The 70,032-nt window shown below is 41.5% G+C and overlaps 1 protein-coding gene across 1 annotated transcript; it reads left to right on the top strand.

Moving 5' to 3' along the window:
* Positions 1–21,155: 21,155 nt before the first annotated feature.
* LOC126236522 (alpha-amylase 1-like) lies at positions 21,156–51,427 on the top strand. Its single transcript, XM_049945888.1, has 11 exons — positions 21,156–21,342; positions 27,812–27,963; positions 31,451–31,616; positions 44,383–44,498; positions 46,142–46,269; positions 46,373–46,495; positions 46,920–47,041; positions 48,970–49,186; positions 50,732–50,850; positions 50,928–51,083; positions 51,259–51,427. Exons 1-11 carry the CDS (start codon positions 21,169–21,171, stop codon positions 51,268–51,270), a joined length of 1,485 nt encoding a protein of 494 aa, XP_049801845.1. The 5' UTR covers positions 21,156–21,168; the 3' UTR covers positions 51,271–51,427.
* The last annotated feature ends 18,605 nt before the right edge of the window (positions 51,428–70,032 follow it).

Genomic DNA, 70,032 nt, shown 5'->3' with positions numbered 1-70,032 from the left:
CTCTGAGCACTATAGGACTTAACATCTGAGGTTATCAGTCCCCTAGAACTTAGAACCACTTAATCCTAACTAACCCAAGGACATCACACACATCCATGCCCGAGGCAGGATTCGAACCTGCGACCGTAGCCGTCGCGCGGTTCCAGACTAAAGTGCCTAGAACCGCTCGGTCACAACGGCCGGCTTTTCGACGACATAATAGTGTATGGGACTGACATGGAACAGCATATGCAGCGATTAAGGGAAGTATTCCTAAGGTTAAAAAGCAGCGACGTTAACACTGAATACAGAAAAGCGTAATATTGTGATGTATTGGGTAGCATGCCTAGATCATTTCACAAGGAATATTGGGGTAACGACAAATCTGAGAGTAATCAGAGCTATACGTGAACTTCCTGTACCAGAATCTGTAAAGTAGTGGCAGTCGTTCTTACGAGTTGCGAACTGTGACCGCCGGTTCGTTAAATGATTCGCGGATATTGTCAGGTTGTTGACACAGTTTTTAAAAAAGTTTACTAAATTTGTGAGGTCAGAGGAGTGCCAGCATGATTTTAACGAGCTAAAGGAAGCTTTAACATCGAGTTATTGGTATTTTCGGATTTCAACAGAAAATCTATTTTATCATGCGATGCATCAAGCCAAGCAGAACATCCGGTACCTTTTGTATCAAGACAAGTAAAATTTGCAGAAAGAAATTATTCCATAACGAAGAAAGAGATGGTAAGTCTTATTTATGGAATCACATATTTCATATGTTATCTGTTCAGTAAAAAGTTTAGATTAATAACAGATCATTCGGCATTAAAGTGGTTGTTGGGGTTAAAGGATCCTTCTAGTAGGTTGACGCGATGGGCGGGCTAGTGGATATCGAAGTCAAGCAGAAACCTGTGAAGAAACACGGAAATGCGGATAGCTTAAGTAGAAAAGTAACAGTATCATGTATTCAGGGTAATGAGTATAAGGAATGCCAAACCGCGCAGAGAGCGGATGACGGAAGTGAGCAGTATTTTATGGAGTCATAGTTTGTATACAGGATTGATGGCTATGCAGAGAAACCAAGTTGGGACCGCGGGTAGTGGTACCAGCGAAGCTAAGGAACAGAGTGCTTCAAGAAGGCCAAGATCACATATTACCGGGTAAGGAGGTTGCAGACCTACCAACAGAAGAGTAGGGATTGATGGAGGAATAGGCACACGGACGTAAATCAGTATGTGCGGAGTTGCATACAGTATGCAGAGAGAACAGATTTTTGTCGAACAAGAGTACCATTGCAGAGGTTACCTGAGGCATTAGCACAATTCGAATTTCTGGAAACAGATGTTTTAGGTCCTTTCGCTAAAACATCTGCTGGAAATAAGTTCAAACTGGTTCAAATGGCTCTGAGCACTATGGGACTCAACTGCTGTGGTCATAAGTCCCCTAGAACTTAGAACTACTTAAACCTAACTAACCTAAGGACAGCACACAACACCCAGCCATCACGAGGCAGAGAAAATCCCTGACCCCGCCGGGAATCGAACCCGGGAACCCGGGCGTGGGAAGCGAGAACGCCACCGCACGACCACGAGATGCGGGCGCTGGAAATAAGTGGTTACCCATAAACATAGATCATTTTCCAAGGTACGTACAAAATGGTCACGATGCCGAACAGTAGGCAGCAACAGTGGTACAAGCACTTGTGCATAATTGGATATTGAAGTTTTGAGTGCCTGAAACAATAGTAACAGACCAGGAAATGAATTTCATGTCAGATCTATTCACTGAACTGCATAAGTTACTGAACATCAAGAAGTTAAGGCGGGTCCAGTCCTCCCACACGCCTATGGAAGATCTGAGAGAGTGCATAGACAGTCGGGAAGACGCATGGATACTACGTTGATTTACATCACACCAACTGGCATGTCTATTTGAATGTCTCAGCCTACAACTCAAAATAGCATATGCATACAGGATTATCGTCACATGAAGTAGCATATGGCCCTAAAGCTCCACCACCGTTCGACATATTGAAAACGAAGGAAGGGAAGGTTGGAGACTCTATTAAGGAATTTGTCAGAGTGTTAGGGAAATTTGGATAGAGCACGAAGTGCAAATACACGAACACTGGAGAAAAAGGAAAAAGCAATGGGCCGTACGGTAAGAATGTAGCAGTATAAAGTTAATCAGTGGGTAATGCTATCAACTACGTATACGCCGAAGGCAAAGACAAACGAATTTTTTGCAAAGTTTCAGAGACCACTTCGCTATTAAATGTCGAGGTCCGGTTGCCGACGAGAACGACAATTGTGCACTTAGCGGCTGAAACCTTTCCAAATGAGTCCGGAAGTTGTTCGAGGGATAGAAGATGCTGACCGGAAAGGGTATGAAGAGAAAGGTATCAGAAGATAAACAAGAGGTCGGGAATAAAACGATAACGAGGAACCCGTATGGATTAAGGCCTAGGAGATAGTCATTTAATTTTTTCTTTTAGGTTAGGTCTAGATTTAGTGTAATTAGTACAAGCAGCTGCGTAGCAGCAATGAATTTAAGAGGGAGGAAAGCGATAAGCATTCCCGCTCTGGCGAGATGATGTGGTTCATAGGGGGACAACTGATCTTCATCGGGGTGGAAACGTTACGTAATGATCACCAGCCATTGCTGGGTGATACAGGTGGTATTCAGCGCGTGGGAGATGCGTAACAAGGTGAGAATATTGGAAGAAGCATTCGACAAATTCCGTCAGCGAACGGAAAGGCACGGGATACTCAAACTAAGTGCCGGAATAGCTGAGAGAGTACATAGACCGTGAGAGAAATTAAGGATTGAGATGAACCAGGCACGGGAGTTATTCCACTTACGCGAAGGAATAGGGGTTGGATCGACGTTGTGGGTTGGCAGTATTAATTATAATTTTGATATAATACGGTGATGTACGGGGCAGTTTGTCACAATTTTGATGTAACATAATGATGAACTGGAGAAATTATTACAATTTTGCTGTAAAATGGCTATGTATGGAGCAAAGTATCCTGTAGTCTCCGCTGTGTGATAGCATAAGATGGCAAACACTTTCCACTGCAAGACATAGTTAATACCTTAGCAAGTAGATGAAGATAGTGTTATCCTGAGATTGATATCGGTTTTAGCTGAAATTATACAAGCATTTTTGCAATTATGAACATGAGAATAAAATTGTTTACTTTGGTACAAAAAAAATGGTTCAAATGGCTCTGAGCACTATGGGACTCAACTGCTGTGGTCATTAGTCCCCTAGAACTTAGAACTACTTAAACCTAACTAACCTAAGGACATCACAAACATCCATGCCCGAGGCAGGATTCGAACCTGCGACCGTAGCAGTCGCACGGTTCCGGACTGTGCGCCTAGAACCGCGAGACCACCGCGGCCGGCTTACTTTGGTACAATGATCAAACTGTAAGTTAGATCAGCGTTAATGCCCACGTTTGTTTTGTAATGTTATGGAAGTATTTTGTTTGTCTTTTTGGTACAAAAACCAAAACACACTCATCGACTAATTTACAACTTATTTCATTAGTGCAAATAAGGGAACGGTGTGTGTTTTCATAAGCAATGCAGGCAATTAGTACGCGACAATATCTAAATTGACGGCCCATAGTCACTTGCAAAGTGTTGTTTAGATGTTGAACTTTAGTCATTGACGAGAGTAGCGTAACTTGTAAGTTTTATCACTAGTGCCAATGTGGATGCCATGCGCATTTTGTTTTAATTGCACAGAACAACTAAGATAACTCAATAATGTCAAGTGTATTAGGAACTAGGAGTCTTACTTCTCTGTGAAATAACTATATTTGTGGTGCCAAGATTGTATATCAGAAATATCGAACTTTCACCTCTGAGTGTGGAAGCATGTCGGCAGGTGATGGTTGAAGTGGTCATTGCAGCGTATATCTACTAATACTAGTATTGATGGCCACTGTTTTGATCACAAGCGAGGTAGATTACCCATGCACCTCGGTCAGGGGCCTGAAGGCGGAGTAGTAAAACACCGAAAATTGTTGCCAAATAAAATAAGATTGAAAATAGACGGCTGAAATCTGTTTAATGTGAAATCCTCAGTGGAGATGAGTGAAAACGTGTTCGCACTAGGACCTTAACAATGAATATCCTACTTTCTAAGCAGCAACTTAACCACTGCGCCATGCTGACGCAGTGTTAATGCACGGACGATCACGTCATGCTACTTGACCGAATCACTTTCTCCCCTAGTGCCACCACTTGTCTGCAGTTCCTAACTCCATGCAAGCTAAATTTACATTCCCGCTGAGGATGACAAGTAAATAAGCATTGTCCACTGTGCTAGAGGGCATTACGACGATTTCTTGCCCATGCACTGTTGGCGTCACGCAGCCGCTCGCAGCTTGAATTCAGTTTCGGCGAGTCCGTGCAACAGCTTACTCATCTGAGGATGGTGACCGGGTGGACATCGGAAATATTGTGTCAAGATGACCTCACGATTCGACAACAGACTCGAGAAGAATATTATCTATATGCTATGCACTTAGAGGTGAGGCAGCACTTTTGCATCTCCGTAGTACGTTGTCCGCAACACTTGGTATAAGGTGCTACTGACCCTCAAATTACATATTTTCTCATATGAATTATTCTATGAAACAAATGATACATACCACGTGTCTAATTTACCTGCAAAAAGATGTCGTCAACACAAATAATAAAGTGTATATGTGATGCCTAACGAGGTTATCAACACACACACAGACACAGACACACAAACATACACACATCAATTACAATTAATGAATAAGTGCTCCCATGTTATTTCCATTTCCAGTTGTGAAAGCTGGCGAAATCGATAAATCTCGATCAAAAACTATTCTGATGGTTGAACGCTGATTTTTAATATCTGATAAAATAGGACTCCAAATCTTCCTTAACGGGTAACACTTCCCTCTAGTTAAAGAATTGTCAGATAGCCGAATTTCAGTGGACTCTTTTAAAACACAGTTCTAGTAGATCGACGCTAGGGCAATCATTTGTATCTCTTCATAAAACATTTTACGTCCCTCGGTAAGACTGCTCTACCACATGAAATTTCTCAGGCTCAAACAAACCTGTGTGGCGCTGGTGCTCAACACATCGGTCCTAAATCCTACCAATTGTTTATCTCACAGAATTTTTCCCACAATGGCAGGTTGTTTTGTTCACATTGGGCTTCCTCAATCCCAGGTCACCCTTTTATGAGACGATGAGTGCTCTAATCAGGGCTCTCGGACGAGAAACACTTTTCATCACATATCTTTTTAAAATTCTTTCTAGTTTCGAAGATATGCTCTCAGAAAAAAATAGAAAAGAAAACGATTTACATATATGTTCAAATGGTAGTCGCAAAGGCCCAACCTGGAAAGTACGACAGATGTGTTTGTCCATATAACCATTCTGCTCGAATACAACTTTAAGATGATCGAGCACTTGCGTCAATGTTTGTGAGTCTGAAATTGTGTAAGCTCTTCTTGCTTACGTCCACAGGACCCCTGTGCATTGTAACGATGGCTGACACCTTAATGCAAGCAGTTAACAGTCCGTGTCCTTGGGCTTTCCAAAAACATTATATCCCAGCGTACCATCATCCTTTCTGTAAAACAAAACATTTGGAAATGGAAGCTTTCCATCCCTGTAAACCACCACCGCAACATGATGGTGGGATGTAGGCAATTAAAATTATTTAGGAAATGATTAAGAGTGTCTCTCCCATGTGGCCATACCACAGACGTATCGTCGATCTGTCTCCAAAAACAGGTACGTTTTAAAACCGCCGCCATCAGCGTCACGGCTTCAAAATATTCCAAAAATAAATTTGCGTCTATCAGGGATAGCGGGCCCCACACACTAACTCCGTCAGTTTATTCACTGAGTAAAAAGTAGGTCGACTTCAGCACATGGCGACATAGCTAAATCGTTTCCTCATCCAGTTTTTTACCAAATAATTGCAGGGATTCTAAGTAGGACTCCAGGTACAGTCGGCACTACATCGAAGCTGACAAGCACATCCGAAGGATCAAGACACAGACTCAACCACTGCTTAAAAACATAGGATTTGAAATAAGATGTTGACAAATTCCGACAATACCGCCACAAATAGACCGTAAATACTTGGCCAACCTGTAAGTGGGTGCACCTAAATTACTCACAATCGGCCGAAGCTGGATCCCGTGCTTATGTACCTTGGTACAGTATGATCTGGCGGAACGGCAGCACCAGGACAAAGTTTTTGGACACATTAACAGGTAATAAACTCTTCTTCGGAGTTGAAAGCTTCTTCCGTTTTATTCGTTGTGTTTGGTCGTTTCGCAATATTCGGTATGTTGAGTCCTGATGTAAATGATGCATTTTTCACAGATAATCGTCCCTTGAAAGAAGAAGCGTGGCGTTTCCTTTGTCCGCTTTTAGAATTATTAAATTCTGGTCTTCTCTAGTGGACCGAGCTACTGCTCATTCGAGAGAGGATAAATTATTCCTGGGGGATGACTCCCGATGCAATGTATTGTGAAACGTCTTGCCTAATTACTTCAGCCCGATTCTCAGGAAAGCTCGACACCACTTGCCGAACCGTGCAAATGAATTTAGTCATAGGAACATTCCTCGATGTAGCAGCAAAATTTAAGCCTTTCTGGAAAGCAGATAGCGTGTCGTCATCGAATTCTTTGCTCATGATGTTAATCAGGCCGTCAACGGATATTGTCTTTCGATATCGTGTGTCGAGAACAAATCCGTTGAAATTTTGACGACTATTCACTGATGGCACTCCCCTGCACCCAGTCTTCTACTCCCAAGAAGAACTAAACACTCATTCCTAGGATACAGCTGACCGTGGCGATAATAAGTCCAAGTGTAAGTAAAATAAATAGTTGGATATTTGACCCAATTATCAACGAGTAAAACGAATAAGCTCCCTTACCAAAACAAAGCTGGCACACCTCGTAAAAAATGGTTCAAATGGCTCTGAGCACTATGCGACTTAACTTCTGAGGTCATCAGTCGCCTAGAACTTAGAACTAAATAAACCTAACTAACCTAAGGACATCACACACATCCATGCCCGAGGCAGGATTCGAACCTGCGACCGTAGCGGTCGCCCGGTTCCAGACTGTAGCGCCCAGAACCGCACGGCCACTCCGGACGCCCACACCTCGTAAAGCTTTTGGCCATTTTCGTATCAATATCACAAATACAACTTGCAAATTTAGGGTTAATACCTTCACTGCGGCATCTCAGCAAGGAAGCGAGGACACTCAGCAGCTTCCCATTATTCTTAGGAAGTTTATCAAACTTCCTTGCTCGTTCAACCATCTCCTACTCGTAGTGGCTTCTGGTGACACCACGTAGGCTTTCTCTGCGTAATAACTGATCATATTCTTCTCGGGTCTACAACCTGATCATAAAGTCATCTTGACACAATATTTCCGCAGTCCACATAGCCGCCATCTTCGGGTGATTAAGCTTATATCATTATCTGTTTATGGTTAATTTTAATTTTCATAACTTTTTTGCTTTATAATTTCGCATATTGGTACTATATTTTCTGTAGATGTAAAGTAAAGTGTGCTATACTGCAGTTTGAAGTTCTTTGCATTGTATGTGAATAATGTATGTAAAATACTATGTTTATTACGATAATAATTTTCTGATGACATTTTGTATTAATAATACAGGGTGAGCACAAAGTCTTGTCCTGATTATAAAAATTTATAACAGAATAACCGTCGGCGCCGGCCGAAGTGGCCGAGCGGTACTAGGCGCTGCAGTCTGGAACCGCGCGACCCCTACGGTCGCTGGTTCGAATCCTGCCTCTGTCATGGATGTGTGTGATGTCCTTAGGTTAGTTAGGTTTAAGTAGTTCTAAGTTCTAGGGGGCTGATGACCATAGACGTTAAGTCCCATAGTGCTCAGAGCCATTTGAACCATTTGCAACTGAGATTCTCCACAGGACTGATGGCGCTAACGATTACTTAAATCGCATATGCTTTACCGATGAATCCAACTTTCATGTCAGTGTAACGGTAAACAGGCATAATGTCCGTACAGTTACAGCGAGACAGCGAAAATATGAATGTTTGGTGCGGCATCATGCATAACAAGGTTTTTGGACCGTTTTTCTTCGCGGAAAAATCCATTACCGCTAACATTTACTTAGACGTTTTGCAACAGTTCATTGCCCCACAGTTAGAAGAATATCAGCCACGGATAATTTTTCACCAGCAAGATGGAGCACCCCCCCCCCCTCCACACTGGGCTTTTATAGTGCGTGATTTCCTGGATGAAACATTTCCGTATCGGTGGATTGGAAGGAACAGTCCAACACGCTGGTCACCCCGCTCTCCAGACATTACGCCCCTTGACATTTTTTTCTGGGGCTATATCAAGGACAGAGTATTCGTAACACCAGTTGCTAACGTCGACGAACTGAAGGCTAGGATACAAGCTGCTGTGGGTACTGTGACAGAACACATGTTACGAAACACCTGGCGGGAACTGGAATACCGCATCGACATTCTCCGGGATACCAAGGGAGCACACGTTAAGATTTACTAACGGAAGTGGTCTTAAAAAAAAACTAGTAACACTAACTTATGTAACGGCATCAAATGTAAATTATTATGTCAAACGCTTATTCTATAGTAAATTGTTATAATCAGGGCAAGACTTTGTGCTCACCCTGTATTTGTGTCTATAAATAGTTCATGTTGATGTAAATCTGACAATTTAAAAAATGGTCACGCTTAGGAACAATGTAAGAAATAGGTGTTATGTAAAAGCCAGTGTGCTTTTGTTTAAAACTAAAGTGACTCTGGGGAGTGGAAAATGTGGCAAGGGCGAATTGGCGCGCTACCTATAGCAAGCGCGGGAAGTAAGTTAACAGTCTGTAGGCGGCAGTGATTGGAACGACACCTTTGTGGAGCAGGAGAAGCTTTGCCTGCAAATTTGCACAAAAATGCCTGTGATCAAGACTGCAAACGGCTTACGGCACAGCTGCGAGTTGTTGAGCTACTGTATATAGAACTGAACAACGCCAAGAATAGAAATTCAGCCCATACAGCAAGACATTTGCAGGCCGTACTGAGGGTAGTGTAGCCGACATAATTGTTCGCCACACCGAAGCCTACAGCCACCAGATAAGATATTTTTGTAATTTTACTTTTGTACTGCGTGAACCATTAATTTAAACTGTGTTTTAATAATCATTCTTGAACTTTAATGAAACTGGTTCACCCTGTTATTTCACCCTAATCATACACCTATATAGGGTTCCTTCCCGGTGTTTGATTAATCCGAGTATCCTATGAAGTGCCAAGTTAATACAAAGAGGCACCATTTAAATTGTTTTTGTGTTTTCTTCACTATTGCAAAGTTTATAGTAAAAATTTGCTTACGTAAAATTCAAACAGAGTGTAGCCAATTTACCAGAATCTGTTAAGTGACTATACAGAGTTAGTTCAAAGAATAACAGCTTTCGAAAGTAAATCCCAGTAAGTAAGAGGTTTTCTTGAAGTGAAATATTCAGCGTAAAAATTGTACGCTTTTTTAAATAAGTATTTTAGTATTTGAGTTTGCTGATTATAGAAAGTTTTTAGCTTCTTTGAAGTTATCTACTGGACTTTTTCTCTTTTAAAAACGTAACGTGTAAGGGTGTAGTCGAACATTGTTTTCCTAGAGTAATATTTATTTGAAGAAGCAACTTAAACAGTAGCAAGAAAATACGCAAAATTCATACTTCTTCTTTTCCAGTACTTCACTGTTTCATCGGCTGAATAGGCTGGCGACTGTTAGTACATATTTTACACCACTAAATGAACTTTCAACTGAGTTGTCCTAGCATCAATATAATACTATTCATAATGTGTTTCTTTCTAACCGCTGGGTAAGATCTTAGGAAAAGAACTGAATAGTCTCATTTACTTTTCCATTAGACAGAAAACACGGTCAAATCGTGTAAAAAGGGTAACTCTATAGAAAAAGCTTTTTTCTATTAGCAGGAGTATCTTCCCATAGCGAACTTTTTTTGGAAACTTAACTAAATTTTAGTAAGAGGGTTATACGTGGCAACATAGAGACAAAGTTTTCTGTTATTTAGGTAAAAGCATACAAAATTACAATAGTTGTGGTAGGGTTTTAAGCTACTGCATGAACTCCCCGGAACTGAATCCAAACTGTGGCTGTCGTCTCCTTTATACAATTGGTAATGGCAACAACGCGTCAGAAATCGTAACTGCCCTCTAGCGCTAGTAAACTTACAGAGCCCTAGTGGAAGCTAGCGAAATTGATAAATTGCTGTCAAGAACTGTTCTGATATCCGAATAAAAGACCGTTGTTTTTTAATATCTGATAAAACTGGGTTCAAAAATTTGTTTTTTGGTCCTCATATAGAAAATTGCGTACATCATATTCTCAATGCCATGATTTTTACACAATAATTGAGGTCTTAGAGTCTTGGTCTCCCGGATTTGCTTATCAAATGGTTCAAATGGCTCCAAGCACTATGGGACTTAACATCTAAGGTCACCAGTCCCGTAGACTTAGAACTACTTAAACCTAACTGACCTAAGGATACCACACACATTCATGCCCAACGCAGGATTCGAACCTACGACCGTAGCAACCGCGCGGCGCCTAACTGAAGCGCGTAGAACCGCTCGACCATAGCGACCGGCATGTGCTTATCAACTGTGTCGTAGTGTCGATTCTACCTGCGTTCCTACTCAAGAAATCTTGCAGTTAATTGGTGAAAACTGGAGGAGGAAACGATTTAGCTATGTCGCCATGTGCTGAAGTTGAGCTACTTTTTACTCAATGAATAATCTAACGGAGTTAGTGTGTGGGGCTCGCTATCCCTGATAGACGCAAATTTATTTCTGGAATATTTTGAAGCCGTGCGCTGATGGCGGTGGTTTTAAAACTTACCTGTTTTTGGAGACAGATCGACGATACGTCCATGGTATGGCCACATGGGAGAGACACTCTTAATCATTTCCTAAATAATTTTAATTACCTACATCCCACCACCATGTTTACGGTGGAGGTTGACAGGGATGGAAAGCTTCCATTTCTAGATGTTTTGTTTTACGGAAGGGATGTTGGTACGCTGGGATATAATTTTTATCGGAAGTCGACGCAAATGGACTGTTACCTGTTTGCATTGAGGTGTCATCCATCGTTACAATGCACAGGGGTCCTGTGGACATAGATAGGCAAGAAGAGCTTACACAATTCCTGACTCACAAACATTGCCACAAGAGCTGGATCATCTTAAAATTGTATTCAAGCAGAATGGTTATATAGACAAACACATCTGTCGTGCTTTCCAGGTTGGGCCTTTGTGACAACCATTAGAACATACATGCAAATCGGTGGCTTTCCTGCCTTTTTCTGAGAGCATATCTTCGAAAGCAGAAACAATTTTTAAAAGATAGGGTATAATAAGTGTCTCTCGTCCGACAGCCACTATTAGAGCAGTCCTTGCCTCAGTAAAGAGTTACCTGGGATTTAGGAAGCCCGATGTGTACAAAACAACCTACCATTGCGGAAAAAGTTATGTTAGATAAACGATTGGTAGGATTCAGGATCGATGTGTTGAGCACCAGCGAGCGCCACAAAGTTTGTTTTAGCCTGAAAAATTTGATGTGGCTGAGCAGTCTTACCGAGGGACATAAAATGTTTTATGAAGAGATACAAATCATTGCCCTTACGTCGCGCTGCTAGGACTGTGTTTTAAAAGAGTCCACTGAAATTCGACTATCTGACAATTCATGCTTAGACATTAAGCAAGATTTGGTGTCCTGTTTTATCAGAAATTAACTAACAGCGATCTTTGATTCAACCACCAAAATAGTTTTAGATAGCGACTATCGATTTTGCATGCTTCCACCACTGGGGTGCTACATTTTCACATACGCTAGAGGTCAGTTACGATGATTTCTTGCGCATGCACAGTTGGCATTACGCGGCATATAATGGAGCCGACAGTTGTAGTGTTGAAATCAGATCCGGCGAGTTAATGCAGTTGCTTACTCACCTGAAAATGGCGGCCAGGTGGACTGTGGAAATATTGCGTCAAGATGACATGATCCAGCTGCAGACGTGAGAAGAATATTATCAGTTATTAAGCAGGGAAAACCTACTTACTCACTGGCACTTAGTCACACACACACACACACACACACACACACACACACAAACATAGACACACAAACACACACACACACACACTGTGTGTGTGCTTGTTTTGTTGAAAGCGAATCTTACATAGGCCTATTTCAGGTGTGGAGATAAAATTCTGTAAGTTTCACCGTTGCGTAATGTTTGATAAATGCTCAAGATATTCGTACTGTTCTGATACTTTTGAACCACTCCAAGGTGGCTGCTCTGGAGCTAAACAGTGATAGGCTGTTTCGTTTCAACGGTCAATAAAGTACTAGTCCGTGTTTGTGTGTTTCATTATAATGGCCATCAACGCCCCTAGAAACGAAATATGGCTTTTTATGCTGTGACTAATTTCATTGAAAAGGAAATGTGGCTTATCATGTGTTGATGATAATGTCTTTCATAATGGGATGGGGCTTATTAGCTCAAGGAGGGGACACAGTCACATTCCTTGCTTTCCGACATGTTCCACAGCTGGTATTGCATTCCTACTAAAGTGGTCAATAAATTTCGTTGCAACAAAATTCCGCCATTTTTAACTGTATTGATGTCTTGCTGTAGTTAATCTCTCCTTTAGCAATATTATTGTCTACTAGCTTTCTCATAATACCTCTAAATACGTCAGTTCGGATGTAAAGATTTTGAAATACGTACGGCTCAAATGAGTTCCATGAAATAGTTTGATCAAATTTTTTCCAAACTGATTAATTCTTGCTAAATTTTTGAAGCCGATTGAGTAACTGAGTTTAATTCTTTTGATATATGCTAGTCCTTCTTTAAAAAACCGATAACAAGATGATTTTTGCAGAGATTCAACTTTTAGCACGAAAATGGCCATATGCTGAAGACAGATTGTAGAGTCATCACTCACTCTAAGTCAAGAACGACTGAAGAACATTTACTTTGCTCAGGAAAAATAATCTGCAACATTTTATTGCAATTTAAAGTCTGCCAAGTGAAACTTGTATCACCCAGAATACCAAAATTACACCATGGCGGGTTTTCTACACTTGCTGCATATATCAGATTTTTCAAAGTTACTAAATGAAAAATCACCTGCAAAAACAAAACCTTATATCGTAATTACTTTACTTATGCATTACAGTTGTAAAAAGTCTGAGAATCCCAGAATAAGCCTCAGTATCCATTTTTCACTCTAGTCGCACTGGCGTTTTGCTTATAGTTACTATCTCTCCCCAACAGTTTGATCTTAGATTACGATACTGCGATACAATTATTTTCACAGGAAATTAACGGAATAATAGTAGATCTATGATGTTTCGTAGAGAAACGAATGCTCTTTTAAATAATGGTTAACGTAAGCATGGATCCGGTTTCCCTTTTAGGGTTTGAAAGTCTATTATTTTAAAAGTAACATTTTTTGTGGTCAACTTCAGATTCTTACACTCAAAAGCTATGCATCCAAAAATGATAAAACCTGCAGGTTTCATGAACAAGCCAAAAGACAACAAGACTGCAAAAGTAGAGCTTCTTAAATCACCTCTGTCAAGAGCCGAAGCTACAAATTGGGAGAAATTTTGTCACGCAAAATTTTTTGACGTCCTTGAGAGCCTCATAAATTGTGAAGTACATGTCATAAAACTTAGAGGATAAGCACACGGCAAACTGTTAGAAAAGATTTCCACTTTTGCAACTTTACCACAATGATTCAACTTCTGAAATTCCGTTACGGCATTATGTCACCCTGAACGTAAAAAACTTTTCTTCAAGGTGTATTAAAATATGTATGCTATAAATTTCTCCACCTTCCATTTGGTGCTCACAAAATTGGAACAAAACGTGACATGGTCGACGAAACATTTTAAAACGTGGACCACTAGGCCTGGAATCATCCTGTCTCGTTTGATTAATAGAATAAAAAAAATTCGCTTCAGTTGCCAGTAATTTATCAATTGCAATACCCAGTCAGTCATGGGGGGGGGGAGGAAGGGAGGGGGTGTGGCTCGATCGCACACATTTATGTTTCCATTATTATTTGCTGGTATCTGAATATGAAGATTTAGGCCGAATCCGGTGGAGCAGTAAAGAAAACAAATACAGGCAACTACAGGGAGTTTATTCTATTGATATGTTCCTCAGTTGTGAATGGTCGCCTGATCAAAAATTCTCTATCTTCTGGATGAATCTTATCAGTCGTTTAAAAGTGTAACGAAATGTGTAGGTTGTTATCGGCGTGTTTCGAATGAACAGAAGGAAGTTGGTTATAGCGAGTAACACCACACAGACGATTCCCCTCAACAACATCAGTAGAGACACCGACCCACGTTAAGCCTAGTTTACACGACGAGATTGGGTTGCGCCACTCGTTGCGTGGCATGAGTTGCACAAAGGGGTTTCATATATGACTGTGAATACGGCGACACCAGTATACACTTCAGTTTCGTCGTTTTGTGGGTCCCTGAATCGTGTCTGAAATGAAAGTTATGGCAGCTGCACGTCGCACGAGTTGTGATGGAGTTAAAGCTTGTTGCGTGGAATCACTGCACAAGAGAAAAATAAAAAATGGTTCAAATGGCTCTGAGCACTATGGGACTCAACCGCTGTGGTCATAAGTCCCCTAGAACTTAGAACTACTTAAACCTAACTAACCTAAGGACAGCACACAATACCCAGCCATCACGAGGCAGAGAAAATCACTGACCCCGCCGGGAATCGAACCCGGGAACCCGGGCGTGGGAAGCGAGAACGCTACCGCACGACCACGAGATGCGGGCCAGAGAAAAATAAGAAACGTGTTTCGATTCGTGACTGGATGAAGAAAAGACGTCAACTCGGATGCTCGGCATCATTGCTCAAATAATTTGTAACGGAAGTTCCAAGAAGTTCTCTTAATTATCTTAGAGTGTCAACAGGACTGTTTATGTTTCTTCTAAATAGACTTAATTATGTGATAAAGAATAAAGGTACTGTAATGCATGAAGCACTGTCGCCAGAACTGAAATTACATATCATATTGCGTGCATTACAGTCGAGATCACTCGGCATGCTGTAAGATGCGGTTTTAGTTGATAATGACGCTTTTCAAAATTATACCACTAATTATTAACATTAACAGTAATAATTATTAACATTAGCAACAATAATTATTCGAAGCAGGCCGCATTAAGAAGAGAATGGTTTGCAAACTACTCTCTTGACGACAGATCTGTACAGTGGCAATACTTCAAAATTGTAACATACGTGAATGGGAAGCTCTGCAGCGACGTTTTAAATAGAAAAATCTTGAATAAAGAATGCAGCTTCTTGAATTTGTATAGCCTTCTCTCGTGTCAACAAAACAGGGTGTTTATAAATGAATATCTGGGTTTTAACGCTTTATAATATTTATTACATTAAACTTACAATTATGAATGATAGGTCAAATGAAAGAGCAACTCGAACAGTTTTACCAACAACCTTATCAATGTTCACTGTGAGCAACATTTGTCACACGGCACACATCAAGTCTATAGCCGACCTAGTTCTTCCCAAACGTTGATAAGTGTGTCTTCAGTGATTGTAGCAACAGCTGCTTCAATCCGGTTTCTTTATTCAGAGAGATCTGCTGGTAGCGGAGGCACGAACACACGATCCTTGATGAAACCCCAAAGGAAAAAATCGCATGGCGTTAGGTCGGGTGAACGTGGAGGCCATGCAAAGCAAGCCCTGTCATTGGGCTCCTTGCGGCCTATCCAGCGCTTGGGCTATAAACTTGATGTGTGCCGATGTGATAAATGGTGCTCACATTGAACATTTATAGGATTCTTGGTAAAACAGTTTGAGTTTCTCTTTCATTTGACATATCATTTATAACTGTACGTTTAGCGTAATAAATACACTACTGGCCATTAAAATTGCAACACCAAGAAGAAATGCAGATGATAAACGGGTATTCATTGGACAAAGATATTATACTAGAACTGACATGTGATTACATTTTCACACATAGATCCTGAGAAATCAGTACCCAGAACAACCACCTCTGACCGTAATAACGGCCTTGATACGACTGGGCATTGAGTCAGAGCTTGGATGGCGTGTACAGTTACAGCTGCCCATGCAGCTTCTACACGATACCAAAGTCCATCAACAGTAGTGACTGGCGTATTGTGACGAGCCAGTTGCTCGGCCACCATTGACCAGACGTTTTTAATTGGTGAGAGATCTGGAGAATGTGCTGGCCAGGACATCAGTCGAACATTTTCTGTATCCAGAAAGGCCCATACAGGACCTGCAACATGTGGTCGCGCTTTATCTTTCTGAAATGTAGGGTTTCGCAGGGGTCGAATGAAGGGTAGAGCCACGGGTCGTAACACATCTGAAATGTAACGTGCACTGTTCAAAGTGCCGCCAATGCGAACAAGAGGTGACCGAGACGTGTAACCAATGGCACCCCATACCATCACGTCAGGTGATACGCCAGTATGGCGATGAAGAATACACGCTTCCAATGTGTGTTCACCGCGATGACGCCAAACACGGATGCGATCATCATGATGCTGTAAACAGAACCTGGATTCATCCGAAAAAATGATGTTTTCCCATTCGTTCACCGAGGTTCGTCGTTGAGTACACCATCGCAGGCGTTCCTGTCTGTGATGCAGCGTCAAGGGTAACCGCAGCCATGGTCTCCGAGCTAATAGTCCATGCTGCTGCAGATGTCGTCGAACTGTTCATGCAGATAGTTTTTGTCTTGCAAACGTTCCCATCTGTTGACTCAGGGATCGATACGTGGCTGCACGATCCGTTACAGTCATGCGGATAAGATGCCTGTCACCTCGGCTGCTAGTGATACGAGGCCGTTGGGATCCAGCACGGTGTTCCGTATTACCCTCCTGAACCCACCGATTCCATATTCTGCTAACAGTCATTGGATCTCGACCAACACGAGCAGCTATGTCGCGATACGATAAACCGCAATCGTAATAGGCTACAATCCGACCTTTATCAAAGTCGGAAACGTGATGGTATGCATTTCTCCTCCTTGCACGAGGCATCGCTACAGTGTTTCACCAGACAACGCCGGTCAACTGCTGTTTGTGTATGAGAAATCCGTTGGAAACTTTCCTCATGTCAGCGCGTTGTAAGTGCCGCCACCGACGCCAACCTTGTGCGAATTCTCTGAAAAGCTAATCATTTGCATATCACAGCATCTTCTTCCTGTAGGTTAAATTTCGGGTCTGTAGCACGTCATCTTCGTGGTGCAGTAATTTTAATGGCCAGTAGTGTATTATAAAGCGTTAAGAACCCGATATTCATTTATAAACACCCTGTATTTCTCAACAAAGAGTTGGCCAACTCGAACGATGGGATTTTAGTCTTGTAGACGAGAGCATTGCCACAGCTAAAATTACAATTGCTTGTATTTTTCATAATTCAGTTGTATATGTGTTCCTAACTCAATAAATTTTGCCATGCTGGTCATATATTGTCAAACCATCTATGTTATAATCGCACATGATGGTCTCAGTGGCAGTAATATGTTGCTTATTTTTGTAATCAGTATCACTCAAATCCCACAAACACCTATGCAAAGCATAGATATCCAAAAAGAGAATATTATTCTCCGTTCCCAACTTCATATTTCAGTTTGTCTAAATTCTACGAACACACACAACCTCAAAACTCATGCAACTAGTGTCGCCAAAGTTGGAACACGCTGAAAGTGTTTAGTTTCACCAGCGAATTGTGCCAACATGCAGCGCGCATGCGCATGGACGGATCACCGTGCACAGCGTCAAACACAGTTTCTTTCCGTTAGGCAATGCACAGAGGTTTGGGATTTAATGTAGAACACTGAGGTGCAGGACGACTATCAGAAACTTGCCTTTCCTCTCCTTTTTGAACAAATAGTAAAACTGAATATTTTTATACCACAGATTATTATATTATATTATTATAATTAATAATTAAATATATGTTCTCTTGTGTAACAGCTCACACCCAATAAGCAAAGAATACGATGTGTTCCACTTTCAGTAACTGAATACTTGTGCAAATGCATTGCCGTTATTTTATTTGCCTGGGTTACTTTCTTTAGACGACAGTTAAACTTAATCCGATTACCCGTTTCACAACATCACAAACCTACATGGCATTAAAGAAGCCAATACTCTTAATAAGTTGCAGTTTAATACAGTTATTTCCAATTCTCTTCATGATTTCTAGGTAGCTCTTACTAAGTTTCAAATCTTCGTGGCTTTAAGACAGACTTGGAGCACTGTGAGGCAAATTTCTATTTATATATGTTTCTGAGTTTCATTGTCAGTGTCGGGTGGAGGTTCCTTCGGTGCAGCTTTCACAAAAACGCACAGAATGCTAACAGCAGGAGGTGTTGTTAAGAACACCTTTTATAAGAGGGTATTATACCCTAAAAATTATTAATTATTTGTCACATGAAAAATGCATGTAAATGTACTTTGGTTCTTCGGCCAATGTTTGTTTGATCGCTTTTCAGATGTTTCGCAAGCACGAGGGTCTACATTCTCAATAATTCACATCCCATTACTGGTGAATGGGAATGACTGACACTACCATGAAATCGTACTCTCAGTTCGTCAGAAAAACAAACCGCCAGTGGACGAACCCGTAACAAACGCCAATAGGAAGCTGACAAATAGACGAAGAGTTACGCTACTAGTCGATTTCACTAACGGCGAGAAATCAATTGACACAGTAAATACCGTAAAACGTCTAGGAGTAACCATTCAGAGGAAATAAAAGTGGAATGCCCACACAAATAAATCGCAGATGACAGGCTAAGCTTGGCACAGGAAGTGACCTAGAGTGGAATGACGAGATGAAACAAACAGTAGGAAAAGCTGATGACAGGCAGAGGCTCGCTGGAAGAACTTCCAGGAAATGTAATTCATCGACAAACGAAGTGGCTTACAAGACACTGATTCGACCGATTATGGAGTCCTGGTGATCCATCTGAGATCTTATCAGGTAGAATTAATGTAAGAGACCGTAAAAAAGTTTATGTATGGTGGCCGTACAGGCGAGAATCGGTAAGCCAATCAGGCAAAGCTGCTTTGAGCAGTGAGGAAGTCATCTCACCAACGCACCAGCTCGAAGATACCCCATGGGTAAAACAGTGTCTCCTGTCGCTTGAAGATGACCGTAACTGCCTAATGCACATCCTTGTCCGACAGGAATCGTTGATCCTGCAAGGCCTCCTTTAAGGGACAGAAGGGATGATCACGTGAGTTGGCGTAACTTCTGCTTTACGACATCTGAGATATGGGGAAGAGCACTACCATGAAGCAGCATCTTCCGTTCTCTCGCGCCATGCCACAACGGTGGTTCTCGACAGATATCCTGCCCATAAATATTCTCGTTATCTCATAGATGTCCTCCGGCGTTTTCCCTTCGACAGCCAAAAAGAGTTTAACAACACTTTGGTCCCATTTGGACGCATGTGGCAACAAAGTTGCCACGGTTCGCGTTTCTGCATTTATCGCACGCACACCGGAAAGTCACCAATGCTAAACCATTCACTTGCTCACATTTCGGTGCTTAGATGTCAGCCTCGGAGTCGCGCTACGTCGTATATAAGCTGCAGTTATTCCATCAAACTGTAAGTTTTTGTTATCCCTTTACAGAAGAAACAGAAAATATCCAATCATGGGATACGCGTTTCATTACAGGATCGTTTAAAAACCGCGCGAAACTTTAATGAGATGCTCAAGAAACTCCTTTGATAGACGCTGCAAGGGGGCGTTTGAGTCACGAGCAGGTTTGCTGCCGAAATTGGGAGAGCGTATGTTTCAAGAAAAGTAGAGCAAAGAAAGTGAGAGAAATTAAATGTCGTAGAGGACTTAACCGACAGCCATTCTTCCCACGAAATATTCGCGAACGGAACAGGTTCAAAAATGGTTCAAATGGCTCTGAGCACTATGGGACTTAACATCTGAGGTCATCAGTCCCCTATAACTTAGAACTGCTTAAACCTAACTAACCTAAGGACATCACACACATCCATGCCCGAGGCAGTATTCGAACCAGCGACCCTAGGGGTCGCGCGGTTCCAGACTGAAGCGCCTAGAACCGCTCGGTCACTGTGGTCGGCAACGGAACAGGGAAGGGGAGAAATGATAGTGGTAACGGAAGTACCCTTCGCCAGACACCGCCATTTACGGAGTACAGCCGTGGTCGTAGAAGAAGTAACTCCTAGTTGGGTGGTTACGTCTTTCACATACTTTTATATCGACTAACGGTAATGCAAAGATCCTGATCATTGGCCATGGTGACATGATAGCGTCATATTAGGGCAACATCAAATTTGGTGTACAGTAATTTTACGCTTTCATATTGACCGTTTTAAAAATGTAGTTTACTGTTAACATAGGTGCATGGTCGAAAATTTGCAGTCTGCATTTTCTGAAACTCTCTTTTTCCTGAAATTATGTTCATTTATGATGCTTCCACAGTTTTCTTCTTTACAGTGTTACGTTAAAGCAGGAACACTAGAAAAGCGTATGTCTTTCAGGAAACGACAGAGATTTATAACAGAAGCCTTGATATGCCAGGGGTAATTAAGTTCTGTACAAGTAGCTCACAGATAGGCAAGTAGCATCGTATCATTTTTACAGGGATTCATCCACCAGCCTGCTATCGCTAAGGATTACGTATTAAGCTTGATACCCTGCGGCTGTAAATCATAGTTGAGCTTCTTACGCTGTAGCTCAACGGAAAATGTTATCAGTTGTGTGGAATGACGTACTTATTTATAATGATTTAGCAAATATAATATCTTTTGTTCTCTGTGCGTATAAACCTGTTAATCTTATTAATAACAAAATACACCTGGCATTAAATATCCATTAGCTGCACCGACGTATAATGTTTGTCCTATCAAGTGAAACGTTGTGAGTTGCAATCACGTCGATAGTTTTTTTTTTTTTTTTTTTTTTTTTTTTTTTGTGGACGTAGTATAAAAACGGGCGCCGTGTCAGAGGAAGTTGCATTGTAGTGGACAGTCGAGGCGCAGCCATGTTGTCCATACTTTGCCTACTGGCAGCCTCGCTGGCCGCCGTCAGCGCCCAATGGGACCCCAACGTGGCGAACGGCCGCAGCGCCATGGTCCACCTGTTCGAGTGGAAGTGGGCGGACATCGCGGCCGAGTGCGAGCGATTCCTGGCGCCCAAGGGCTATGCTGGCGTACAGGTAAGACTGTGTTCTTGCTAGATTCTGAATGCAGACATATACCATCGTCAACTGTTACACACTTTTACATGTAGCAAACCAACATCTCCCATACGAGCACACAGACATTTATTTACTACCTGAGTATTACAGGAGAATATGGGCTTGGGTCAAGGAACGAGATACAAGAAAGACTAATTGAGTTTTGTTACATTTCAGCTAGCAATAGCGAATACTCTGGTTTAGAATCACACGAGGAGGAGGTATACTCGGAAAAGGCCGGGTGATGTGGGAAGATTTCAGTTAAATTACATCATGGTCAGACAGAGATTCCTAAATCAGATACTGGACTCTAAGGCATATCCAGGAGCAGATACAGACTCAGATCACAATGTAACAGTGATGAAGAGTACGTTGAGGTTCAAAAAATTAGTCAGGAAGAATCAATACGCAAAGAAGTGGGACACGGAAGAACTATGGAATGACGAATTACGCCTGCAGATCTCTAAAGCTATAGATACAGCAATAAGGAATAGTTCAGCAGGCAGTACAGTTGAAGAGGCATGGACATCTCTAAAAAGGGCAATCACCATACGAACACACAGACAATTATTTATTTACTACCTGAGTATTACAGGAGAATATGGGCTTGGGACAAGGAACGAGATACAAGAAAGACTAAATGAGTTTCATAACATTTCAGCTAGCAATAGCGAATACTCTGGTCCAGAATCACACGAGGAGAAGGTATACTCGGAAAAGGCCGGGCGATACGAGAAGATTTCAGTTAGATTACATCATGATCAAACAGGGATTCCGAAATCAGATACTGGACTCTAAGGCGTATCCAGGAGCATATACAGACTCAGATCACAATGTAGCAGTGATGAAGAGTAGGTAGAAGGCCAAAAAATTAGTCAGGAAGAATCAATACGCAAAGAAATGGGGCACGGAAGATCTAAGGAATGACGAAATACACCTGAAGTTCTCTAAAGCTATAGATACAGCAATAAGGAATAGTTCAGCAGGCAGTACAGTTGAAGAAGTATGGATATCTCTAAAAAGGGCAATCACAGAAGTAGGTAAGAAAAACATAGGAACAAAGAAGGTAACCTCGAAGGAATCATGGGTAACAGAAGAAATACTTCAGCTGATCGACGATAAAAGGAAGCACAAAAATGTTCAGGGAAGTCCAAGAACATCGAAATGCAAGTCGCTGAAGGAGGAAATAAATAGGAAGTTCAGCGAAGCTAAGACGAAATGCCTGCATGAAAAATGTGAAGAAATGGAAAAATAAATGATTGTCGGAAGGACTGCCTTCGATGAAATGAAAAGCAAGAGTGGTAACTTTAAGAGTGCAGAGGTAATGCCACTGTTAAATACAGAGGAGAGAGTGGATAAGTGGAAAGAGTACCCTGAAGTTCTCTATGAGGAAGGAGATTTGTCTGATGTGTTAGAAGAAGAAACGGGAGTCTATTTAGAAGAGATAGGGGAGCCAGTATTAAAATCAGAACTTATGAGAATTACTACTAAAAACAGTCTTGATCACGATTTATTTAACAAGGTGACCGGTTTCGACCACTACTGTGGTCATCTTCAGACCATTGAGTAGGAACCTCTTTCTGTTGGAGAATCACTTTCTCCAACAGAAAGAGGTTCCTACTCAATGGTCTGAAGATGACCACAGTAGTGGTCGAAACCGGTCACCTTGTTAAATAAATCGTGATCAAGACTGTTTTTAGTAGTAATTATTTATAAGACATTGATCAATGCTGTTCCCATAATGCATTCAAAAGAACTTATGAGAGCTTTGGAGGACTTTAAGATCAAATAAGGACGAAGGGGTACATAACATTCCATCAAAATTTCTAAAATCATTTGAGGAAGTGGCAACAAAACGACTATTCACGTTGGTGTGTAGAATGTATGAGTCCGGCTACACACCATCTGACTTTCGGAAAAATATCGTCCACACAATTCCGAAGACTGCAAGTTCTGACAAGTGCGAGAGTTATCACACAATCAGCTAAATAGCTCGTATATCCAAGCTGCTGATAAGGATAATATACAGGAGAATGGATAAAATCGAGGATTTGTCACATGACGAACAGTTTGGCTGTAGGAAACGTAAAGGTACCAGAGAGGCAATTCTTCTGTTGCAGTTGACAATAGAAAAAAGACTATAGAAAAATAAAGACACGTTCATAGGATTTGTCGACCTGCAAAATGCGTTCGACAATGTAAAATGATGCAAGATGTTCGAAATTCTGAGAGAAATATGGGTAAGCTATAGGGAGAGATGGATAATATACAATATGTACACGAGCCAAGAGGGAATAATAAGAGAAGAACGAATTGCTCGGATTAAAAAGTGTGTAAGACAGGGATGTAGTCTTTCGCCCTTACTGTTCAATCTGAACATCGAAGAAGCAATGATGGAAATAAAAGAAAAGTTCAAAAGTGGAATTAAAATTAAAGGTGAAAGGATATCAGTGGTACGATTCTCCTGATGACATAGCTGTCCTCAGTGAAAGTAAAGTAGAATTATATGATGTTTTGAATGGATTGAACAGGCTTATGAGTACAGACTACGGATATGAATAAATGGAAGAAAGACGAAAGTAATGAGAAGTAGCAGAAATGAGAACACCAAGAATCTTAACATCAGGACTGATGATCACGAAGTAGACGCATTTAAGAAATTCTGCTACCTTGGCAGCAAAATAACATGACGGGGGGAGCAAGGAGGACATCAAAAGCAGACTAGTGGTGGCAAAAAAGGTATTCCTGGCCAAGAGAAGTCTACTAGTATCAGACATAGACTGTAATTTTAGGAAGAAATTTGTGAGAAAGTACGTTTGAAGCACAGTATTGTATGGTAGTGAAACATGGACTATGGGAAACGCGCAACAGAAGAGACTCGAAGAGTTTGAGATGCGGTACTACAGACGAATATTGAAAATTAGGTCGACTGATAAGGTAAGAAATTAGGAGGTTTTGCGCAGAATTGAGGAGGAAAGTAATATCAGTAAAACACTGTCGAGGGCAAGGGACAGGATGATACGACATCTGCTAAGACATCAGAGAATGACTTCCATGACACTAGAGAGAGTTGTAGAGGGCAAAAACTGTAGAGAAAGACGGAGGTTAAAACATATACAGTAAATAATTGTAGGTTGTTAGCGCTACTCTGAGATGAAGAGATTGGCACAGATGGGGACTGTTTTACTTCCGAAAGATTTTACGCAAGAGGATGCCATTAGTACCTGACTACAGTAGAGTTGTACGTTATCGGGAAATAATGGCAGTAGTTTCCCTTTGTTTTCAGCCCTTCATAGTACCAGCTTAGCAAGGCTAATGTTACAAAGCCAGATCAGTAAATTATCCAGAAAGTTTCCCCTGAAACTACTGAAAAAAGCTGCTGCCTGTCTTCAGGAACCATACCATAATCTGGCCTCTCCTCATAAACAGCTCCGTTCTAGTTACAGTCACGGCACTACTATTTCTATCAGTCAGGCACGCAAGCAAAGCTCACCTCAGCAAGGTCCATGATTCATGAGGGGCTTGTAATAAATGGTATTGTATGCCCCTACTCCAATGCCATGCTCCTTTGGATTTTACCTGTCACGAAGACATACGTTAATGGTTATTGGTGTGGAGATCGCTGTTAAACTTACGGTATAACTGTCGCAAAGTAAACATCCCTGTCCGAATTTCAAATCACTTTCCACGTCAGCATCTATTTTATACGGATGTGAAAACCTTTCTCTCCTGCAGTGGGTAGCCGTTCTTTCCTCCGATTCTTGTGCTTGATCATTTTGTATCTGCCTCCGCGCAAATATATCCCAACATATGCGGAGAACGATGGTCTCTGACAAAATCTGTTTAAAATGCGGCCGATACCTCCTCAATGATAAGTGTATTCGAATGAGACAAATATGTTTCAGATATAACAGTAGATTTTTAGGATTGGTGTCTTTTTGGATAGATATATTTGTTTATTTGAAACTGAAGAGTATAATTTGCTGTAATATTTTAATCAGCTCGATATCACAGATAATGGGAGAACCGTCGTGACCGCTGTTTCTCGCGGCAGTATTAGGAGCGGGAAGCCAGTTACCAAACGAATTCACGTATAATTACTGTACCTCCGACGTCCGCAGTAAATGCAGTAATCTGGAAGAGCTTGTGAAGATCGAATGCAACACTTAAATCTCTAGTGCATGATGCCCTAGAACACACAATTCATTGTCAAGCTATTTTTATATATTTATATACCGCATATTTGTATACTTATTTATAGCGGGCCGCTGCGGTCGTACGGTTCTAGGCTCTTCAGTCCGAAACTACGCGGCTGCTACGGTTGCAGGTTCGAATCCTGCCTCGGGCATGGATGTGTGTGATGTCATTAAGTTAGTTAGGTTTAAGTAGTTCTAAGTCTAGGGGACTGATGACCTCAGATAGTGCTTAGGGCCATTTGAACCATTTTTATACTTATTTATATACTATATATTTATATTATATATTTATACTATATATTTATTTACTACTAGAGAGTTCTCATCCTCTGTTACATTTAACTAGATATCCTAATGTGTCATTATTACAATTTATACAGTAGAGGTTGTTGTTGTCCTTAATCCAGATACTGGTTTGATGCAGCTCTCCATGCTACTCTATCCTGTGCAAGCTTCTCCATCTCCGAATACCTACTGCTACCTACATCCTTTTGAATCTGTTTAGTGTATTCATGCCTTCGTCTCCCTCTCCTCTTACCCTCCGCGCTTCCCTCCAATACTAAATTGATGACGATCGAAGCAGACGAAATGAATTAAAATTTGTGCTGCGTCCGGGAGTCGAACGTGCGTGTTATTGCTTGCTAAACAGAACTTCTAACCATTACACCACCACAATACGATAGTCGACACTGCTGCATGAACTACCTAAGCTGAGTACCCTCCTCAACTCAAACTTCAGTTCATTTTTCCCTTACATATTGTCACTACCGCCATGGCTCTCCGATATTGGCAAGCACCCCAGCATTGGAGATAATGGGGCGTCCTTGTACCATTGGTGATCTTATAGATCTTATAATTAAATGTCTCAGGGAAACACAGGGAAACATTTAATTATAAGGACTAAATTGACGATCCCTTGCTGCCTCAGAACGTGTCTTAGGAACCGGTTCCTTCCTCTAGTCAAGTTGTGCCATAAATTCCTCTTCTCCCCAATTCTGTTCAGTACGTCCTCATTAGTTAAGTGATCTACCCATCTACTCTTCAGCATTCTTCTGTAATATAACACTAGAGGAGCAATATTTAATTGCAATAATAACGTACGAGTGCTATTTGGAAAATAAGGAACGATCGGTGGCGAAATGGAAACCACACAGACAATCAGAACGGTTATATTTACAACATTTAGCTACACTTCCATGCTACTTCTCTACATAGTCGCCGCTCCGACTTAGACATCAGTCGTAGTGTTGCACCATCTTCACAGCACACATTTTTTTTTTTTTTTTTTTTTACGTTTGTGGTGAAATAACATTTTTCTCACACAAAGGCAGTCTGACGCCTCTTGTGAAGACTGCCAAAAAACATTATTTCGGTATAATGGAAAATCTGTGGCGTCTAAAAGTCATTGCCATACTCCTAGAAATGCAAATGAAATGCTCAAAACATTGCTGCTTCATATGTACGTTGGACAATATGGACAGGAAATCGCATTATGTTACAGCAGACTGGATTGCAAGAAATTTTAACTCTAGCAAGGAAAATGTCGTTGCCGAGCCTCTCGTGGATCGATAACATGTTCTTCTTCAACCCGTTCATATCAAGCTGATATTGGATGCAAACTTTTATCAAAAACTATCGTCATAGCAGGCAGCATCCTGTGCTTCCGACAGTATTTTGCACTGTACTGCAGCTGGTTGTTTTTGTGCCATAATGTTGTCTTCATAGCCGGCGGATCGTTTGAGCACAGATGAAAATCACAGGGAGCCATTTCGGGGCTATATGGTGAGTGATCAAACAGTTCCCATCGAAAACCCTGCAGTGGCCTTTTCGATGCCCACGCAGTGTGCGACCGAAAGCTATCAAGAAGGAGCTGCATGACATTTAAACGTTATGGGGCGTTACATGAAATCAGATGAAATCTCTCGGCAGGCGCCCATACTTTGCGGGAGACACTATTTTCTAGCCATCTTGACGCGCTCATTGTGCGCTCAGAACTGAGAAGCGCGTCATGACGCTATCTACTGTCATAATACGGACATTGCCCAATACATCCGTGCATCGTACACAGTAATTGACATCGTATAGGAATTTAAAAATGTCGCCCTTGTGTTACAGTAAACGAATTAGTGTCAGTGACACTTAAGATTTAGAACAGATATTGATTTGTGAACTGTTGTTGGAGTAACTTTGACAGTTTAAAAATTATTCACTGTTCATAAATAAGCTAACAACTAATTTTCCCTAACGTTCAGATATCGCCGCCAAACGAGTACATGTCAATCACCACCAACAATAGACCGTGGTGGGAACGATACCAGCCTGTCTCCTACAGGATTGTCAGCCGATCTGGTTCGGAGTCCGAGTTCAAAGACATGGTGAACCGCTGCAACAACGTCGGAGTCCGGTAAGTCAGTCAAAAAGCTTTTACTCTCACGATGGGTTTTGATATAAAACGGAGATGAAGGATTATGGAAAGGGACAAATTCGATTCCGTGATTATTAAGGTCATTGACATAATCAGTTCAGGAGCTTATGTCCATAACTGAGTTTAAAACACTTACAATGAAAAATTTTGAGGGAAAGTAGGAAACCTTGACTCAAGCGTGACATTTTATATGCGGAAATAACAATCATGAGAGTCATGTATAGGCAATAGGTCATCAAATCATTACATCCGTTAATACGAAATCTGTCTGAGGGAATACGCAGACACTATTCTCTATTGTAGTAGAAATTTACGTTCCACATTTCATGACGGAAATCTTTAGAAGATCTCTCAGTCAGTCACTTGCAGAGTTAGAGGTTCACATTCTTAAGGAAAATACGGTTGTATGGCGTGTTTGGCCGGGAGTCCCCTTTTAGGTAGTTCAGCCTCCTGGTGCAAGTGTTTTTATTCGACGTCACTTCGCCGATTTGCATGACGATGATGATGAAATGATGATGAGGAAAACACAACAGAGATAACTGTATAGTTTCACTTTCGAGCAGTAAATTTGGCAATTGGCGATAGACTTCTCGCAGCTGTTTTTTATTAGTATGTCGACAGTAGCGTGTGCTCGAGTCCGTCTGTGGTAGCTGCACAGACAAGAATAATGTTATGTTGATCAACTAATATCTATACGCATTCAGAGTTCAGAAGTAAATTATATAACATGGAAAAGTTTAGGAATTACTCGCAATTCTTCCGGGCAATTTTTAAATGAAATAATTGCGATTTTGGCTGTTAAAACATTATTAATTGCGACTGCAGTTTCGGCGTGTGGTCATTTTCAAGCATTCTGATAACCATCGGTCGTCAAATATAATTCACATATTTATGAAATTGACAAACGCTGAAAGTGAAAATTTTAAAGCTGTTTACATGGGATGTTGTAATCCACTCAATAATACAAAGCTGCGACATGCTGTGTAAGAGCAGTTGCTTGAGCTGTTGTGCATTTATCTGCTGTTCCACACACCATATAGTTATAGAGCTGGAGAAATAATTATGTAAACACTGTACTTTAAACTTCAAGTAGTAAGTGTGGTAACTGGATCACAAAAGCGACAAAGATGTAAACATACAAAGAATATGGAGTCCAAAGATGCTAACATATGGAGTCGATATCAGGTGACTTGTGAAATGTGTGTGTGTGCAGAAAAGAGAAAAGTGACGGAAACATGTGCCAGATAAAAATGCTATCTAAAAACGTGACTGAGAATATAGATTAAAACTAGGTAAAAAGATGAATTGACTATCAGGTCAAAATACAACAATATCCAAAAATGCAAGTACAGAATACGGTCTAAAACATCAGATATAGATCAAAGCAGCGGTCCACAAACAAGCGCAAGAAATACGTAACTGTAGGAAAGGTGCGAAGTAGTAGTAAGCGTAGCATGGTCTACAATATTTACAAGGATTAAGAATAGATTATAAGACGTTCACGAAGCAGTCCAGGAGTTTCACATTTTTAAGGTCAATCTTTTCATCCAAAATGAATTCTGGCTGGTTTCGAAAGTCCCTATGAATTCGACTTCTTTGTAATTAATCCAGCTATCTACCTTTCCTTTTTTATGGAAAATTTCTGAAGAGTTTTAAAGGTTATCTAACTCGCGTTTAGTTGCTCGAATATGGCTCGCGCAGGATGATGTCAGTTGTCTTACTGTGTTCTATAAAACGTGTGTTCAAACTTCTACCAGGTAGTCCTACATAAAAGTTTTTGCGTTCTCCCCAGCTGATTTTATAAATTCCAGATTGTGTGTAAGGTTTGTTGTTGTTGTTGTTGTGGTCTTCAGTCCAGCGGCTGGTTTGATGCAGCTTTCCCTGCTACTCTATCCTGTGCATGCTTCTTCATCTCCAAGTACCTACTGCAGCCGACATCCTTCTGAATCTGTATGGTGTATTCATCTCTTGTCTACCTCTACGACTTTTACCCTTCGCGTCCAGTACTAAATTGGTGATCCCCTGATGCCTCAGAACATGTCCTACCAACCGATCCCTTCGTCTAGTCAAGTTATGCCACTAATTCCTCTTCCCCTTAATTCTATTCAGTACCTCCTCATTAGTTACGTCATCCACCCATCTAATCTTCTGTAACACTAACACCACATTTCAAAAGCTTCTATTCTCTTCTTGTCCAAACTATTTACCTTCAAAGTTTCACTTCCATACAAATAGTTTCAGAAAAGACTTCCTGACACTTAAATCTATACTCGATGTTAACAAACTTCTCTTCTTCAGAAACGCTTTCCTTGCCATTGCCAGTCTACATTTTATATCCTCTCTACTTCGACCATCATCAGTTATTTTGCTCCCCAAATAGCAAAACTCATTTACTACTTTAAGTGTCTCATTTCCTAATCTAATTCCCTCAGCATCGCCTGATTTAATATGACTACACTCCATTATCCTCGTTTTGATTTTGTCGATGATCATCTTATATCCTCCTTTCAAGACACTGTCCATTCCATTCAGCTGCTCTCTGAGGTTCTTTGCTGCTTCTGACAGAATTACAATGTCATCGGCAAACCTCAAGGTTTTTATTTCTCTTCCAAGGATTTTAATTCCTACTCAAATTTTTCTTTATTTTCCTTTACTGCTTGTTCAATATATAGACTGAATAATATCGGGACTAGCATTCAGGAGGACGAAGGTTCAATCCCGCGTCCGGCCATCCTGATTTAGGTTTTCCGTGATTTCCCTAAATCTCCTCAGGCAAATGCCGGGATGGTTCCTTTGACACGGAACGGCCGACTTCCTTCCCTATCCTTCCCTAACCCAATGAGACCGATGACCTCACTGTTTGGTCTCCTCAATCCAGTCCAATAACATCGGGGATAGGCTACAGCCCTGTCTCACTCCATTCCCAACCACTGCTTCCCTTTATGCCCCTCGACTCTTATAACTGCTTCTGGTTTCTGGTTTATTGTGTTGGATACTGTGACGTATGGCCAGACCTAACGTGTTGTCAGTACGGAAACCATCAGTTATTTCGGTTTTACGAAATTGTTTACCTATTCTTTCAGATGTAGACCAGCTATATGGCAGGAATAAATATTTAGTTTTATTTTCTTCCTGAGAAGTGGAATGATTTCATTTAAAAATTTGACGAAGTCTGTGGACACAGTTATTATCAATCTTCAGGGCAATGTTTTTAATGGAAGTGACCTTTCGTAATGTTAAGTAAGACTTACAAATTCAGGAAAACCTTAAAATTAGAATACTTACCGTATACGTAACCTCACGCACGACTAGACTGCACTTTCGAAGTGTAGAACAAGCGGACAGTAGATTTTGTCGTGCTGGCTGAATTACAAGGGATATCGATACGAAATTATTAATGGTAGTTGAAAGCTGTGCGCTATGTGATGCAAACAAGCAAAAGCAATTGGCATTGGGCACGTTGCAGGATCTACGTGGACGCGGTGATCAACCACATGAGCGCCTCGTGGAACGGCCTCAGCGGCGTGGGCGGCAGCAAGCCCAGCGGCTACAGCTACCCGGACGTGCCGTACGGCACCAACGACTTCCACCAGCCGCCCTGCACCGTCAACAACTACAACGACGCCAACAACGTAAGCGAACTGAAGAAGTTGTATATCGACTGGGCCAGACGGCTGTAGCTGCTGTTACGTCTGATAGATGACGCAGATAATGCTGGAATAGGCTTTTTCGAAACATTCCACTTCATCAGTGTTAGATTTAAAGATGATGATTCCAGCAGGTGTGAAACGTTTGTAACATCTCCCCTTACCAACTCCCCCCCCCCATTCCATACCCCCCACCCCAATCCCCCTCCGCGGTAGTTTGAATTTCGACATTTTTAGTTTATATAGATATATTTGTCCGCAGCTCGCAGTAGCGTTCTCGCTTCCCGAGCACGGGGTCCCGGGTTCGACTCCCCGCAGGGTTAGGGATTTTCACCTGCCTCGAGATGACTGAGTATTGTTGTGCCGTCTTCATCATCATCTTTAATCCCCATTACGGTCGGAGGAAGGCAACGGCAACCAACCTCCATTAAGACCTTGCCTAGTACGGCGGCGCGGGTCTCCCGCATCGTTCCCCTACGGCCGTCCAGAGTGGCCTAGCGGTTCTAGGCGCTTCAGTCTGGAACCGCGCGACCGCTATGGTCGCAGGTTCGAACCCTGCCACGGGCATGGATGTGTGTGATGTCCTTGGGTTAGTTAAGTTTAAGTAGTTCTAAGTTCTAGGGGACTGATGACCTCAGAAGTTAAGTCACATAGTGCTCAGAGCCATTTGAACCATTGTTTTTGTTCCCCTACGCTCTGTCACGAAGCATGGGACTTCATTTCAATTCGATAGATATTTTTGTTGCCGTACAGAACTACATTTCCATCTTACAATACTGCATTCAATAACGGAATTTTTTACTGATTCCGGGCATGCTGCCCAGGATAGTAGATCCGCAATTGTATTCTGTAGTATTAAGGAAAATTTGATTCTGTCCGTCTCAGCTGCGTAAATATACAGTTCACTGCTGCAATGGTTACCGCTCTCAGGCTGACTCGCCCATTCTTAAACCACAAACCTTGTTATTAACCTTAACTAGTTACATAACATGGTGCCAGGAGATACGAACAGCTTTGCACAGTTTGACTTTTGTTCAGTTTGACTTTCCTGTACAAAGCTATTCGTACCTTTCGGCATAATGTTGTACAACTACTTACGGTTAATAACAAGGTGTGTGTTTTGCGTAAGGGTGAGTCAATCCAGAATAGTTACCCTTGCAGCAATAAATTATTCATGCAACTGAGAGGGACAAAACAAAAATTTATAAAATTTTCGGGAATTTTTTTGTTTTATTTCGAAAATAGTTTATTTTCCGGACCAATGACACATCATTATGACAACTGGAGTGAACTACTGCATCCATCTTATGATATGAAGATGACAGGCGACGAACAAAGTTGGTAATATTTGATTGTGTGTTCCCGTTACGGTAAATAAATCATTTTTTTCAGAATAAGCATTTTTTCTCTAGTCTTGGTTCCATTGGATCCAGCTGTTTTAAAATGATAATGAAAATCAGTATGCTTCATTTTTAATTTTTTTATTAAAATTTACACTTAGCCATTGAATACCTTAACCTAATGTAGCATCATGCTATTGACAACATACAGAGAAACTACTAAAATGGATAAGAAAAAATAAACTAAGCTATTTTCTTGAATTTAATACCACTTCTTGAAAGCGTCAAAACAAAAACTTAAAATCTCCTCCTATATAACAATTTTGACAAAGGTCAAAGTGAACCAAACTGCATGAACGAAATACACAGTCGCTGAGAACAAGTCATCCAGCTAGGCAGCTTGCACTTAGTGTTTCCTTTTTGGGTGGGCAGAAGAGTATCTCGTTCTCTTATTTCTCTCCGATTTAAGACTGGTTTGATTGTTTTCTGGTACTGCTAGATGAAGTTTTAGAGCGTGAAAATGCTCGTTCTGAGTTGTGTAGGAACTCTGTGGTAATAGCATTTCTTTTTCATGCAAAGTTTTATCTTGAGGTTTTGACGGACAGTCTTCAATTATGATATCACCAATAGTCCATTTGACAACATCACATTCAGTTTAGGGAGAATAATAAACAAGACAGGCACTGGTGCCTGCAACGTCAACTTATACGCGACTAGATGTGAAACACAGCTGTTCAGCAATTTCGACATTAATAATCGGCCCCCAACAGAACCAAACAACAATCCAAACGCAAAGCTATCGGCAATGCCGCTGACTGCTGGCTTGTCTTTCTTCTCTTCAAGTTGCACGACATGTTTTCAGTGGTGCGATTATGTGTAAAAAAATACAAGTCACGACCTCCACTTTTTCTCGGCGCCTCTGGTTAAATCTTGTCCTGGATTTTATTTTCCTGTTGTCTGATATTTCTTTGGTCATCAGTCTACTGACTGATTAGATGCGGCCCGCCACGAATTCCTTTCCTGTGCTAACCTCTTCATCTCAGAGTAGCACTTACAACCTAGGTCCTCAATTATTTGCTTGACGTATTCCAATCTCTGTCTTCCTCTACAGTTTTTGCCCTCTACAGCTCCCTCTAGTACCATGGAAGTCGTTCCCTCATGTCTTAGCAGATGTCCTATCATCCTGTCCCTTCCCCTTATCAATGTTTTCCACATATTCCTTTCCTCTCCGATTCTGCATAGAACCTCCTCATTCCTTACCTTATCAGTCCACCTAATTTTCAACATTCGTCTATAGCACCACATCTCAAATGCTTCGATTCTCTTCTGTTCCGGTTTTCCCACAGTCCATGTTTCACTACCATACAATGCTGTACTCCAGAAGTACATCCTCAGAAATTTCTTCCTCAAATTAAGGCCGGTATTTGATATTAGTAGACTTCTCTTGTCCAGAAATGCCTTTTTCGCCATAGCGAGTCTGCTTTTGATCTCCTCCTTGCTCCGCCCGTCATTGGTTATTTTACTGTCTAGGTAGCAGAATTCCTTAACTTCATTGACTTCGTGACCATCAATCCTGATGTTAAGTTTCTCGCTGTTCTTATTTCTACTACTTCTCATTACCTTCGTCTTTCTCCGATTTACTCTCAAACCATACTGTGTACTCATTAGACTGTTCAGTCCGTTCAGCAGATCATTTAATTCGTCTTCACTTTCACTCAGCATAGCAATGTCATCAGCGAATCGTATCATTGATATCCTTTCACCCTGTATTTTAATTCCACTCCTGAACCTTTCTTTTATTTCCATCATTGCTTCCTCGATGTACAGATTGAAGAGTAGGGGCGAAAGGCTACAGCCTTGTCTTACACCCTTCTTAATACGAGCACTTCGTTCTTGATCGTCCACTATTATTATTCCCTCATGGTTGTTGTACATATTGTATATGACCTGTCTCTCCCTATAGCTTACCCCTACTTTTTTCAGAATCTCGAACAGCTTGCACCATTTTATATTGTCGAACGCTTTTTCCAGGTAGACAAATCCTATGAAAGTGTCTTGATTTTTCTTTAGCCTTGCTTCCATTATTAGCCGTAACGTCAGAATTGCCTCTCTCGTCTCTTTACTTTTCCTAAAGCCAAACTGATCGTCACCTAGCGCATTCTCAATTTTCTTTTCCATTCTTCTGTATATTATTCTTGTAAGCAGCTTCGATGCATGAGCTGTTAAACTGATTGTGCGATAATTCTCGCACTTGTCAGCTCTTGCCGTCTTCGGAATTGTGTGGATGATGCTTTTCCGAAAGTCAGATGGTATGTCGCCAGACTCATATATTCTACACACCAACGTGAATAGTCGTTTTGTTGCCAGTTCCCCCAATGATTTTAGAAATTCTGATGGAATGTTATCTATCCCTTCTGCCTTATTTGACCGTAAGTCCTCCAAAGCTCTTTTAAATTGCGATTCTAATACTGGATCCCCTATCTCTTCTAAATCGACACCTGTTTCTTCTTCTATCACATCAGACAAATCTTCACCCTCATTCAGGCTTTCAATGTATTCTTTCCACGTATCTGCTCTCTCCTCTGCATTTAACAGTGGAATTCCCGTTGCACTCTTAATGTTACCACCGTTGCTTTTAATGTCACCAAAGGTTGTTTTGACTTTTCTGTATGCTGAGTCTGTCCTTCCGACAATCATATCTTTTTCGATGTCTTCACATTTTTCCTGCAGCCATTTCGTCTTAGCTTCCCTGCACTTCCTATTTATTTCATTCCTCAGCGACTTGTATTTCTGTATTCCTGATTTTCCCGGAACATGTTTGTACTTCCTCCTTTCATCAATCAACTGAAGTATTTCTTCTGTTACCCATGGTTTCTTCGCAGCTACCTTCTTTGTACCTATGTTTTCCTTCCCAACTTCTGTGATGGCCCTTTTTAGAGATGTCCATTCCTCTTCAACTGTACTGCCTACTGCGCTATTCTTTATTGCTGTATCTATAGCGTTAGAGAACTTCAAACGTATCTCGTCATTCCTTAGTACTTCCGTATCCCACTTCTTTCCGTATTGATTCTTCCTGACTAATGTCTTGAACTTCAGCCTACTCTTCATCACTACTATATTGTGATCTGAGTCTATATCTGCTCCTGGGTACGCCTTACAGTCCAGTATCTGATTTCGGAATCTCTGTCTGACCATTATGTAATGTAAATGAAATCTTCCCGTATCTCCCGGGCTTTTCCAAGTATACCTCCTCCTCATGTGATTCTTGAACAGGGTATTCGCTATTACTAGCTGAATCTTGTTACAGAACCAATTAGCCTTTCTCCTCTTTCATTCCTTGTCCCAAGCCCATATTCTCCTGTAACCTTTTCTTCTACTCCTTCCCCTACAACTGCATTCCAGTCGCCCATGACTATTAGATTTTCGTCCCCCTTTACATACCGCATTACCCTTTCAATATCCTCATACACTTTCTCTACCTGTTCATCTTCAGCTTGCGACGTCGGCATGTGTACCTGAACTATCGTTGTCGGTGTTGGTCTGCTGTCGATTCTGATTAGAACAACCCAGTCACTGAACTGTTCACAGTAACACATCCTCTGCCCTACCTTCCCATTCATAACGAATCCTACACCTGTTATTCCATTTTCTGCTGCTGTTGATATTACCCGATACTCATCTGACCAGAAATCCTTGTCTTCCTTCCACTTCACTTCACTGACCCCTACTATATCTAGATTGAGCCTTTGCATTTCCCTTTTCAGATTTTCTAGTTTCCCTACCACGGTCAAGCTTCTGACATTCCACGCCCCCACTCGTAGAACGTTATCCTGTCGTTGGTTATTCAACCTTTTTCTCATGGTAACCTCCCCCTTGGCAGTCCCCTCCCGGAGATCCGAATGGGGGACTATTCCGGAATCTTTTGCCAATGGAGAGATCATCAAGACACTTCTTCAATTACAAGCCACATGTCCTGTGGATACACGTTACGTGTCTTTAATGCAGTGGTTTCCATTGCCTTCTGCATCCTCATGTCGTTGATCATTGCTGATTCTTCCGCCTTTAGGGGCAATTTCCCATCCTTAGGACAAGAGAGTGCCCTGAACCTCTATCCGCTCCTCCGCCCTCTTTGACAAGGCCGTTGGCAGAATGAGGCTGACTTCTTATGCCGGAAGTCTTCGGCCGCCAATGCTGATTATTTATCAAAATTTAGGCAGTGGCGGGGATCGAACCCGGGACCGAAGACGTTTTGATAATGAATCAAAGACGCTACCCGTTCTTTTCTGTTTTTTTCTCCATCCACTTTTTTATCCATTCTTGTTTCCCAACAATCCAATTTTTATTAACCACTTTTATTTTCTTTTTATTTTTTATTTATTTATTAATTTATTTGTATTTTTAGGATGGTCAGGGCGTGGTACACGCCGCACTAGCAGTGGGGTCTGTTCACGGCACTGCCAGTGCGTCGAGGCCTAAACCCCTCCCACCCCTTTTTCATGTTCCCTGTTGGATCATAGCACTAAGTGTGCGGAAATCTTAACACAATATTTCCATTCTCCGATGTAAGAAATACAAAGAAACCTCTTCTCTGAGTAGAAACTGAACACTTAAAAAAAAAAAATTCTTCTCGGATCACACAAATACTTTGGAAGTCGAACACGAGTAATTTTGAACAAAATGTGTTGAAAAAAAATTGTTCCGGAAGCAAGGTAGTAGTAAATAGTAATAAGAAACGAAGTGACTTTTAATTTTCTTCTGTTCGTTCTCGTTCATGGTGTTGTAGTGGTTCCACATATTTAACCAACACCCATTCTTTCAAAAATGATCTTCAGCATGTTGCCGTAGTGCTTCTTGTGGTTGCGATACGTGCTGATTTTTGCATATTCACACTTCATGTAAACGCGGAATTCTATCTCGTTGTCCGACCCAAGTGTGTGGATGACATAACTAACATATTTTCCCAGTAACCAGCTAATGGCGTTGGTTTTTAATTTCGGAAAGTATGTCATGTCTGGTCTCAGGAGGAGCGATGGCGTTATATATTCCGTAGAGGATCTGGTAAGAAAAGCAATTTGTTGCCTGATCCAATTCCAGTTATGCAAATTGCCACCACAGGTGAATCTGTGGCTGAGTGTATCCACCAGATTGCATTTTCCACAAAGGTGTGTCTGGTTTAAACCGATCCCATATAGTCTCTCGTTGGTGCTGATGACATTATTAACTGTTTTGTACCATGCGGAAATAGCGTCTGTAGATAGCCCGGCATAGTTGATGTTCTGCCATACAGCTTTCCAGTCACAATTTGGGAATTTCGTTTCAATTTTGTTTCTACCCTCATTTAACTTCCTTTCAAGTATGATGTCGCGCGCTGTGATACGTGTGTTGCTTCTGATTTAGTCACTAAGATAACTTGCTTCGAGGAAAAAGTTCCTCACATTCTGCAGACGGGCATTAATCCTTCGCACATCAATCGGTGCTTGCAGGCTATGGGGTGTCACAGCCTCAAAGAGCTTTGCGGTTATACATTGTGGAAGTTCTCTGAGTATATGGAAAGTCCGTTTGAGGAACAGTGCAGACGCTTTATTGCGAATATCCACCAAACCCGTTTCTGACATCCAGTACAACGGTAGTCGCACCAACCCTGAATATGTCTCCTCGCCATAAATAATTGGTAACAGTGGACATGATCCCTTTCGCTACTAGCTTAGGGATTGGAAATACCTGCGCAGTGAAATACGCTTTAGACAAAACGCAGGAGTTGATGAATCTGACTTTTTGCACCAGGTCCATAGTTCGATGGATGTTCTCCATTACAGCACCATGAACGTTCCTCCTAGTTTCCGTCCAGTTAAAAGCAGCCATCCTCATCGGACATGCCATTAAGGTTATTCCCAAAGTCTTACGTTTGTTGTCTTGTTTTGCCCATGCCAGTCGAAGGTGATCTAGGCCCCGTAGATTCAATATTTGACTTTTGTTTTCATTTGCTGTCGCTCCCGACGCTAGACAACACCTTTGGATTTCTCTTTCCAGTGTAACTGTCTCCTCCTTATTCCTTATTACAACGCCCACGTCATCAACATAAGCTCGTATGACAGTTTTCTCACCACTCAATGTTATGCCTGTTAATCTTGCGTGGACAGTGCGGAGGAATGGCTCTAAAGATACGGAAAATAAAAACATAGATAAGGGTCTGCCCTGTGGAACCCCTCGCCTTATCTGTATGGGTTTAGATGTTTGGCCATTGATTGCTATTTTCGCATTTATACCTGTTGCAATATTCCTTAGCATGTTCACAATCTGGGGGTGGAAAGCCATTCTTGACAGCGTCGCAAAGAGGTATCTATGACTAACGCGGTCAAAAGCTTTGTTGAAATCTATACAGATTAACGCACATTTTATACTTGTCACTGAGGTAATTGCAATGACGTCTCTGTATGCAGATAGACTTTAGAATATCGTTCTGGTCGGAGAACAAGATTGATGATGACTCAATATTTTGTTGGAAAAGGCAGAGAGTCTTTTGTTGATAATACGCGAAATTATTTTGTAATCAGAATTTAGTAGCGAAAGCGGCCGAAAATTGTTTAAGTTGGTTTTGCCTTTACTCTTAGGAATCAATACTATTTTACTTTCCTTAAACTCTGCAGGGACCGGTTTTCCGTTCAGGACCTCATTTGCCATGGAAGTGATTTTGTCCCCAATTATAGACCAGTAGCGGGCATAAAACTCCACAGGGAGGCCATCAAGTCCCGGAGATTTTTTGAGAGGTGAGTTACGCACTGCCTCATGCAGTTCATCTTTAGTAATAGGTGACAGGATGTCAGCGTTGCCTATTCCCGACAATTGTGGACCTAAAATAGTGAGAAAGTCCTCGAGAGCTGCATCTTCCACTGTGGTAGGGGCATATAAGGTTTCATAGTACCTGTGGACTTCGTCCAGTATTTGTTTCTGGCATGTGAGTCTCGTACCAGTATGCGTCTGGACTTCATCAATTAAAGTTAGACGTCTGTTTTTAGCATGCCGCACCAAGTGATACAGATAAGCTGTTTCATCTGCTACGACTGATGTGGCTTTCGATTTAATTTTGAGTCCCTCCATCTGTTGCCTTTTAATGCTTAATAACTTGAAAGGACACCCTAGTTGCAAGTAGGCATTGATATACGTGATTGGGGACATGTTGAAAATGTGTGCCCCGACCGGGACTCGAACCCGGGATCTCCTGCTTACATGGCAGACGCTCTATCCATCTGGGCCACCGCGGGCACAGAGGACAGTGCGTCTGCAGGGACTTATCCCTTCCACGCTCCCCGTGAGATCCACATTCCCAACATGTCCACACCACTACATTCGTAGTGCGCCTAATAGATGTTTGCCCATCATTCTCATTACTCGTGGCAGATTAATCTACCAAGTCCCGTAAGAGTTCGGGCATAGCGTATGCGTTCGCACAAGAAGGTCAATGGCCGGGAAGCCATATTTTTAACTATAATCGTCATATATAGTTAAAAATATGGCTTCCCGGCCATTGACCTTCTTGTGCGAACGCATACGCTATGCCCGAACTCGTACGGGACTTGGTAGATTAATCTGCCACGAGTAATGAGAATGATGGGCAAACATCTATTAGGCGCACTACGAATGTAGTGGTGTGGACATGTTGGGAATGTGGATCTCACGGGGAGCGTGGAAGGGATTAGTCCCTGCAGACGCACTGTCCTCTGTGCCCGCGGTGGCCCAGATGGATAGAGCGTCTGCCATGTAAGCAGGAGATCCCGGGTTCGAGTCCCCGTCGGGGCACACATTTTCAGCATGTCCCCAATGAAGTATATCAATGCCTGCTTGCAGCTAGGGTGTCCATTTAATTATTATTTCATTTCTAGCAAAGCTGCATGGTCATCCACGGTAACTGTTCTTTCGGGAACAGAAACTATCGTCATATATACTTAATAACTTGGCTTTTATTTTTTTGATATCATTCAGACGAATTACGTCATCATGGGACTGTTGATATAAGTCTCTTAAAACTTTATAATAAAACTCCATTGTATTCCTCAACTCCCTGTGCCTCGCTGCACTATACTGCATGACAACTTTCCGCAGCCTTGGTTTAGCCCTCCTAGTCCACCAGTCAATGACTGTTGGGTGCTTGTCTACTGTGCGGAGACATATAGTCCACGCTACTCTTATTTCCTGTTCCAGTTCTTCGTCAGTTAAAACAGAGATATTTAAATTCCATTGGCCTCTGAATCGACGGGTTGGCTGTACACTTAAATTAAAGCAAGTTAAAAGTGTACTGTGATCGCTAAAATACACGGGAATAGTTTCAACGTTTAATAAATAATTTTGCAAATTTGGTGACACGTAAATTCTATCTAGTCTGCTGCGGGGGTGGCTGGTTATATACGTGAACCCGACTGACGTCGGGTGCTGAAGTTCCCACACATCCTTAAGGTGTAGATCACTTACTAACTTTTTTAACTGTGGCGAGTAGTTGAAGTTGGGTTGTTGATCTTTCTGGTTTAAAACACAGTTAAAATCTCCACCCAGTATAAGAGAACACGGATTTTTCCTCAACAAATAAATTAGTTCATCTTGAAAAAACTTCGCACGATCCAATTTGTGGGAATTTCCTGATGGGGCGTAAAGGTTAAGCACTGTCACATCGAAAATTTTTATGCCTATGGCTCTTCCTGATTCTAGTCGTTCGATTTCAGTCACCGGAATGCCTTCCCTTATAAGAATGGCTGTACCGATATTGGCTTCCGTAGAAACATTAACAATTTCAAAAAAGCCTGGGATCCGAAATTCCGTTATCGCAACTTCTTGTAGCAACGCGATATCTGTCCCGGACTGGTACAAGAATTCTTTTAGTGCTGCCAATTTCAAAGGTGACTGTATTTTATTAATGTTAATAGTAGTAATACTATAAGCTTGCATCACAGACATACCAGAAGAAGCTATTTGGGATGAGGATCGGTATGATTATAGCAGCAACGCGCTTCCCTACAAGGCACGACCTTTACAAGCTGTGTGCCCATTACATGTACTAACTTCCTAGAAAAATTTGCACTGCTTTTAAACAAAGAGCTTGAGAAGAAAAGTATCCTGAAATCCTGACAATGCATTGCTATAAGTCACTGTGGCCATTCTCTTTCTCCTCGTCAGTGTTGGCCCTGATGACTTCATATTTGATATTCTTTTTCTTGATGTCTTTCTTCTCTGGTGAGGCTTTCGCTTGATGACGCGTGACAGCAAGACCCGGTGTCGGTCGCTGCCGCCGGCGGTGGCTGAATGGGGCAACGGCCGTGGCTTGCGAGTCGTCAATGTTTGGTTCCGGCGTGGTGTCTGTTGTGTTGTCTTGCTGGCGAGGCGGTGATGCTTGTTTATTTCCTCCTTCGGTGCGGCGTTGCGCTTCGGAATCAGCAGGTTGTTTACTTGGTACTTCCTCGTACTGTTCGCACTGTATGGGCTGTGCAGTTGATGCGGTTATTTCAGTCGTGACCTCAGGCTCAGGGTCACATTTCTGTGAAAGATTACTACCAGCTGCGTCACTATCTGTTCGTGGCGGTATAAGTCATTGTGCGGAAGTTGGAGCCACATCGACCTGCATTCCATCTCCTTTTTCCACTTCCAACAGATCTTCAGGACTGGGCTTCGGCCTCCTGGCAACGGGTGTTTCACAGGAAGAGTCCTCATCAACATTTTTTTCAGTGTCCTCTAGAGGACGCTTTTTAATGGGAATCTCGCTGTCACGGGACGGAATTTTAGCAGTTAATGAAGGTTTTAAAGACGGAAAGTCATTAACATTAAGTGCAACATTTTCAGAGGTAGTAACAGGATCCACGACAGCCGCCGGCTCTGTTGTATTACTGGCTGGCAATAAATCGTTGAGTGTTAATTTCCGGCGTTGCGTAAGGTTATTTGTTAGCACAAAAACACGGCGAGGGCAGTCCTGACGGAGGTGACCAGACTCATACATACATGTAGGGGTTTGCCCTGAGTACATAACATGCGCCTTATGCCCGTCAACAAAGATGTGGGAGGGAATGTTTGCCTTCACTTCCATCTCCACGGAGCGAATGCCGTTAAAGCACTGCAGCTTGAAATGCGAAGCCCACCTTTCGTTGACTATTTGCCTGACAACCCCATACTTTGAAAGAACATCTTTAATTTTCGAATTGTCTACTTCTATGGGAATATTCAAAACCCTAAAACTCCTAATTACAGACTCGGAATTCCGGAGTTTGACAGTACTTTTAGTACCATCACGGTGTATAAATTCCGTTTCATAACCAAATTTTGCCAGAAAGCGGTCTACACTCACGGAATCGTTGAACTTTACAAAAATGCAGTATTCATCAGAGTCTAGCTGCATGGTATGAACAGATTCAGAATGAAGGCCAATTACCTCGGAAATCCAGTCGTGTATTTCAAGTGCAGAGGGCTGTACTCGACAGGTGTACTTGTCGAAGGTGAAAATCACGGTGTTTTTTCTCACGGAGTTTGCCATGGTGTTCTGCAGCGAAGAAATCTCGGACAACGCCGAAATCCCAACGGCACTACGTAGAAAGATGACACGAACGAAGACCAAATGCTCAATTGATAACGCTTAATTCACGTATAAAACGCCAATAAACGATCACGAAACACGAAAACACTGGCGTAAACACTGAACGTTCACGGAGCAAACTTGAGGAGCGTGCGACCGCTGCGACAGCTAAAGCCAGACTGATCATCTCATGGTAACCTCCCCCTTGGCAGTCCCCTCCCGGAGATCCGAATGGGGGACTATTCCGGAATCTTTTGCCAATGGAGAGATCATCAAGACACTTCTTCAATTACAAGCCACATGTCCTGTGGATATACGTTATGTGTCTTTAATGCAGTGGTTTCCATTGCCTTCTGCATCCTCATGTCGTTGATCATTGCTGATTCTTCCGCCTTAAGGGGCAATTTCCCATCCCTAGGACAAGAGAGTGCCCTGAACCTCTATCCGCTCCTCCGCCCTCTTTGACAAGGCCGTTGGCAGAATGAGGCTGACTTCTTATGCCGGAAGTCTTCGGCCGCCAATGCTGATTATTTATCAAAATTTAGGTAGTGGCGGGGATCGAACACGAGACCGAAGACGTTTTGATAATGAATCAAAGACGCTACCCATAGATCACGGGTCTGATAGGGATTCTCACAGCCAGTGCGTATATTTCATTACAATATGCACGTTCCTTAATTATTTTCTGCGTATAGTTTCAGACACGGTGTAAATGGATTCGTTCGAATCGAAAGAGCAATTCGGACGATCTTACAAACGGCATTTCGCCTTTTATCTTAGTACTTCAAAAAGACAAGCTAAATCATGTAATTTATGGAAAGAGATGAGAATGGTTATTCTATGTTCCATTTTTTCTTTTCAGGTACGAAACTGTGAGTTGTCTGGACTTCACGACCTTAATGATGGGTCCGACTACGTACGGGGCAAGATTGTGGAATATATGAACAAGCTAATCGGCTATGGAGTTGCAGGATTCAGGTACTATAATATAGAGACTAACTCTTGTTTTAATTTTTCAGCATATTTTTATACTTTCGCTGGTTATTTGATTTGTCCCCTCGTTTAACGACATATATTGTAGTGCTGTTGCCGATATAATATACTCTGTACCCAACGGCAATGGGGAATACAGTTACATGTAAAGAAATTTGAATAATAATATTATAATTACTTCTTGCGGAACGATACAACTGCACATAACGATGGTGGACAAGGGAAACTTTTTAACTCTATTTTGCTAAATTTTATGGGAGAAGCAAAAACAGTTCCTTAAAAAATAAATGAAGTCATAGGGATAATGTTGCTACATGTGTAACAAGATAGTAGAAGCCTAATTACTGACTGATTAGAGAAATCCATGCACTTCCAAATCTCTCTTTGATATTTGAGGTACTGATTGCTGGAATTACGTGGTCTTCAAGGACGGGTGGAGTTACACGATTTTCATTGCCCACAAGTTCTAGCGCACAGGAAGGGCGTGGATGACTTAAAAATAGAAACAACTGGGTTGCTGAGGGATCAAGTTTTCCACGGTGTCCTGCACGTCCTGGTCATAGGTGAACCTCTGACCTTTCAGAGGTTACTTTAAGGGGCCGAAGATATTTGATTCACATAGGGAGACATCCGGGCTGTAAGAAGGAATTTACTGGGCATCTCATCGAAATTTTTGAAGGTTCCCGGGGATCTTCTTAGCCACATGTGATCTAGTGGAGAAGCAGTAGCCCATTCGAGACTTGGTCCCTGCGCTTGTTCTTGACGCCCCGTTTGAGCCTCAACTTACGTGTTACACCCTGCAGTTGTCAGTCGATGAGCAAGGTCCTTCATCGTCCAAAAAGAAACTGAGCAAGACTTCCCTGCCTTTCGGGACAGAGTGAGCTTTTCTTTTTATTTTATTTTTGAACGAACGGAGATAGGATCGCCACTTCACGCTTATCCATTTGGAGGCAACGACAGCACGTTTCATCACATGCCAGAACCTGAGCAATGATATCCGTTTCTTGCTACATGTGTCCCAACGGATGAGTCAGGAAAACTGCCGCTCGCTCCGTCTTTTGATTCTATGAAAGATATTTGGACAACCACAAATTTCTCCATTAATGAAGCCTCTCGTGGATTATGTGATGCGCAGTTCGTTTGCTTAGCGACACCTCGACAGTAATATCACTTGCGGTGATTCAACGATTCGTCCGTATGAATTCCTCCATAGCGAAAAAGTGGCACTGGTGCTAACAATGTGAACCTGCGTAGGGTGTGTACGTACTTGATGTTTACAAGTTGTGCCTCACAATGCTGACCCCCGGAATATTGTGCACAGTGCGAGACACGGCTCTCCGTTCACCTCTTTTATTCTGAAATGAATCTGTGAAGTGTACTCTCCTTCTGTCTTAAGAAACTGGATAGCCTCTCTTTATGCTGATGAGGAGGGATCTGTCATGCATAGAACTGCACAAAAATTTCTGCAGAAATGAGGAAATTTCTGTGAAGCCTTTAATCCCGATTGAACTGGATATCACACAACTCCGTCACTCGACAATCACCATCAAACTAGAATTACATACAACGCCGTTTCAGCGAATGTCTTCTTGTCTCGAGCATACCTTATATTCGTTCATTGATTCTAGGATTGACGCAGCCAAACACATGTGGCCAAACAATCTAGCCAAAATCTACGGCGCACTAAGCAACCTCAACAGTAATTATTTTGGCGGAGGCAAGCGACCATTCATCTACCAAGAAGTCATCGACCCAGGTAATCACTATTCCATGAAGAAACGAAAGATTTTGGGAGGCATCCACTTCAACTCTTTCGTAGCCTGACTTCGCTGACTATTAAATTGTTCTTCGTTTTACAGGTACTGAAGCCGTGAAGAAAGGCGAGTATGTCGGCATGGGAAGAGTCTGTGAGTTCAAGTATGGAACAGAGCTGGCAAACTGCTTCAACAGAAAGAACCAGATGAAGTGGCTGTATAACTTCGGTAAAAATTTCAAGAAATATTCTCTTTTACTTAAGCAATATTTACAGTCAAACGCTGAAATAATGCTCTGGCGTTCAAACAACATTATGTAATTAGACTGAATGATATTTGCTTCGTAATGCACACTACTAAAAAAAAGGAATGAGAGTTGACACCAGTAGCTTGTTAAAGAACACGTTAAATGTCATGTCACGTGGTCGTATAGACAACCTAAGTTACGGAATTCGTTTGAATGATATAATGATATTTGCATCGCAATTAAATGCAGACTGCAAAAACAGGAATAAGAACTGATTCCAGTTGCGTGTTAAAGAACTAATCAAATGAGACGTGGTAGTGCAGACAACCTCCATACAGAATACTTCTTTTTCATTCCTCTGACTTTCTGTCTGTAGTTGTACAACGTATTGATGTCCTGTTACAGGTGAAAGTTGGGGCCTGGTCAACGGTAACAATGCACTTGTGTTCATCGATAACCACGACAACCAGAGAGGCCATGGTGGCGGCGGAAACGTCATCACATTCCAAAACCCAAAACTCTACAAGGCATGTGAAAAGATTTTTAATTCTAATGATACCTCCGTCCTTGGGGTAAACGACGATGAAAAATTCTTACATTACATTTTCAGTTATGTTTACGTATCTAATATGCTTAGGAAAATGAACAAAAATAAAACTGCCGTATGGTGATTTTGAGCTACCATATTAAATACTTCTAAAGTTATTATCGCTAATACGAGGGTTGGAACTTAAATAGCGACAACTATTTATTCACAACCGATACATAAGAGTCACATGTTTGCACCTGTTACTGTCCTTCAAAGCAGTCACCAGAGTTATGTAGAACCAGTTGCCAGCGATGTTGAAGGCGTAGTATACCGTTAGCAGAGCCTGTTCTGTTGATGGTGCGAATGGAGCGGTCTAAAGTTATGGTGATTCTCGTGTCGGCTGTGATGATGTTATCCTAACGCATTGCGTTCCTTCACGGCAGACCGACAATGCACAATGTACTGTCCGTTTTTGGAGCGTCACCTCCGACCAGCTTTGCGAAACAAGATGCGACACTTTCTGTGCAACTCACCCATAATTTTGCACAACGCGCGGGCGCACACAGCGCAAGCTGTGGCTGCTCTGTTCGGTCGATGGGACTGGGAAGAACTGTACCATCCGCCATACTCTCCGGATTTAAGTCCTTGTGATTTAAATTCGATTCCGAAGATGAAGGAACCACAACGTGACATTCGCTTCAGAGTTGTTCCAGAGATTCGACAGGCAGTAGACGGCTCCATTCGCACCATCAACAGAACAGGCTCTGCTAACGGTATACTACGCCTTCCACATCGCTGGCAACGGATTCTACACAACGCTGATGACTACTTTGAGGGACAATAACAAGTGCAAACATGTAACTCTTTTGTATCGGTTGTGAATAAATAGTTGCCACTATTTAAGTTCTAACCCTCGTATAAGAAGATGAGCAAAGAAAAGTACATCGGATCTCACACCAGGAACAAAGTTAACTTGGGTTCATCACGACGGTAGTCGGATACAAGCATGATCTTGTTGAGTTACCCAATTTGAGATTTGCGTGAAGTGATCATATAAGCCAGGGTGGTCGTACGAAGACTGCAATCGTAGCGTGCAGTACCTCATTGTATCCTCATTGCTGTGATTAGCCTACTCACATGTGAACATCAAATCGTTCTGATGTGTGATGGATGCAGCTAGTGAACTGTCTTCCGAAAAACTCAGATTTCTAGAAGGTGTCATGTTTTCTCAACCCTTTCTTGGTTATTTTGTGTAGACTAGCAAACTTACTTTTTGGAACCTAAAATACGATGTAATGTCAGTTAGTGGACGTTAGGTGTGCTCTTTTTCAAATTCTGACCACTCTCCTCCTCCCTTGGTGATATTTGGTGAGGGCGAGACCACCCTTCGCCCCCTCTCGCCCACACGTGAGGTTTACCCACTAACATTTTACAGTTGAACTCCTTCGATACGTTCAAGTTTCCACTTCATACCAGTAAAATATCCTTTAGGTTGCTCGAATTAATTTTATAAAGCAACATATTACCCATCAAAATAATGTATATTCTTGTAATTAAAACAGTTGACATAAGATTTTAATTGCCCCCGGCGCCTCCATTTCAATGACATTTAGTCAGAGCTCATGTAATAAATTCTGACGTTATTCTATTATTCTCCTTACAAAATATGACGTTTCTTTATATGTAGGATACAAATTAAATATCTTTAGGATGTTACATAAAGGAAATAGATAATTCAACGAATGGACACATAATAGCATTTGCTTGAACATTAGAAACATTCTCTGACAACTGTATTCTTGACTCCAAGGTTTATTTTATCTCCTATGCGTCTCTTCGTACTCAGCACTTGAAGACGTAACTTTTATTTTGTTGATAGCCTCATTAGCACTCCGTTTATGCCAATAAGACTTAAATAATTTGCAGATGGCGAATGCCTTCATGTTGGCGTGGCCGTTTGGCTTCCCACGAGTGATGTCCAGCTACCAGTTTGGTAGCTCGGACGATGGTCCACCACAGGACGGCAACCAACACATCATCTCTCCCACCATCAACTCTGACGACTCATGCGCTAGGCCCTGGGTGTGTGAACACCGCTGGAGGCAGATCTACAACATGGTCGGATTCAGGAACAATGCAGGAAGTAAGTACTCAGTCTGCTTTAGGCAGCCTAGGATGCGATGAAAATATGTCATATCCTGTATTACAAAACCACTCTCCTAACCAACGAATTGTGGGCGCTCGGTGATTAAGATTTAGAATGTACGCAACAGCAGAAAGAACTCGTCAGATACTTAAAAATGAATCGCACAAGGTCATGAAAAATAAAAATAAACTCCAGAAATGAAATTTTACAGCGCAAGTAGCTCGGCGAATGGACTTTCTATCTACACGAGTTCTTGATGAAAGATAAACAATAGTATGCAAAAACAAATAGCATGGCATTTATCGGGTGTTCGAACTATAAATAATTGAACACAACGTTAATTTAGAATTGAGTACTACAATTATATAAATTATATCAGACGACGAGTCTAACACGAAAGCAACACCAGTTAAAAACTAAGAAATTTTTGTGGGACAGATGATTTATCTAAGCGACACAGCATATCAAAGCCCCAACATCACACTCTGTCTAGCTTTTGACACATTAGATTAAAGATAAATTAATAATGTGGAAGGGATGAGACATCTAGATCATGGAAAATTTCAGTGAGCAACACAACTTACCTCGTTTGAAACAATCAGAAGCTACCGCTGTTAGCAAAAATATACTCTATAAGACAGATGACACTTGGCGGTATGGAAAGAATATTAATAAAGGAAATAGAGTCATTATAAAATGCGCTACCTCGTATTAAAACAATTATTGTTATATGTGCCATAAACAGAAAAGACAACTTTAACATTAGGAATCTAAGTAACAATCCGCCTCCGTACTGGTCAGCGGGGATGGCTTCCATGCGAGGACCCGATTCTCGTCACCGCCAAGTGCTTTTACTTTATGGGAGGATTGGTTCGGGCTGCACTAAGCCTCATGATATCAACTGGGAGCTACTTGATGGAGTAGTAGCAGTAGCAGCTCCACGGTGTGCAAAGTCCGTAAATTGGACGGGAGAGCGGTGTGCTGACCGCATACTCCTCCGTACCGCAAAAAAAAAAAATAAAATAAAATAAAATAAAATAAAAAAAAATTAAAAAAATGTGTGTGAAATCTTTCGGGACTTAACTGCTAAGATAATCAGTCCCTAAGCTTACACACTACTTAACCTAAATTATCCTAAGGACAAACACACACGCCCATGCCCGAGGGAGGACTCGAACCTCCGCCAGGACAGGCCGCACAGTCCATGACTGTAGCTCCTTAGACCGCTCGGCTAATCTCGCGCAGTGTACCGCATCAGCGTGACGTCGTAAGGCAGAGGATGACATGGCGGCCGGTAGAAATCCCTAAGGCCCTCATGGCCTTACCAGGAGCTCGTTAAATCTGAGTAAAGTACCTAAATTTCCTTCGCTTAAGCTGAGCAGTATATAAAATTCTTAGCACTTTACGTTTGTAATACTTTAATTTAATTTCGTTGCCCTTAATTCACAAGTAAGCATTTTGACAACTTCCCCATCAATGATGTAAGCGTTTTGGACTCATTCTTAAGCAATTACATATTTTCGTTCTACTTTATGCCATCAGCTACCGCGATGAGCAACTGGTGGGACAACGGCAACTACCAGATTGCTTTCTCCAGAGGAAACACCGGTTTCATTGCCATTAACAACGAGGCCAATTCCGACCTGAAACAAACGCTTCAGGTAGGTGTCGCATTTTTTATTAGATAGCATCACCGATTTTGACATGTAAAAGTCTGATAATCACTAGTTTCTTGCAGACTGGCCTACCCGCTGGTTCATACTGTGACGTCATCTCTGGTAACAAGAGTGGAAGCAGCTGCACGGGCAAGACCATCACCGTTAACGGTGATGGAACGGCCTACATCGAAATCCCTTACAACCAGGACGATGGTGTTGTGGCTATCCACACAGGCGTAAGTAACCGTGTAAAAAAGTCTCAAGTACAGCCGATTTCTGTTGCGTTAGAGAACTGTTTAACCATGATGTAATCTTATGCCGTATCTCAGTTCACAGCTTACTGAAACACAACCTGGAATTGTCAATGAACTACACCACAGCAATCAGGTTAATTTGTAATTTATTTTACAGGCCAAGCTGTAATCTCGCAGTATGACTGGAAGCCGTTATACAGACCACAGGAACGAACTGACAAAGCAGATTAATCAATACCAACTTCACTGATCAATGCTAAATTTCATTTTATTTTTAAATGTAAAAGTGAAACAAACTGATGCGCTGTAACTTAATTTGATGAATAACATTTTTGCACTTCCGAAAGGCTTATGACCAAATTAACCCATTGTGTAGTATGTTTGAATATCTTCTGTATAAACAGGTATGTATCAAAAACAGTATAAAATGCACAGTTAACTCTGACTTTGGACACTCCCATTGCCGTCTCTCACAATAACACAGTATTTTGTTATCTGATTAATTTATTAGGTTATGATACAATAACAGACTAAAAAGATAACCGCTACGTTGTTACCATCACTCGAGGCATATACCAAGAAACTACTGTTTGTTTCTTTCTAGAGCATTATTGGATGCCAGTGTTGGAGATGTAGCACTCTTTCGTTTCGGCTGTTAATTGCGGCTTTCAGAATTGAAATTTCTAGTGACTTAGAAACTAGGTACATAATTTGTTTCGTTTTCAAGTTATAATGAGAATTTTCATATTGTAGTACTTGATAACCCAATTAATTTTAACCAAAACATTTATATCAGTCCTGTTTAATGGAATTAATGGGTCTTACCAATATAGGTACAGCACAAAATACCAGACCTCATTACACAGACCTTCAAAATACATAGCCAAGCAACAAAAATAACAATGCGAAAATACATACAACGACTATTTACTACTGACAACGTCGTTGCGACTGGGATTTTCACTTGGTTCTTCGGGGAAGGAGACCAGACAGCCAGGTCATCGGTCTCATCGGATTACGGAGGGATGGGGAAGAAAGTCGGCCGTGCCCTTTCAAAGGAACCATCCCGGCATTTGCCTGGAGCGATTTAGGGAAATCACGGAAAACCTAAATGAGGATGACCGGACGCGGGATTGAACCGTCGTCCTCCCGAATACGAGTCCAGTGTCTAACCACTGCGCCACCTCGCTCGGTGGGATTTTCACTGTTCTCTCCATTAAATCATATTATTGAATTATAATGTAGTTACTGAAATTATAAGTATGTTCAACTACTCTCGCTGGAAATCTGGACTGCAAAATTAGTTAGTAAGTTAGTAGTTATCAGACTGTATATTAATTAACAGTATTAATTTACGAATCCTAGAGAGCAAAAAACTGAAACGAAAATAAGTTTATCGTCCTGTTCACATAGAGATATTTTGAGGCGGAGAACTAACACAGCAGACAAATTATGTAAATCAGGGTTGACTTTCTGAAATGATTCCTTCTCCCCCAGCATTTAGTACAGTAGGGCATCGATAGTCCGAAACAAATGAGATAGAGGGAATAGGGAGGGAGGGCTATTTCGATAACTCATTCTCCAAGTAACTGATTATTTACGAAAACATATTTTGCTAGTGTTCACAGGAATATGAAAGAAACAAACTCTAAAATGAGCGCATACACGATGTAAACGTATCACAGCGGTGTAAGAGAAATCAACGCGAACACTTTGATATAGGGCTCTCGTGGTCTGTAATGCCAGTAAACATCCTCAAATTGGCCTACAAAGCGCCTGCGCGTCGGACGAGATTTCAAAATACACTCGCGTCCACCTAAGCCACCGGCTTAGTCGTGCATTTACAAATTTTTTACCTCTAAATTTTGTGAATTTTAATAGCGCAAAATTAGCTATCAAAACACTTCGTTTTTCTGGACTTATTACAATGAGACTTCTGTGTTTGTAAGGTTTAGACAGAATTGTAAGCGCAATTAGTTTTTGCATAATGTGTTCAAAAGTCTTTTCCTATCATCAATCTCACAACCAAGCTCAAGTGAAAGCCGGTGGCATACGAGAACGAGAAGATATTAAAAATATCCGCGGCACGTATATGCTGTTACGTTAGGTGGCAGTTTTGTAGGTCAGTTTGATAGATCACAAGTGTGTTACATCAAAGTGTTCGTGTCGACTTCCCCTACACTATTGTGGTACATTGTAAACAGGAATTGTTAACACCCCGTATATTTTGTACTCCAAGTAACGCGATGAACTAAATACGTAGCTTAGTACCAAAAGCTGAAAATGCTCATTAAAGTAGACCTATAATTTAGACTAAGAACTGCAAACATTTGGTTTTTTGCGGGAAATCTCGCGTTCCTTTGCCACGAAGCCTCGCAAATGTTTTAAAGAAAGCAGTCGGAGAGCGTCGCGTCCTCATTGTTGTACTAACCACTTCACAACTGAAACCTCCTGGCAGATTAAAACTGTGTGCCCGACCGAGACTCGAACTCGGGACCTATGCCTTCCGCGGGCAAGTGCTCTACCATCTGAACTACCGAAGCACGACTCACGCCCGGCACTCACAGCTTTACTTCTGCCAGTATCTCGTCTCCCACCTTCCAAACTTTACAGAAGCTCTCCTGCGAACCTTGAAGAACTAGCACTCCTGAAAGAAAGGATATAGCGGAGACATGGCCTAGCCATAGCCTGGGGGATGTTTCCAGAATGAGATTTTCACTCTGCAGTGGAGTGTGTGCTGATATGGAACTTCCTGGCAGATTAAAACTGTGTACCCGACCGAGACTCGAACTCGGGACCGAGTTCGAGTCTCGGTCGGGCACACAGTTTTATTCTGCCAGGAAGTTTCATATCAGCGCACACTCCGCTGCAGAGTGAATATCTCATTCACTTCACAACTGTCGTAAGATAATGCAAAACTACGTCACTTTATGATCCTTTTCAGCACCATCGTTGTCACTATGCTCCCCTCGTCCGGTATGGTCTTGGTCTTTGATGACACTGGCAGTGATTCAATCGTCCGTCAGTACCTGGTAGCCAGGGTCATCAAGATCACATTCCAACAGACCTTGAATATTTTCCTGATCGCATTCTTCAAATCCTGACGATACAGCGGTCATCCCAGCTAAAACTCTACCAGTTTTTATGCAAGTTTCCAACTTCACTGTCAAATACACTCACAAATTTTATGAAGACATCAGTTTTGTTTTTAATGACCTATGTTTTGTCTCTCCCACTCTGTATTCCCGAGCTAAGGTTGATTTACTACTAGCTTTCTTTAAAAGCACTATGAAGTTTATCGTTAACACTAAAAATAATGTGTTTACAATTGGTCGCCATTGAAGACGTCACAACAGCAATACGAACTGTCACAAAAATGGCTCTGAGAACTATGCGACTTAACTTCAAATGGTTCAAATTGCTCTGAGCACTATGGGACTCGACATCTGAGGTCATCAGTCCCCTAGAACTTAGAACTACTTAAACCTAACTAACCTAAGGACATCACACACATCCATGCCCGAGGCAGGATTCGAACCTGCCACCGTAGCGGTCGCGCGGTTCCAGACTGAAGCGCCTAGAACCGCACGGCCACACCGGCCGGCGCGACTTAACTTCTGAGGTCATCAGTCGCCTAGAACTTAGAACTAATTAAACCTAACTAACCTAAGGACATCACACACATCCATGCTCGAGGCAGGATTCGAACCTGCGACCGTAGCGGTCGCGCAGTTCCAGACTGTAGCGCCTAGAACCGCTCGGCCACTCCGGCCGGCCTTCACAGTACTATAGTGTGCTGCAGTATCTCACAGGAGCGATTCAGAGTGGAACGACCACAGTCCAGACTAATAGAATCCTATGAAAGTGTAGTACAACGTCCCAAACCCCCCATCCAAATCCCCAGACACCCCCTCCCCCACATCCCTTCCCCACTACCACCAACTTAAGTCACCAATAAAATTCATCCTCGACAAAAAGCTTTAACCCTTAAGCAATGACATATATTAAAATGCGCTAACACTCCGTTGGGCCAGTGTAACTCGAAACTAAAACACTAAGAAGAACACAAAACTCCATCATTCCATGAAACAATTATTTAAAATGTACTTTTTGATACCCTTTTAGAAGGATAATAACAATTTTAATTACGTTTTGATCATCTTTTATTTACAAATAATTGATTTCTGAATATTAAGTTCCAGTATCCTTTAAAAACAGAGGCATTACATTTTACACGTTAAGAGAGTATAAAACATTCATTCTTTGTTGCCGCTTTCCAGAACGTGCAGATAGCCGTAGTGCGCTTTCTGCATACATGCTTGGAACAAATCACGCATACTGTGGAATTCTTGCTGTCATTCGTACATATGACACTGTCTTCTCTTGCTAGGCAGCGTTACCTTGTTCCTCCCATCCTTAAGTGTCGGCACCAATTCCTTTGTTCTGCTAGATAAAGCTTCTTTTTATTGTAGATTTCGAATTGTTCATCCTTCGGACAATATAGTTTGTTAGTAAGCTCTTAGTCACAGTCTGCAGAAATTCATGTCTTGCAACTTTAATACCAAAGCGCAATTTGTAAAGGATATAGACCTAAGAGCAGACAGTTTACCAACAGGAAAACACTCTTAATGGCCATCTTCTCGTTTTTCTACCAAGGGCATTACTAGGTAGCTGATCACAGGTGACTGCTCCATATTTTGTATGGTTGATACAGCTTCTGGCTTTTTCTGAGAGCCTGTCTCTTCATCGATCTTTCCATTCTTACGTATTGCGAAGGTGACAAACAGATCGCGATCTGATTGGGACATGACATCACTGCTACATCTTGTGTGAAACCGAACACACTTGTAGCTGAAATTATTTGTTTATTGGGCAAAAATTGCGGCATAACACCAGGTTTGTCCCCTTCGTAATAGTTCTAGTAACGTCAACATTTTTTCAAACACAATTCTTGTAAGGGAAAGCTGGTGTACCAGTTGGCAGGAGCTATATTTATATCTGCATATTCTAGAGGAATAACAAAACGTAGCACTATTTCTGTACGCTTTTATGGTTTGTTTAAAGGCCTAATTGGCTGTGTGCCTACATATATTTCGAAGTTCATGAGATAAAATATTCTCAAGTTTACCGGAGCAGTTTATGCCGTATTTTCTTTTTATTTTTTATTTTTTGGTACGTATTGTCGAAAAGAACATCGGCCACGATATGGAATTAGCTGCTCGTCTATTGTCATATATTCTACAGGAGTCTACAGCTTCAAATACTTACCTTGCAACGGTGTGATTAGTTCATGAACAGCAGCTAAGCTTTCAGTCTTTTTCTCATCTCTAGAGCTTTTTTCACAACCGAATGCAGTGAGGATAAAAACAGGAATTTTCTGTGTGGCATAGTAACTGCAAATGCATCAGGGCTACGTATACCTCACATGTCTCTGAAATAGAGATGGGTAGTTTTTTCAGTTCCTGCTTATAGAAGTAGACATAGGAAGGCATTCATCTCCACACGGTCTGGAGTGGCCGAGCGGTTCTATGCTCTACAGTCCGGAACTGCCTCGGGCATGGATGTGTGTGATGTCCTTAGGTTAGTTAGGTTTAAGTAGTTCTAAGTTCTAGGGGACTGATGACCACAGCAGTTAAGTCCCATAGTGCTCAGAGCCATTTTCCACACGGTCTGTATCCTGTGCGCTACGTGATCACTCAAACTGTCCACGACTGACAAACTGCCTATTGGCTTCTGTCTCGGGTTCTTCGGCCGACGTTCATCTAATGATTTTTCTGACGTTTCGCCAGCACGAGTGGCTGGCATTGTCAAAGCTTCACCCTCCATTGCCGGTGGTGAACTGGAGCCGAGCTCGCGGGCGCAGACTATATGTACCTGGCGCGCCAACGTCCGAGGGCTTCTCCGCGGTCATTTCCGGTGCGGTTCTCCTCTTGCTACCTGCGACGGTCGTTCGCTGCAGTACGGGAAGCCAGGATCCGTTTACCTTAAGGCTTTCCTCTTTCTTGTTCAAACTGTTCGCGTGTTTTTGTATTTCTACAGCTTCTCTGAACAAGCGCGTGTGATAGTGGTTCTCTACAGCCAGAACTTCCGTGTCGGCGAATTTTATTACGTGGTCGGTCTCATTCAGTAGCAAGGTAGCAAGGTAGCAAGAGGAGAACCGCACCGGAAATGACCGCGGAGAAGCCCTCGGACGTTGGCGCGCCAGGTACATATAGTCTGCGCCCGCGAGCTCGGCTCCAGTTCACCACCGGCAATGGAGGGTGAAGCTTTGACAATGCCAGCCACTCGTGCTGGCGAAACGTCAGAAAAATCATTAGATGAACGTCGGCCGAAGAACCCGAGACAGAAGCCAATAGGCAGTTTGTCAACAAGTGGCCACGAAAGCCTCAACAATTTTGTCCACGACTGTTCATTATGTGCATACTAGTGTACATAACAATGTCATCCATCAATTTATCATCAATATAAAAAGAAAAGAGTCTTTGCTGCTACAGCCAGCACTAAAACACCTGGATGAAAAATATGTTACGACTTTTGCGTCTTCCCCTACGACTAACTGGTTTTATATGCCATTCAGTCTGGCCATCATTGCTCATGCAGTGATCTCTACTAACAGATGAATTCGTAGATTCGTCATCTGAAGAGACAACAACACTTGAATCTGCTCACTTATTTCAGTGTCATCCTCTCCATCTTCTCAGCTTTCCTCAGAGACTGTTCGTCAACAGTTCGTAGCTGCTCTGACATAATTTCCGCATCTGTGAGAAACTTGGACATCTTCGAGAAATATATCTGAAACTTTCTATGTATTCAATGAACACTTCCTCAAACACGTGAGCTGTCAAAAAAGTTATAATAACAAATTTACTAGTCGGGTGATGCACACGAAATGTAACGACGGTAGACACTAACCGATCGCGTCGGGTCGCTGATCAGTTCGTGGAGTGCACACCTAGGCGTTACCACTCAGCTACAAGTTTACGAAATGCCACTAGATGGTTACACACTATGGCAGATCTTTATTTCCATGCGCTTGGCAGACTTTTATCTCAGTTCGCTAGGCGTAAATCCCGCTAGGTGGTAACACTCTAGTCGAATATGCCAATTCATTCGATATATTCTAAAATTAAATCGGACGTCACTATATGTTGTAGTTATACTGACAGAAAAACCTATCTTATGGGTTTCTGAATTAGTTATAGTATATTAAGTTTTGGATTTTACCACACAGTAACCCTTTTGTATTCCTCCAGAAGAGTGCACCAGTTTAGTTGGTTTTTTTCACCTGTAGTCAGCTAACCATGTTGGTAGACATTAAGGCGCTACAACCTGAATTATATCATTTCCATAAACGGCAGTTTGTGTCTGAAGTTGGTTGAGTAATGTGTGGGTGACAGTACGGACGGGAAGCAGTGAATCGGCTTTCGTGTGCAGCGTGCAGTGTCAAGATGAACTCTCTTCAATCGATTTTAAGATCTAACAGGAAACTAAATTGCAAGGACAATTTAGCTGCAAAGGAACTAGGGCCCCCAGGCCAGAGAATGTGAGAAAATCAAATAAGCATGACTACAAGCGAACATTTAGCAAAGGAATGTAGAATAAGCATAAGTGGTTGTGTGGGTGCAACGTAAGACAGGCACTATATTCTTTCCCATGTCTGATTTTTAGCCCAGAAGGTAATTAGTGGACTAACACAGGTGTTAGGGATCTTGTACAAATTTCTTACAAAAAAGCACGAAAACTCCCACTTACGCAAAAATGCGAACACTGAACTGTCAGCGGTAAAGCGAACATATATTCTCAGCTTGACAATGACTACAGAGAGACTGTGAAGAAACATAACGAGCAAGTGAACAGTAATAGACCTATCCTCTCCACGTTAATAGACTGCACAAAATGTTGTGGGTCGTTTTGGGTTAGCATTATGCGGTCACGATGAAAGAGAAGGTTCAGAAAACACAGGAGTGTTTAGTGTACTTGTAAATTTAGTAAATGCTATTCACGGCTCAGTGAAGGAACACTTACAACGGAAACTCTCCATCACATGCCCCTCAGATTTAGTGGTACGAGGGTCCTGTGGACAGCACGTAAAAAATTGAACACATATGAAGCATGAAAACAGGAAGAAGGTGTACTGAACTATGGAAAAAAATATAAACATTCAACGATACAAGCACAAGTCGTACCACGTAGGGCAGTTCGAAATAGTAATGGCGTCGCGGTTAAGTAGTCACGATGTCTGACTGCCACGTGGGCAAATCTCGGTAGAACCTCACTTCTTTTTTTTTCTTTTTACACTGTATTCAAATTTGTGTCTGTGTCGTGGTGTGACGTCCGTTTGAACAGCAGGCTGTAAAAGGGATCTATAATGACAGTTGATTCTGCAAAAATATTCTATTAGAAGCCGAAAGGAATTGCCTTTTGAATGGAAACCGCAAATTTTTCATGTTAGAGTAACAAGTCAATCTAATCCCCTCCTTGTTCGATTTAGATGTTAGAGTAAATGTGAATGTGAGCACTCCCAAGGAAATGATGAAAACTTAATAGTTTGTCGCAGAAGCTGCTAAAAATGCACGCAACATTTTCACAGTCACACATTTTCTCTGTGTTCTGTCAAAACATATGTTTTTAAGGTTTTTTTTTTTAAGTTGCGTTTCATTTTGGTAGTTCTGTCTCTTGAATTCCTTTGTTGTATCATGGTTCACACCCGTTTATTTGTTTTTCTATTAGACGTCCATGTGGTATCTCGCCTGCTCTCACTGTTCATCACTTTTACTTGCGACGGTAACGTATTCTTACCACATAACTCACATTCTGCAACCAATGTATGGTATAACTGCCAAGAGAAAAAACATTTCAATGACCAGAAAGACAGTTTATAATGTGAAAAAAAGTAAATCGCAACATTGTAGCAGATGCTGGCCAGGGAAACAATTACTTCGTTCAAAAGTGCTGCTGTCATCTGAACGTCAAAACTGAAATAGATAGGCTGCTTCCACGTTGCAAACAAGCCTCTGACCATGACAACGAGGACATTGCTGTGAGGTCCAAGAATCCTGTCATCTTGCTGATCGTAACAAATTCTACATCTACATACATACTCCGCAATCCACCATACAGTGCGTGGCGGAGGGGACTTCGTACGACAACTAGCATCTGCTCTCCCTGTTCCACTCCCAAACAGAACGACGGAAAAATGACTGCCTATATGCCTCTGTACGAGCCCTAACGTCTCTTATCTTTATGGTCTTTCCGCGAAATATAAGTTGGCGGCAGTAAAATTGTACTGCAGTCAGCCTCAAATGCCGGTTCTCTAAATTTCCTCAGTAGCGATTCACGAAAAGAACGCCTCCTTTCCTCCAGAGACTCCCACCCGAGTTCCTGAAGCAATTCCGTAACACTCGCGTGATGATCAAACCTACCAGTAACAAATCTAGCAGCCCGCCTCTGAATTGCTTCTATGTCCTCTCTAAATCCGACCTGATAGGGATCCCAAACGCTCGAGCAGTACTCAAGAATAGGTCGTATTAGTGTTTTACAAGCGGTCTCCTTTACAGATGAACCACATCTTCCCAAAATTCTACCAATGAACCGAAGACGACTATCCGCCTTCCTCACAACTGACATTACATGCTTGTCCCACTTCATATAGCTTTGCAATGTTACGCCCAAATATTTAATCGACGTGACTGTGTCAAACCCTACACTACTAATGGAGTATTCAAACATTACGGGATTCTTTCTCCTATTTATCTGCATTAATTTACATTTATCTATATTTAGAGTTAACTGTCATTCTTTACACCAATCACAAATCCTGTCCAAGTCATCTTGTATCCTCCTACAGTCACTGAACGACGACACTTTCCCGTACACCACAGTATCATCAGCAAACAGACGCACATTGCTATCCACCCTATCCAAAAGATCATTTATGTAGATAGAAAACAGCAGCGGACCTACCACACTTCCCTGGGGTACTCCAGATGATACCCTCACCTCCGATGAACACTCACCATCGAGGACAATGTACTGGGTTCTATTACTTAAGAAGTGGATTGCGGAGTATGTATGTAGATGTAGATGAAGTCTTCGAGCCACTCACATATTTGGGAACCAATCTCAACCTCATATATTCGTACCTTAGTTAGGAGTCTGCAGTGTGCACTGAGTCAAACGCTTTCCGGAAGTCAAGGAACATGGCATCCGTCTGATATCCTTCATCCATGGTTCGCAAGATATCATGTGAAGAAAGGGAGAGTTTGCGTTTCGCAGGAGCGATGCTTTCTAAAGCCGTGCTGATGCATGTACAGCAACTTGTCTGTCTGAAGGAAATCCATTATATTCGAACTGAGAATATGTTCGAGAATCCTGCAACAAACCGATGTTAAGGATATTGGTCTGTAATTTTAAGGATCCGTCTTTCTGCCCTTCTTATATACAGGCGTCACCTGCGCTTTTTTTCCAGTCGCTCGGGACTTTACGTTGCGCAAGAGATTCGCGATAAATGCAAGCTAAGTAAGGAGCCAATGCAGTAGAGTACTCTCTGTAAAACCGAATTGGAATCCCATCAGGACCTGGCGATTTATTTATTCTACTGTCAATGTTCATTTCATCAAATGACAAAACACAAATACGTTCCCTGTCAGTCAGTGTTGCAGCCTGCATTCTCATCATCACTAAAACATCCTTCAAAATCCCTGGTTGGCAACTGAAACTGTGGTTTATCCAAGAACGCAAAGTTGACACTGCAGGTAGAGGATATCCGAGTTTTTCTCTGTGGAAATTGTAATTCTTCTGCGAAACAGCACGTAAAGTAATAGACTTACAAATGTCCTCTTTGCCCCGCCGAACCCGTTTTGATCCATGCAACAAACTTCTAATTTGATTGGGTGAAAATATTTTATCCAGTATTCGATTACTTTCACGAGACACAAGTTCCCTTTTATTAAATTCTTCTTCGTGCACACGTCGTTTCATTGAGGACAGCTGACCTCTAAGATCTTTATTACGTGCTCGCAATTTAATGCACATGTTCCTCAGATGAGCATTTCTCCTCTGTAGTGACGCTACAGAATTCTGTAAAGTGACTATGTGGATCACTACAAAGAACTTCATCTGTAAATGTACACTTGTCAACATTCCTCTTCAGTGGTGAGAGCTTCTTTAAAGTCTCTAGGCTTCTTCTACGAATTTCACGTTTGTTAAAACGTTCTTTCCTTTCTTCTATTGCAATCGGTGTGTTATCACTGGTGCTACTACCACAAGGCAAATTGCAAGACGGATACGCATCACTCTTAAGGATTAGTTTCCGCGGTAAATTTAACAGTTCTGAACGTAAGTCCCGGATATAGTCCGTTTCCTTGAAATGGCGAGAGCATATTCTTGCGTCTCCTACGTTCACAGGATCTTTCCTAAAGCATTTTGAAAGTCAAACCTTTTGCAGACTTTCATCACGTGGGAAACAATGCAACACTATTTCAGTCCCTTTTGTATTGCGATTGTGAGAATTCCAACAACAGCACAAAATGGCATTGCTTCCACACACTCACATACTTCGGAAAAACACTCACTGCACAAAGATAACCAAATGGAAACGACAACACGCACTAACCACAACACAAAGCTCAAACGTACACATCGCGCGCGCCGAGAGCTGTTCCTCCGTGACGTCAATGCGCAGAAAGTCAGAAATGGGTTTGCTTGTGAGCAGCAGTTACTTCTCCGATGTGGCTATGATGGTGCTGCTGTTATGGGCGGAGGCATTAACGGTGTTCAGACAGATATTAAGCAGTGATGTTCACTGCTATGCTCATCAGTTTAATCTGGTCCTGCAAAAAGCTGCGTCTATAAACAAATCTGCCAGTTTTTTTTTCCTAATCCCTTAACCTTTCTAGCTTTTTTATCCTGGTCGTCACACAGAACAAGTGTGCTAGACAGAACTGTGCAAACTAAACTACCACGAACAGCAGCTACAGGATGGGTGTTTAACATTCAGGCTGTCAACACAGTTAAAGAGAACGAGGAAAGTATGATCGAGTGTTTAGAAGAAACTACCGTCTCTGATCGTGCATATGACAAAACCAGACGAGAAAGCTAGGCCTCCTCTCCAATTTGAAAGACCGTGAGTTCTTATTTTGGCAAGAGCTTTTTCATATGGTCATGCCGTAAGCAGAAATACTCTTCAGGAAACTACCCCCACTGAAGAAATTTCATCATCTTGTGAACAACAAATTCAGAAGAAAAGAAAAATCAGAAAACAGTGTAGTAGATGCGGAGGAAGTTCGTGACACCATAATAAGTCATATGAACGAAAGGTTTTCATTCAGGCATCGCCTTGTGGCATCAAAATTGTTATATGTGAGCTCATTTTCTCTATTTTAGTCAAATTTTCCTGGGAGAGAATTTGACATTACTGTTGACACGTAGCCATGGTTATCGAAGGCGCAACCGAGAACAGAGCCAAGTATACTACAGCAGGAAAGACTTTCAACGCGCAGGTGGCGTTCTTGAAATACTGCAACTTCTACTAGGCAACAACTTGGATCTAGACATATTTCCGCAGTTATGTGAACTCATGAGGATAACAACTCCTCTAGAGGAACGTTGTTGCTTAACAACGAAAAGGATAAAAACGTTTCTTCGAAACACCGTGACAGAGAACAGACTTCCGGCATTGGCAATGCTTGCAATTGAGAAAAGTTTGTGAATCATACTAAAGACTTGAATCCTAAAGTGATCGATACATTGGCGCGATTGAAATACAGACGCATATATTTCCTTTATAAACAGGCAATGTCAGTCATGCAGCGTAACGTCTAGTAATATTAACTTTTGTGTGGACAATAAGGAAGAATAGGGCGTTTCATTAGTATGTCGCTTCCCTGTTTCAGAAAATGAGACTTGGTGAGTGAAAAAACTTAAGTAATGCCGTGGCTGACGAGAAGGAAAGTAGTGAGAGCTTATACATTCTTTCGTTCTTGCCCTAACCACTACTTAATTATGTCCAGAACAACAAAACTTCAGAAAAGCAAGTCTTTCCTTCGTCAGATAAGTTATGCATATTATTATTATTATTATTATTATTGGCAGTGGCTGAAGTTGTATAAATTTGTTCTTAATCGTAACTATTATACAGCAGATGCTATTTCACACATTCAGGTTGATCTGAGTCTAAAAACTTGTGAACACCGAAAATGTATCCTCACGAGCGGCCACTGGAATTATGAATAGCACAGGCGGTGGCGTAGGGCTGCTTTCCAAAAGTGTAGCGACAAAGGTACTCGTGTCGGGTCGAAACACGCATAACACAGACACAATGTGGGCAACAATGGTATTAAGTAGAGCTCAAGAGAAAACCACTCAACAGAGGCATTTACATGGGTCCGTTACTTTTGTTTTTCATCATCTCAAAGCTGAGTCAGCCAAAAAAACTCTCGGGTCAGATGTACCCGGCACGAGCAGTTTTGGATTAGTGTGTTTGGTCACAAGTTTGTTTATTCAGTGCAAGAGAGTCGAAAGTGTAAGATGGTGTGTAGTCTTTGCCTCAGAATTCTGAATGCTCGCCTAATTATACGAATCAACAAACGCTTTACCTTCGAATATCGGACACGATCTTTGTTTAAAAAATGGTTCAAATGACTCTGAGCACTATGGGACTTAACATCTGTGGTCATCATTCCCCTAGAACTCAGAACTACTTAAACCTAACTAACCTAAGGACATCACACACATCCATGCCCGAGGCAGGATTCGAACCTGCGACCGTAGCAGTCGCGCGGTTCCGGACTGAGCGCCTTAACCGCGAGACCACCGCGGCCGGCGATCTTTGTTTAGGCACACCATGCACTCACGTCATGCGCCATGAGATGGTTTGGTGACTACTGATATAGAGGTCACCATTAAGGAAGATATCACTTTCAACTATTCTGCATGAATCTGGCAGACACAGGAAACCACTACATTTCCTTCCGCACCTGTCCGCCAACTTCCGTAATCTAACATGTACTTTAGGCCTATGAGAAATAAAAGACACCCAAAAACGTAAAACTCTTTATAAGACGATATACGAATAACTAAAATGGGCAAGCAATGTGAACCTTCTGTTGCTTGCACTTTATTAAGTATTCTGTGCAATAGTTAAAAGCGAGTAAATTAATTAAATTACGATACACGTAGAGTGAATAAGTCGAAGTACATTTTTCTGTTTATACACCGTTATAAGACAATGGATGTGGCACTTATTGCAAACTGTCGTCACGAATGAAGCCCATTTCGTTTGTAGCTGTTCCAAGTATGTCCTAGAGAAAAGGATGATTCTGCTACTTAGCGAAAAAAATTAATCCTACACTCTGACAGAAATCAGCTGATGTTTCCGCAAGGGAGTTATGAAATTAATGTTATCTTCCTCCGACAAGTACACCAAATCTCACTGACTTTCGTCCGAAGGAAGAAAAATCAACACAGATATTTATAATATAATGTGGGGAAATAGTTACGTAGATAATAGTATATTGCCAGTTACGGAATTGTCTGTCAACAAAGGTGCAGACTGCTCATGTCACGATAATGGCTGGCAGAGATTCGACGTTGGGCTATAGCATTCCCCCTGTTCGTCGTACATATTTATTAGTAACCTTAAATGGATAACACATCCGTGGAAAAAAGCCCTACATAATATGTAATAACACGTGTTCTATAACAGGTCACATGAAACTGGCCGTATAAGCCTCAAAAGTATTATTCGCAGGTTACTTATACTCCCGGTTTTACAGTACATGGATCGGAACTATTGCAAATGCATTCATATTAATCAGCTATGTCGTTAGCACTGTAATCCAGTTTCCTTAAATGAGAAAGGAAGTTCTTCGATCAGGTTACATTCAAATGCAAAATTCCTTCCGAAACACTTCAGACTGTATATTAAGTACAGAAAATGTTCTGCAACAAACTCATAAAGAGTCTACAGTAAACTGTTACACTGGCCCAAGTCCGATTGCTATTTTTTATACAAGATCAGCAAGCTTCTAGGCTTAATATACAGGAAGTAAACATACCTTCCACGCTACGCAGGTAAATGTGCAAAACCACAGTACAAATTTCCATACAACATACTATGGAACGCACGCTAGAACGATCTACCAAACCTGCAGCCAGGGACAGTCATTTGTTACATGTGCGCCAACAATATAATAGACTGCAGCAAAGTACTACAATAATTATAATCTCAGGAATAATCGAGACATGAACCGACTGTTTCAACTAAGTGTACTATGTTTTGCATATTACCATCTCATATGAAGAAGTGGGTTACCAACATTTCTTGAAACTGACCTCAAGAGAGGATAATAATAGTTTATGACAAATATGATATCAATTCAGTTGGAAAAAAACGCAGTACATTCACTTCCACACTATCACCTTGGCAAAAAGCATGACGCTTACCGTTTTGCACACACACAGTATCATATAGCGTTAAGCAAAGAAAATAGTTGAGACTTTAAACTAGTGTAATCTTTGATCATGTTGCTAAATCAAAAAGCTATTTGACCGCCGAATTAATGACTCTGCCTTAAATGTAAAACAGGAATCACCAAACAATTGATACAAACAGAAACTTCGAGACTATAATGATTGGTCTGTTCTTCTTCAAGTTATAGGTGATCGTTCTACAGTCAACTTGACAATGTGAAGATAGAATGTTAAGTTATGGAAATAATTCTAGATTTTAATGTAAAAGTTTTATATACGGTAAAGTCTAGAATGTAATTTCTTGCTGCCTCTGACTAGAAAAATATCTTTCTCTATTCTAGAGAAGTGGATATAGCACGGAGGGACAGCCGTGATTCGTAAATAATTGGTTTGGTCAAGTGCTGCTACTGAAAAGCATCGACGTCACGTGGCCTAAATTTTTGTTGTCAACTGTTGACCTGCAACTCATTTTTTTTTCAAATAAATCGAAATTATTCTTTTTCCCAATGTTAACCGTTCATGAAATATTGCAAAAATTACAAACAACGAATAGAGCTACCTGTACAAAAAAAAAAAAAAAACTACTTGTACTCTTCCCGTGTAGCCCCTTTTACGTGACCAGTATGTACTTTGGTGACATTACTAAAGTTTGTACGATATAATCGCATGTCTTACCTTTGCACAGCCCTCACAGTGATTTACTGGCGTTCACATTCAGCCGCACATATCGGTATATTTACGAATGTTTTCACAGATTCTTTGACACAAATAGGAGCACGACGAGGATCTACTTTATAAGTTCGAAAATCTGTAACCAGCGATACAACTGTGCTTTCAGTTTCAAATCCACTCTTTTACATGCACGAAGAATTGACATGGCACCATAAAACACACGTTAACATTCGTCTCTACGCCATGTGTCTGAATTAAGTATGACTGCTTCCTATGAGAAACCCTAGTCTTCGAAGCAATTATTTATGTTGTCTACCAAAGACTGAAAAAATTTCCTCAGAAATGTATGAAATTTTTTGTATTCCTCGCATGATGGTTTTTTTTGTATTCCTCGCATGATGGTTCTCTAATCACGAGTCCTTTGAATGTGCGCTTTTCCACGAACTCTAGTATTAGTTCGCGATGTCATTTGTTTTCAGTGTTTGAAGAGTTTTTATAACCGTGCAAATTTATTGTTTTGCTTTGAGGACTGACGAATTGCTATTTTGCATAAAGAACGACAGTACTTGCAGCACTTCTGGAGCATCATAACATACGTGTAATTCCATTATAAGCAACCACTGTGTGAGATGTTTCAGCGACACTTCAAATTTAGATATCTCACTAATTGATCGGGAACCATCATCAATCAGTTTTCAAAAAAGATGGACAAGAGAGACTTTCAAGATGAGCTCTAACAGCATTGAAAGACGAAACAACCTAACTATTGTGAAAAAAATAACGTAATTTTAATAACTGAGGGGGTAATTCTTGTGGAACACACTATCAGTGGCGGATTAAAAAATTTTGCTCCCCTAGGCACACCATGTTATATGCCCCCCCCCAAAAAAAAAAACATGTTTTAAATAATAACTATCACCCGATCGCTGCACAACTGCAGCTCTGAGCTGTTTCCGTACTCTGCAATTCGTTGTTCCGAAGGACGCGTCAGCGGTCTAGGTCGCGCTCAATCAAAATGTAATACGGTTCCTGAACTGTACTTGGTTCGCGGTAGAGGATAAAACAAACTTAAAACAGCATTGTGTCAATACATTCTTCTGTCAAAAGACAACAGAAACGAACACAATGAAAATAACTTTTCTTTTATTGCCTAAAAATTCAGCAAAAGCGTGTCGGAGACAACGGATTTTTGTTATACATTCACTTTTAATATGTTCTTTTACACGAAACCGTTGAAAATTAAAATAAAAAAAAATGTGTTACGGTCTAAAAATTGAAGCGAACGTGTCATTCATTAGAAATTAATACGTGTTTTTACAGAGATGCGTTCAAAATTAGAATTAAAGTGTCGTTTTACGATCTAATAACTTGAATGTGTAGTTGATGAAAAAAACCTGTTTCTACTAATTCGTGAATCTATAGGAAAGCGTAAGATATGAAAATGAAATAGAAATTTCGGTGCACGAATTCATAACAAAAACAGACGAAAAAACACAGAACTGTATTTGCTATTGCATAATTTTGCAGACTAGTCTAGAAAAATCTAATTTGTTTTATAATCTGATAGCTCACGTGTGAAGCATTAGGGTCTGTGTAGCTTTTAATAAGAGTACACAATACCTTTAATCCATGTAAGGCCTAAACAGTTTTGTACTGCAGCTACTGCTCTCATCATAGCTCTTTCTAGCGGTATTAGTAAAGGTTTTACGTATTTATCGACAGAACTGAACTACGTTATTTATTAACACTTTTTCGTCTGAGAGTACCCTCCGATAACGTACATTTCCGCGATACCTATACATTTCAGCAAGAATGCGCATCAGTTACACTACAGTTTCAGTATGACTTGACTGTACAGCGCGGAGCGGCCTGGGTCATTCGGGTATTGTTAAGTATTGTCGGGCGCCATCGGTCACGTCTGCAGGTAAACGAGGTTTAGTTCCGCGGTATGCCATCGGAAATTGTAAAATAAACAGGTAATACCTAGTTTGTAAAACCAATGAATGTGCTCTAAGTTATAATAAAAATCACATTGTTATCTTAAATTTTTAAGACTAATATGAATAAATAAACAAACTCACCAGTCAGCAAAGTTTGCGTCTGGCTGTGACGGCAGAAAACTCGTTGATTATATCTTCATAGTTCAGATGGTTATCACTTAAGAGGTTGGCTTCGATGTGAAGAACGGACATGGCGTTCAGTCTCTACTCAGACAACGTAGAATGTAGGTACTATTTCAAAGCCGAAAACGAGCGTTCTGCTGAACAATTCGTAAGTGACATTGACAAAATTATTCTAAGAGCAATGTCAACTTTTGGAAATACGATAAAGGTAAATCCTGAAATTCGAGTCATATCAACCTTGAATATAACTATTTAAATAAATAAATAATCTGTACAAACCCTGGGAACCTCTCTTTTCGTAAAAATTTACGCATTTCGCCTGGTATATCATTAATCTCAGAAGATTTCAAAAGTTCCGCAAAATGTACACATTCACTAGGGAAAGAAGGCTCTAAAACTGTCTCCTATGACGCTCGGAATTTTGCTGCACGTTCAGCAAAATCGTCAGGTGAACTGTTCTTAAGCTTACTGAAAACTATGAAGGAGTCCAGCGGTGTTCCATAGCTTTCCTTCCGTCTCACTAATTCGGTGTAGAAATTTTCGAGTACGGGAGAATTGTTTCGACTCTAAATTTTTGCCTTCCAGTTCGAAAAACTTCTTCAGAGTTTGCATCTTCGCCATCATGAAGTTTGCGTTTTCGTGATCTTCTATAGGTGCAATCATAG

This window comes from Schistocerca nitens, chromosome 2 (genome assembly GCF_023898315.1).
Source record: "Schistocerca nitens isolate TAMUIC-IGC-003100 chromosome 2, iqSchNite1.1, whole genome shotgun sequence".
NCBI lineage: Eukaryota > Metazoa > Arthropoda > Insecta > Orthoptera > Acrididae > Schistocerca > Schistocerca nitens.
Note: the sequence above shows the minus strand (reverse complement) of the source record. Positions and strands in the feature narration are given on the sequence as shown.

What these genes read in the sequence shown, in the direction of transcription:
- LOC126236522 (XM_049945888.1), top strand. Translation starts at nt 21,169, where the DNA reads ATGTTGTCCATACTTTGCCTACTGGCAGCCTCGCTGGCCGCCGTCAGC. An exon ending in GAAGTGGCTGTATAACTTCG is followed by an intron (nt 46,496 to 46,919) that starts GTAAAAATTTCA and finishes GTCCTGTTACAG; the next exon opens with GTGAAAGTTGGGGCCTGGTC. An exon ending in ACCTGAAACAAACGCTTCAG is followed by an intron (nt 50,851 to 50,927) that starts GTAGGTGTCGCA and finishes AGTTTCTTGCAG; the next exon opens with ACTGGCCTACCCGCTGGTTC.